This window comes from Paramormyrops kingsleyae, chromosome 9 (genome assembly GCF_048594095.1).
Source record: "Paramormyrops kingsleyae isolate MSU_618 chromosome 9, PKINGS_0.4, whole genome shotgun sequence".
Classification (NCBI taxonomy): domain Eukaryota; kingdom Metazoa; phylum Chordata; class Actinopteri; order Osteoglossiformes; family Mormyridae; genus Paramormyrops; species Paramormyrops kingsleyae.
The window spans coordinates 26,888,467-26,939,881 of NC_132805.1; the positions used below are offsets into that span (position 1 = coordinate 26,888,467).

At 47.0% G+C, this 51,415-nt stretch overlaps 3 protein-coding genes and 1 long non-coding RNA gene across 13 annotated transcripts; 2 read left to right on the forward strand and 2 right to left on the reverse strand.

Moving 5' to 3' along the window:
- Window positions 1–6,797: 6,797 nt before the first annotated feature.
- flad1 (flavin adenine dinucleotide synthetase 1) lies at window positions 6,798–17,541 on the reverse strand. Of its 3 annotated transcripts, none has more exons than XM_023806275.2 (8): window positions 17,520–17,541; window positions 16,202–16,406; window positions 13,548–14,307; window positions 11,133–11,280; window positions 10,356–10,454; window positions 8,825–9,014; window positions 8,242–8,315; window positions 6,798–8,114 (listed from the first exon to the last, which is right to left on the reverse strand). In XM_023806275.2, exons 2-8 carry the CDS (start codon window positions 16,367–16,369, stop codon window positions 7,979–7,981), a joined length of 1,575 nt encoding a protein of 524 aa, XP_023662043.1. In that variant the 5' UTR covers window positions 16,370–16,406; window positions 17,520–17,541; the 3' UTR covers window positions 6,798–7,978. The 3 variants fall into 3 exon arrangements, with proteins under 3 accessions (XP_023662043.1, XP_023662041.1, XP_023662042.1); XM_023806273.2 differs by lacking the exon at window positions 17,520–17,541 and adding an exon at window positions 16,984–17,084; XM_023806274.2 differs by lacking the exon at window positions 17,520–17,541 and adding an exon at window positions 16,657–16,977.
- Window positions 17,542–19,500: 1,959 nt separating this feature from the next.
- shc1 (SHC (Src homology 2 domain containing) transforming protein 1) lies at window positions 19,501–39,112 on the forward strand. Of its 5 annotated transcripts, XM_072716694.1 has the most exons (14): window positions 19,505–19,864; window positions 24,511–24,549; window positions 29,856–30,020; window positions 30,696–30,766; window positions 31,499–31,562; window positions 33,327–33,446; window positions 33,672–33,725; window positions 34,012–34,063; window positions 34,541–34,667; window positions 34,851–35,010; window positions 35,124–35,181; window positions 35,282–35,401; window positions 35,487–35,725; window positions 36,116–39,112. In XM_072716694.1, the coding sequence occupies exons 2-14, from the start codon at window positions 24,538–24,540 to the stop codon at window positions 36,242–36,244; spliced, it is 1,371 nt and encodes a 456-aa protein (XP_072572795.1). In that variant the 5' UTR covers window positions 19,505–19,864; window positions 24,511–24,537; the 3' UTR covers window positions 36,245–39,112. The 5 variants fall into 5 exon arrangements, with proteins under 5 accessions (XP_072572793.1, XP_072572795.1, XP_072572796.1 ...); XM_072716692.1 differs by lacking the exon at window positions 24,511–24,549 and having other exon boundaries at window positions 19,501–19,864; window positions 28,884–30,020; XM_072716695.1 differs by lacking the exon at window positions 24,511–24,549 and having other exon boundaries at window positions 19,506–19,864.
- Window positions 20,640–25,673, reverse strand: LOC140592687 (uncharacterized). Its single transcript, XR_011993090.1, has 3 exons — window positions 25,496–25,673; window positions 24,474–24,652; window positions 20,640–22,716 (listed from the first exon to the last, which is right to left on the reverse strand). It is a non-coding gene; the product is annotated as an uncharacterized lncRNA (long non-coding RNA).
- Window positions 36,602–50,612, forward strand: pbxip1b (pre-B-cell leukemia homeobox interacting protein 1b). 4 transcript variants are annotated; one of them, XM_072716690.1, is made up of 13 exons: window positions 36,602–36,738; window positions 39,490–39,589; window positions 41,788–41,883; window positions 41,982–42,066; window positions 43,172–43,230; window positions 43,712–44,039; window positions 44,470–44,544; window positions 45,403–45,630; window positions 46,103–46,126; window positions 46,745–46,797; window positions 46,878–46,988; window positions 47,721–47,904; window positions 48,456–50,612. In XM_072716690.1, the coding sequence occupies exons 3-13, from the start codon at window positions 41,809–41,811 to the stop codon at window positions 49,640–49,642; spliced, it is 2,409 nt and encodes an 802-aa protein (XP_072572791.1). In that variant the 5' UTR covers window positions 36,602–36,738; window positions 39,490–39,589; window positions 41,788–41,808; the 3' UTR covers window positions 49,643–50,612. The 4 variants fall into 4 exon arrangements, with proteins under 4 accessions (XP_072572791.1, XP_023662037.2, XP_023662039.2 ...); XM_023806269.2 differs by lacking the exons at window positions 36,602–36,738; window positions 39,490–39,589 and adding an exon at window positions 40,608–40,730; XM_023806271.2 differs by lacking the exons at window positions 36,602–36,738; window positions 39,490–39,589; window positions 46,103–46,126 and adding an exon at window positions 40,608–40,730.
- The last annotated feature ends 803 nt before the right edge of the window (window positions 50,613–51,415 follow it).

Genomic DNA, 51,415 nt, shown 5'->3' on the forward strand with positions numbered 1-51,415 from the left:
GATGCACCATCCTGGAGGAGTTGGACTACTTATGCAACCTCTGTAGGGTCCAGGTATCGCCTCATGCTACCAGTAGTGACACTGACTAGTGAAAAACCAGTCAGAAAAGATGAGGAGGGAAAAATGTCAGTGGCCTCCACCTGTTAAACCATTCCTGTTTTGGGGGTCGTCTCATTGTTGCCCCTCTAGTGCACCTGTTGTTAATTTCATTAACACAAAGCAGCTAAAACTGATTAACAACCCCCTCTGCTACTTAACTGACCAGATCAATATCCCAGAAGTTTGACTGACTTGATGCTATACTCTGATTAATAAGCGTTCCTTCAATTTTTTTGAGCAGTGTATATAATTCTAATCAGTTGGGAAGAAAGAATGTTTTTGTCCAGAAAAATCTAGTTAAGTAAAAATACTATTTCTATGACTTGCACAGAATTACTACTTTTATTTTTGCACAAAAATCATGCATAATCTATGCCAATTTAAAAAAAAAACTGGATTCGAATTATTCGGTTCTTAATTTTTAATGCAGATAATTTGTTGTGCAAAATACTGCGCGTAACTACAGTCCTAATAAAGGCGTTTCACAGGAATCACAGCATTTGTTCTCTTTAATACTCAAGCCTCAAACCGAACTGAAAAACAGCTTGCAGTCACTGATAATCCTGACAGCTATCTTTTCACAAAACAGAGTGTTTCTTCAAAAAAAATGTCTAGACCACTGAAGGCCTGCAGTATCTTGGTTGTTCTAATTCTCACTTAATCACACCTTTTTTTTGTTGAGGAACGGATTTATGATACAGATTAATGAAAAATAATGATAATTATCTATAATCAATATGATAAGTAGTTATAACCCAACGACTTCTAAGCTAATTCTATTATATATTCTGATGAAGACTGCAATTAAATTAGATTAGAACTTTTATTATGTTCTTTCATTTCACTCTGCCTACAGTACAAATGGTCTGCAGCCCATTTTATCTGTTAATGTACAAATGAAGCTGCTTCAAAGACAGAAAGCGACACGGAGATCACAGGCCCTCCACGATAAAGGGGCATTTCATGATTCGCATTAACATTCTTGATACGCTTTGTCAAATCCACTGTATACCGAACACGACGTACGCCATGCCGTGGGCGGGGGGAATACAGGGGTCAAAAGTCAGCGCATGACTGTGTAGCGTGGAAACTAGGGGTGCAACGGTACAGGAATCCCACGGTACGGTATGTACCTCGGTGTTTGGGCCACGGTTTCGGTTCGGTTTAAATACAACACTACAAATAACACAAGAAAAATAATAAACTGCCTCTTATTTATGTATAAAATATCTATACATGTATAAAATTCAAACTTACAAAATGTAAACAAAAACACCTTAAAAAATGTTAAAGTGCCTCTTAAAGTGCTCCAAACGCTCTATATTCCACTCGAGGCTCTGTGCTTGAGCCAAATCGTTTTCGATGGCTTTGCGCGCTTTGTCATAGAGGTCGGGAATTATAACGTCGCTGAAATGTGTACGACAGGGCACAACATAACGTGGGTCGAGCGTTTTAATTAAGTGGCAAAACCCCGCATCTTCGACAACAGAAAAGGGTTGCAAATCTTTAGCAATGAATGTTCCCACTGCACGGGTTATTTTCTTATGTTTATCGAATGTACAGTAGCAGGGTATGTCTGTTGAAAAGCTTTTTCGATAGACACTTGTTTACCTGCAGCTACCTTTTTGTCTGTCCTCCGTTCAGGAACCGTTATATCAGCATGACTACGCTTGAGATGCTTAGCCATATTGCTCGTATTTCCATTAGCGTATGGGACACGTGTTAGGCAATGTTTACAAACAGTGACATTTCTATTAACTGTTTTGACTCCCTGGTCGTTGTATTCTACAGCGAACCCGAAAAAAATCCATACTGGACATTTGTACGAAGCCGGTGCTTCTTCAAACTTCTGCCTCTCAACTGTTCCGCTAGTGCTGGCCATACTTGTTTGTTTTTCTTTTTTTCTGCGTCTGCGTACCGAGCTGCGAGCTCAGCTCCAGTTACGTCAGTGTGAGAGGGCGAGGGGGTGGAGCCACAACAGTGATTGGACATTAACTCACGGTGGAGGGCTTTCGCTCATTGGCGCTTACTGTTTAACTGGAGCCTGATAAGCATTAATCGCCATTTTCAAAAGGAAGTGCAAAAACGAAATACCACGGTACACAAGGGCGTACCGGACCGTGCATCGCGTACCGAACGGTCCGGTATTTTACCGAGTACCGTTGCATCCCTAGTGGAAACGGCATCCTGAGAGAGTGTCCCAAAAGCTGTCCTCCTGCAACTCTGTCCATCTCGCTGATGAAGGGTTTTCCTGTAAAAAGGGCCAAACTATTACTCAAAAATATTTTTTATATTAATGTCCCTCTTAAAAAGAAGACTTTAGGCAGATGTGGGCCGTTTGCAAACACTGTGATGAAGATGAGACACCTTATGTGCTTCTCTTGAACCACGTGAGGTTTCTGTCATTATTCTTCAACCACACAGTTCATTTTTTGAGCCTTCTTTAGAGGCGTTGTGCTTCTGAACCGTGCCCTTGTTAGAATTAGGTGATCAGTGGTCATTGTGAACACACCACAGCGCGCAACAATGAAATGTGTCCTCTGCATTTAACCCATATGTGACTTTCGTGACATAGCAGGGGGCAGCTAATTCAGAGCAGTGCTTGGGGGCGGTACCTTGCTCAAGGTACCTCAGTGGTGCCTTGCTGGTCGGGGATTCAAACCTGCAATCTTTCAATTACAAGTGCGCTTCCTTAACCATCAAGCCACCACTCACATCACAGTCAGAAAGTACTCAACTGGTTGGTTGAAACAAAATCTTGGTCTGGATTTGTACTCTCTGGACCTGAAATCTTCACCTCTGGTAAGCAGTTTTGATACTTCCCATTGACTGTGGTTTAGCTCAGCCTCATATAGTGTCCTTTAGCAGGAGAGACATGTCTGACCTGGACTTACCAGTTTCTCTGCTACACAGCAAGGTCCCGGTCAGAGCTGCAAAGATATGAGCCCATACATACAGGCCCACAGTCTCAAACGCTGTCTGCAACACTTTCAGTATTCGGTGGCCAAGTCTCTTATCGCCTGAATCATCATACACGTCCACAAGAGACATACAACATACACTGAATAAATACTAGCTGGCCTGAAAAAATGCTGAACACTGACCATTTTTGTGCATCGACATTTTTAACTTTAAAAAAATGCTTTGTATATATTCATTTTAAAATGTGCATGGAAATATTTAATGGCGAGACACAGAATCAACGGCCCAGCTATTACCAAACGGAAACAACAGAAAGGAACAAAAGCCATTAACCAGTAAAAAGTGTGGAGACCGACTTCGCTTGACAGTTACTCTAAGTGGCTGGCCAGTAGGGATGGCTGATTTATTAGCCAGTGTTGGAGTCTTAATGAGAGGTGAGACAAAACAGATGGCAAATAAATACAAAGCCGGGGCTGTATGCTAACGCAGAACGAGCAAAAATACAAAGAGCAGACATGATATTAGACCCTGAAGTATCATATGCTCATATGAAAGTTATGCAGCTACCCAGATATTGCACCTCACTGGCTCTCATTGTGTGCTTCTGTTCATATTTATTTAACAGATGCTTTCATCCAAAGTGGCATTCAGTCGCGAAAGTATGGTCACACAGTCCCTGGAGCAATTAGGATTAAGGACCTTGCTCAAAGGTCCAACAGTGAAATTATTCTGCTGATCACAGGATTTGAACCAGCAACCTTTACATCACAGGCACAGAATCCTAACCTGTTTTCTAGATATTTCCAAACAACCTACAAAGCCAAAAACAGTGTTCTTAAAACACCGTCACCAGAAGGTTTCATAATCCGTGTGTAATGTTTCCGGCATGTTCTCTGTCTTAATGCTGTTGTTTATCACCAGTCAATATTCAGGCTAGTTGTCAAACTCACAAGTGTGCCTTGGAAATATGGATAATTACAAAAGTGGACATTAAAAATTCATCTGAGGATACAGCCCATTTGGAAGTGTTAAAAGACAAATCCCAAATGTGCAAAGTCATCGTTCAGATTTCAAAAAACGCTAAAAGCCATTTAACCAACTGAACACAGACAAGACTCTCTATTACCACCACCACTCAATGTGGTCATGTTTGCTTTTTTTTGTCTGTTTTTGTTCGACACTTTGTGTTATGTACCACTCCACCTACTCTACACACAAAGAATGGACAACACCCAGGGGCTTGGAGACTTAAGAGACTTTTAAGGATCGTGATTCTTGTTACCACCCCGAGAGAAAAAAGATGACACCTGCAGTCACCTTACATAACAGCGAATACATTATTGCTTGGCACCTTCCTCACTAAAATTTGATCCCATTTGTGTGTGAGAGAGAATAGTGTTTCTTCTTCTATTTCTGGAAATTCACACCTGATTCCTTCCAGTGGGGGAACACTGTTTAGTCTGGATGTTTGAATCGCGAGTTGTGGCTGTCTGCTCTCATCAACATTTTGACCTTGTTGCCGTGGAAAGTCGACACTGGAACGCCAAAGAGCGCATGTAGCTACCCCAAGTGCTGTCAAAATGCGACTGTGTCTTTCATATAACATCGTCTAATCGATAGTCAATACATCAATGACTCAGGTAAGGCTATACCTTATTATCTAAGCTGTTTTTTAAGACATTTAACACTTGATATTTGTCCTTGTGTTCAGTATTCTCACTGTTTCACACTTGTCACCAACGTCAGAATCCTGTGTCTAGTTACACCTTGGCAACTGTTAGCAGACGCTAACACACCTCAATTCGTCCCCTGGGCCTACATCACAAGCTGCTTCACATAAAGAGCAGGATCACCAAGCAAACAAGACATCCGCTACACTATACTGCCTGTATACCTCAGCTCACCCACAATACCATTTCACTGCATACACCCATGCACTCCCACAGGCAGAGATTTAGTGGTAGATGGGGAGGGACACGCATAGCCCCTCATGCGCAGAGTAAATAAAAAAGAGGAATGTTTTAGAGGCAGTAAGTTACAGAAGCAAATTCTTACATTCGCACTGAAATTTTGTGCAGATAATAATGCATCAGAAAACCCCCAGCCCTTGCCAAGATCCACACGCACACCCCCACTTCTGTAACACATAAAACACACACACACACACACACACACACTCTAGGGGGCTGGTTTTATTTGATATGGACGAGCTCTGTTATTGCAAACCCATAAAAAGGTGGTTTGAAAATTTTGAGGGGGATAATAACAATGTCGAAACATTATCTTGGGGATGCCCCTAAATGCCACCCGCCGCGTCTCCGACGCCTACGCAAACACCCCCACAAGACGACGGCTCACTGCACGCGCATGCACGCGCTCTCCCAAAGCAAGCCCACCGCATTCACGTTTGTACAATATCGCTTAACACACGGAAACGCGCTGACCCCATTTCACGCATGTGCACACACGGTATCATAAAGTAAAGTAAGCACTTCTCTATGCACGTCTTCCGTATAAACCAGGGGGCTTCAAATCCATTTCCTGGAGGAATGAGTACTGCGTTTCTGGTCATCATTCCCCTTGTTAAAGTGGTCCCACTGGTGCTTAATTATCATGCACACACAGACACACATATATAAACAGAAATAGCCGTAATGTAAAATGAAACTATTTAAACCAGTGTTCCTGATAAAACTGTGCCATGCCTCCGTTTCCAGATGTCTTTAACAGCTGTCAAAATCAGTGCTGAAGGAGCAGGCTAAATTACCTCAGCTAGGGAACTAATTATTTCAATCAGGTGCTAAAGAGCTGGAACGTAAGCCCAGAAGGGCGGCGAGCCTCAAGGCCCTCGACTGCGAGACGATTTCAAACATCAAAACGATTGTACTAACAGAGAGATTAATAAAGGGACAAAACGCGCACAAAGCAATGCAAGGCGAAGCGCTCCTACTGTCCTGTAGGTATAAGAGCCGCAGCCGTCCGTCTGATAAACATACCGATTCTGTTTAAAATATTGCGTCTAATTCCTACTTGCTGAGAAAAATGTGTATGTTTAAGTCTGTTTACATTCACGCCACTAAAAAAGTAAGAAATAAGTTAAATTTTCACATTCAAATAGGTTTGTGTATATACGTCGCTTTATTGGATTTCATGTGGTTTGCCTAATTATTACCACTGTCGTTGTCATTGCTGTTGTTCTTGATGATATCGCCATTAACCTGACTTGGAGCCCCCGTGATGCAGGGGGCCTCAGGGTGATATATTGAGGGATGGGGTGTGTGCTGGTAATTGGAGGTGTAAGAGGCGGCGCATCCCGGGGCGTCGTCGTCAGCCGCCCGTTTTATTAGATTGCCCTGTATCGATCCTTGTTGCCAGAGCGTTGACTAATTTCCAAGCGTGGAGAAGCGATCGATTCAGCGGGATTCAATCTAGCCCGAAAACAGGCAAAGTAATTTATTGTAATGATGATGTTAAATATAAAACGGGGACGCACCGCCGCCCAGAGGTCAGGATGGGGACTGCAGCATGTCTCATTGGGGGGCTTATGCGACTGTTTGAGTGTTTCTGCTGTTAACGGCTCACACCCTCATCTGTAAAGCGAAAATTCTTTTAAATAACAATAAGTAAAATAAGAAGGAAGGGCTTACAAGAGCGCCATAATAGGTTTTTCCCCCGCAACCGAGATCATGACGGCTTTTCGAGACCAGAAGCAGAATCGTTACCTGCGCGCCTGAACAATGAAATGCAGTAAATCGATTTAACACATTTCGTTCATCTTGCATTTAATACAGTATGATTCTTTATTTCATTTTCTGTAAATAACAGGGGGAAAGTATTCTGCAGACACCGACACGCAGGCGGCCGGAACAGATGTGAATCAAACCGTTTAAAACATTTTAAAAACCACAAATCGCTTTCAGAAAAATCATAACATATTAAAGGTATATATAGAGATGAGTTTAGTGCATTGTTGTATAGAATCTGGTTTCACTCTTCAGGGATGACGTTTTTTAACAATAGGTGTGTAATTTAACCTAGTGTTCTTGTATTTAAATTTTTTTGCTTAGTAGTCCGGTATGATGCATTGTTCTTTCATATGCGTTCCTTCATTCTCCCAGAATCTAATTTCAGGTCGCAGGGGGCTGTATGTCATTTTTTCGGATGACATGGTTAAATTATTATTATAAAGACAAGTTATTTCTAATCACTATGTGAATCTTCTGTACTTCATTAATCAATTCCGGCTGCTGCAGGCTCTTACAGGAGAAATCTGAATCTGACCGCAAAGACAGGACACCGGATGAATCTCCTTAACAAGCGGCTGATTTTTTTTTTTTTTCTTTCTAGCGTTAACGTCAGAGGCCATGCTTTGGCTCGCCACACCGTGGTGGGGTGGCAGGCCGGATGCTCTTCGGGGAAGGCGCTTGATCCGCCCCCGCTGCCAGCATGGGCGGCTGACATGATCAGCCACGGGGGCACGCAGACACAGAGGGGGCGGGAGCTGGGCCACGCTGAGGACCCCGGCCGTGTCAGGAGCGTCATTAGGGACATCTGCCAGTGAGTCACGCCTGCCGCAGCGTGGGGCTGCTCCTGTCCTCAGCACACCCAAACCACACTCGCTCCCACCAGTGTACCAGGAATTAGTTGTATAATATTATTATTACCATTATAATTTTACAAATAATATAAACAACAAATGGGTCTGTCCTTCAGCTGTTGCTGATGCTAATCTTCACAACATATGATGCAGAAATGCATCTCTATATTTACACCAGTCCTGTTATAGTGAGCCATTCTGAGTCATCCGAGTGGGTTACTCTCTTACTCCGACATGGCATCTTCATATTTTACTCCAGCAAAAACAGCACCCCCTGCAGGGCCACACCTGCATTGCAACATTCATATGTATGTGGGTCCGTGGGGCCCCAAGGACGCGTGCTGGGCCCCGACCGAACCATCACTCCCTGGAGTTGCGTTCCTCTTCAGCGTTCTCCAGTTGGTAGGCAGGCCGGTAGCGTGTCACGCCCCTATCGTCGAGCACCTGCAGTGCTGGGTTCCTGGACGTGTTGCTCATGCTGCCCAGCGAGGTGTAGCTGGGGGAGGGATGAGGCGGTCAGTGCTTGGGCGACAGAGGGTGGGAGATGAGTGCCAAACGGGGGGGAGGGGGGGGGGTGGATGAATGACAGTATGGCAGGAGGCAGCGGGATGGTGGTGGCTCACCCTTTGTCGTACAGGATGCAGTAGGGCACATAAAGGGTCCTCAGAAACAGCCAGATGTCATGATATGTCCAGTCCTTGGAGAGACAGTGGGCAGAGTGCAACGCACCCGGTGCCGGATTATTAAAGAGCGTTCTAAACCAAAACTATTTACCACAAGAAAAATGTCAGGCGTCCCCGCATGCAGCCGCAAGGGTCCCGCTGCGAGCCACATTCTGAGTGACGGCCACGTGCAGCAATGAGAGGGACCACATGGCATTACTGCAGACGACCGGGCTAATTCGAATTTAAGGCTCAAAGGGGATTCTGTAATGAACTATATTTAATTTCCTATAATCTCACATCATTAGTCATATTAAATTGTAACTGACATAAGGCTAATGGCTAATTATGGGATTAAAAATAAAATTTTTTTTTGGTACGAAGGGTATTGCTGATGGAGGCGCTGAGTCCTCGTAAGGTTTCGTCCCCGGATGAAAAGGGGGGTAGAATTAGGATGCTTTGCTGATCTTGGGTGGGTTGTCTGTCCAACCATTTGGGGAGGGAGGGAGGGAGGGGGGGGGCACGGGAGGCTGTGCCTTCTCACCAGGAGGGGGTTGACCCGCATGTAGTCGGGCCAGCCTGGGTCGGTGGGAGACAGCGGAGTCAGTGTATGGGAATAGGGGTCGCTTCGCCGTGTGCCCATCAGAACCGCACGTAGCTCTGGTTTGCTCTCGCGGACCTCCCTCAGGGCCTCCCTGATGCTGCCCTCCGCCGATATCAGCTCCAGGTCGTATCTGAGATGGAGGGGCAAACAAAGCCATGTTTAAATAAGCATGGGTCCCCAAAGGGGTGGGGTCTGTCCTTCACAGCACAGCCTCACTGCAACTACAGACGCAGGCCAGGAGAGGGCACTGTGAAGCACAGTAAGCGGCAAACATCGACACATGGCAAATATTTATTAGAGCAGGGGTGTCAAACTGCAGTCCTGGGGGGCCGGAGCCCTGTGTAGCTTAGTTCTTTCCCTGTTCCACCACAAACGATTCAGCTCAACAGCTGTGTGGTAATTAGCGAAAGAAGTTGAATCAGGTGTGTTAAACGAGGGGAAACCCAAAAATGTGCAGGGCTCCGGCCCCCCAGGACTGGAGTCTGACACCTGTGTATTAGAGGGGAGGGGAGGGGAGGGGAGGGGAGGGGGGGGGGGGGCGAGGAGAGGCTGAGCAGCCATCCAGGGCTGGCAGGGGAACAGGGAGCATCTCTGTGCATCACCCACTTCCTTACATGACCTCGGGAGTGATGTTGCAGACCTGACTGCCAGAGTGTTCAAAATGGAGCGACAGTCTGTTAAACTGAAAAACAATCCCTACCCAAGCGTGACAGACAAGAATGTTAGTATATCTATGCAGGAATACATTTAATTAGTGACTGGAGAGATCAGGGTTCAACAAGCCAATGACTGACTGCTTTAAGTAGCCCCGCCCACCGTGGCTTAGGAACCCTTCTCCCTCCAATCGCATTGAACCAGAGCTGCTGTGTACTTCTGTACAGTTAAGAAACTATACAATCTGTTACTGTAATAGGGACTTGAGTTATAATTAATAAACTTGAAACTGCATCTGTTTAAATGTAAGGAAAAAGGAGAAACGTTGTAGGTTTGGTTTATATACTGTGTATAGTTTGCTGTACTGGCTCATTTAACATCACAGCATATATGTTGTTTAGTAAACAATGTGTTACAGTGCAATGTTTGGGCCGCAGATTTAAAAGGGAAAAACTGGATTCATTATTGAGTAAAGGGGTGAGCTTGAGGATGGGAATGAAGCCCTTTCACCGCACAGTCATGGCTGGTGATAGCCCATCATCCATTCTGCTCCGAAGTCTCACGCTGAACAGCCAGCGTCTCTGACCCTGGAGCCGTTTATCCTTGGTTTTCAATTCCCAGTTATTTAACATTTCTCAGCGACACTGCCGTCTCCGAGCGGAGTGATAGGACGGGGATTACCGCATTACGAAGCGGATCCGGAGAAATACTCTTCGGAACAGAATAACCTTGTGCCATACACGGGGAGATGGACAGCGGCGAGGAGGGAATTAGTGGGGAGTGGGGGGGGCAGGGGGGTGTGCGTGTGGCACGTCACCTCTTCGTGGTGTCCTGCAGGAACCTCTCCATCTCCGGGAATGGGAACACGATGCGGATGTATAGCGCCTTGACACGGTCCTTGCCCTCTGGGTGCTTCCTACGGCAGAGGGCGTCTTGTGAAAAGCCATTTGTGGCCCGTGCATTTGTATAAGCATCGAAACGGACTCGGCGACCAACCGCCATCTCGTCTACAACCGTGAATTTGGGCTATTCCCACTAACTCATTACCGCAACATTTTCTGTCAATTTTAAGTTTGATGACAGGCTGAAATTGTACAGTTTCATTGTCTAAAATGTTGATTTTTCTCTGGGATAGTTAAACAGTTTTATTATTTATTTCATCAAATCTAGATCAAGGGTTATGGGGGGGGGGGCAAAAAAAAAAATGCAAAAAACTACCCATTTGGGGAAGAAATATCAGGTCAACAAATGACAATTTGTATACAGCTTACCTAAAACGTTAGGATGACGTCAACCGCTGAACGCAAAAAACCACATTTTCCCCCCCCCCAGTGAGAGTGACCCATTTACATTTCAAAATTTGAAAAACTTTCCCCCTGCCCAGCAGACACACGTCCACCGGCATGCTGCCGCACATGAGAGCGAGTGATGAGTATGAGCATAAAAAGGGAGGGAGGCATGAATGGGGAGCGATTTCATATCCATTCCTTATCATGTGACTGCTAAAAAAACCCAATGAGTTTCCCCAGAGACTCTGATAAGGCCACCTGCCCAAACTGCTTATCACGCCCCCCCCCCCGCCCCCCCCCCTCACCTCCGCAGCACCGCATAGTACAGGTGCAGCAGCGCTGTGCAATCCTTCCCCCCATTGAAGCCCACGCAGATCTCCGACGGCGAATAGCGCTCCAGCGCCATCTCCACCACCTTCAAGGCTGAGGTCACCTTCTGGCCCAGCAGCGTCCCTGTGGAGCACAGTGCGGTGGTCGGCTCTCACTTCACACCGTCTCTGGCTTCCCGTTCGCTTTGCCGCCCTGCCCGCCTCTCCCATTGTTACTCCGTCACACACCTTTAGTCTAATGGCTGCCGTTATCTTCCTGCCTCTGCTGGATCTGATATAAACCTGCCTCTGATCTCCTCGACGTGAAGTTACACAAACCCGGCTATACCGGTGTCCGCTTTGGCTTCGTTTTCCACACTGATCCCCCCAGTCATCTCTCTATCTTCCACGCTGCGTCCGTTCCGCTCTTTTCGCCGTATTGGGTCCGATACCCAATTGGGTGCAAGTTTAAGAGCTAGGCTGGCAAAGCATTTGCTTTTTTCCTATGAATATTGCATCAGCCAGCAGTGTGGAGTCATTTAAACAGAATCTGTTTAAAGCTGTTTTTGTACAGACAGGCCTTTTATTAAGGTTTGAAAGGTGATGTATAAATTAACTACTTACTTATTTGTACAGTTGTGCCGCATAACGATGTTTCGGTCAATGATGGACCACGTGACTATGGTCCCTTAATTAAAATCGAAGTGAAAAATTCCTATAGTCTAGAGATGTAGCACTGTGCACTACTTATGTGTTTGTGGTGATGCTGGTGTAAACAAATGTACTGCACTGACAGTCGTGTACATAATTCTTGACGGTAACAGTTACCGATTTATGTATGTACTATACCTGTACTGTACTTATTTTAGTGTACTCTTGACATGTTTACTGTAAAACAGTATGTCATGTTACGCATAGTGTGTACGTTCACTCTGATGTTTGCTCAACAACAAAATGACCTGATGACACATTTCTAAGAACGAACCCCTGCTGTTTAGTGAGGCATCACTGCATGCTTATAAACCACCACCCCCCCCCGCCCCCCACTCCAGTGCTCTAAAACCTCAATCAGTGGCAACTGGTGGCTAAAAAAATTGGGACAGATAAGAGAGTATTTTTGAATTACACTGATCAACCATAACATCGAAACCACTGACAGGTGAAGTAAATAATATTGATTATCTCGTTACACTGGCACCTGTCAAGGGTGCCATTATATACATATTCAGCAAGTGAACAGTCAGTTCTTGAAGTTAACGTGTTGGAAGCAGGAAAAATTGGCAAGCGTAAGGATCTGAGTGACTCTGGCAAGGGCCAAATTGTGATGTTAGATGACTGAGTCAGAAGCATCTCCGATTCAGCAGATCTTGTGTGGTGTTCCTGGTATGCAGTGGCTAGTACCCACCAAAAGGTCCAAAGAAGGCCAACTGGTGAACCAGCGACGGGGTCATGGGCGCCCAAGACTTACTGATGCACATGGGGAACGAAGGCTAGCCTGTCTGGTCCGACCCCACAGGAGAGCTACTGTAGCAGGAATTACTGACAAAGTTAATGCTGGCTGTGATAGAAAGGTGTCAGAACACACAGCTTGCTGCATAGGGGGCTGCGTAGCTGCAGACCGGTCAGAGTGTCCATGCTGACCCCTGTCCACCTCCGAAAGCACCTACAATGGGCACATGAACATCAGAACTGGACCATTGAGCAATGGAAGAAGGCGGCCTGGTCTGATGAGTCACGTTTTCTGTTACATCGTGTGGACAGCCGGGTATGTGTGTGTCATTTACCTGGGGGAGAGATGGCACCAGGATGCACTGTGGGAAGAAGGCAAGTCGGCAAAGGCAGTGTGATGCTCTGGGCAATGTTCTACTGGGGAAACCTTGGGCACTGGCATTCATGTGGATGTTACTTTGACATGTACCACCTACCTAACATTGTCTGTATTCCCCGATGGCAGTGGCCTATTTCAGCAGGATAATGTACCCTGCCACACTGCAAAAATTGTTCAGGAATGGTTTGAGGAACATGAACACAAAGTGTTGACTTGGCCTCCGAATTCCCCAGATCTCAATCCAGTCAAGTATCTGTGGGATGTGCTGCACAAACAAGTCGGATCCATGGAGGCCTGTCTGTCACTCCTGCTGCTAATGTCTTGGTGCCAGATACCACAGGACACCTTCGGAGGTCTTGTGGGGTCCATGGCTCAACAGGTCAGAGCTGTTTTGGCAGTATGGGGGAGTTAAACATTACTAGCAGGTAGTTTTCATGTTATGGCTGATCAGTGTATTTCAAAGATACATGCTTCATAATTTCATCTCAGAAATACAGATGGTACTTCCTTCTTTACCCATATGGATCAGCCGCCTCTGACCCCAATGTGAGCCTTTAACATGCAGCCCCCCACCTCACTCTTACCACTGTTGGCTAGTGCGTACACCTCCTTGGTGGCCAGGGACACGGGGTCTGTCACCAGCGGCACCACACTCCCCTTGGGCAGGGCCTCCAGCAGCTCCTTTCTTGCTGCCTCCACTTTAGTTCCGCTGTCTGAGTCCAGAACCAGGCGCACGCAGTGGTAGTTACTCAGCCAATCCGGATAGGAGCCCAGGAAGACCTTTTTGCCCCAGGCCAATTGGAGTCGGGTCAAGACCGGTGCAATCTGGGCCTCGTCTGCGTCCACGAAGACCTCACGTGTGTGGAACGTGGTCTGCGAGCTGGCAAACAGGTGCCGGAGGCCATTGAAGGCACGCTCCAGGAGTGAGGGGATCCCCGGGAAGATATAGACGTTGCGCACGCTGACCAGTGGGTAGCGGAGTAGCTTCCCTGTCTGAGGGTCCTGAGGGTAGTTCAAATTGGAGCTCTCTGGCACCATGGCCAGCTTCATGGCGCCATTGTCTGGCCCAACCGTCCCGAAGAACTCCTCCACCAGCCGGCTCAGCTCCGGGTGGGGTCGGAGCCGCTCGCCGAAGGCCAGCGCCACCCCCTCGAAGGTGACATCATCGTGGGTGGGTCCGATGCCCCCCGAAGTGATCAGGTGGGTGAAGTGGGGGGACAGGGCGGCCACCTCCTTGGCGATAATCTCCTGTTGGTCCGGCACCACTATGATGCGCTGCACGCAAACGCCCAGCTGGCGCAGAGCCCGGCAAAGGAAGGCGCTGTTCGTGTCCTGGGTATGGCCCTAGCAGTAGAAAGAGGGGTGGGTTAATAAGGGGTCTTATGAGAGGGAAGTGGGGGGGGGGGGGGAGAAGCTGAGAGCAGAGTAGGAGCAGCTTTGAAGAGTCAAGGTCAGTCAGAGTTGCCAACCGTTTGTACATTTACAGACAGTCTACATTAAATTCACCCTGTCTGTAAATCCACAAATAAATTCGACAGTCCGTAAAACCTGAAAAAGGTAAAAAAAAATAAAAATAAATAGGGTGTCAGTTAAAAAAAATGACGTCGTTAAAAACAGTGTGTCTTGTCAGTAAAATCACAAATTTTAAATTGGCAAGCCTGAGGTCAGTACATCTCCCATCTGCTTAACCTGGACAAGGTGAAGGGGGCCTGTAGCCCATGTCAGGCAGCAGAAAGCGGGGGACACCCTGCACAGGATTCCTGTCCGTCACACGCTGACCGGAGGAAAGCCGCACAACACGGGGAGAAGATGCAAACTGGGAGGCAACAGCACCACCCAGAGACGACACGCTGCCCTAATTTGAGTATCTACTCTATACCTAAGAAGGAGATACTGTTCTTTAAAAAGAAAAATGGCCAATGTCCTAGCACAATGTCATCCTGACATTAGAGATGCGAGTGTTTCAATCCACACCACTCTGTGGCTGAGGGTGGTGAATGCGTTGCTGGGCAACACTGAGCAGCAACCCTATTCGAGGCTCTGGCAGCCAATGAGAGAGCTCAGCAGTGCAGCAAGCAAAGCAGCGTTGGACCTGCCCGGATTCAGGCCGAGCATGGAGCCCGAAGGAGTCTGGGGATGTTCAGGAAAGTTTCTGACTGGCAAAGAAAGATAGAGAGGGTCTAAAAGTTGGACCACGGTCAGGATTCCACAGCAAAGCTGGACTGAAGATGCAAAGCAGGTGCAAAGTGGTTAAAACATGGATTTATGGTAAGCTGATGGTTGCCAGGATAAGCTGTAATGAGTAAGACCTCGTCAGTTTCTCCAGTGCAAATATCTCAGTGTGTGAACAGATACATTTATTTGTGGAAAAAGTGCTAGTTAAGCAATGAAATAATCATCCTGGTTACACTGTCACTTTAAAAACACAAGTCGCTATCAGGTACCCATCTAACTTATTACAAACAATGCAATTTTATCAAAAGGCAATCATATGTGCTGATCGAATTTATTATGAAACTTATAAATATAATTTTCTTCCATTTCCGTATTTTCCACAGAAATCGTGTGGCATTGCTTTTGAAAATGCAATTTGAAGATCCATTAAACGGTGCGTTTAGCTCTGATAACATGCTACCTGTCTCTGTAGCACCTTAATTACTTGCTATCGAGAATAAATAGCAATTTTGTAAGTATTTTCAGTGTATGATATTGTAAGAGGCTTCTGTAAAATTGCATTTACGCTGAATGTAATGAGAAAAATCTAAGATTTTCAATATTTTAGGCAGACAGGGACTTTATACCTGTTTTGATCATTTATGAGCCGGTAAGGAACTCGTCATGCATCCCCATATATTAATAAAAATGTATGGTTAGAATATTTAACTTAAATATACTTAATTATTGCACAATTTTTACATAAACTTAAATTTCACTGAATTATATTATAACTAGCTATAAAATGCGCATGAAAGACGACTGATTTTGTCGATCAAAAAAGCAAAGTGGAAATAGTACAGAAGAGTGCAAAAAAGTTACTGCTGCACTAGAACAATAAAAAACAATGATGGTAAAAGTTGAAAGTAATAACAGAGAGGAAGGACAAGAAAAGGCACAGAAATAAATTCTAAATTAGTGTCAGTTCAGGGATGCAGGGCATCCACATGAAGAAATACCACTACAAAATAAGCTTTATGCTTCCCTGACAGCTGCAGAGAAATGGCAAGCTCTTTCAACTGACCTTCAGTATTTCATCCCCAATGATGATTATGGCAGCGGTGGCGGCGCCCCCTTCAGAGCAGGGGGAGTTATCACAACTCTCAATGCTTTGAGACATGGCAGTGACCTGGGCTCCTAGTCGCCTCACACGCTCAGCTGCTCTTAACAGTCTGGGCAGGGACTGCAACATCCAGCCAAGATGACGAAACGTAAGGGAAGGGGCAAAGCTAGGAAAAACAAAGGATAAGACAAAACAATGCCGATGACACCTGGTCCTGATGGCATATTCAGACTCACGAACATGTGACTGCTTCAGAATTAACACGGAAGCCATTGAGAAGCTTTTTGCACAGAAGGAAAAAAGGAAGTTAGAAAACTAAACAACTACTATAATGATTAAAACCTCGCTTTATTAGATAACGAGCTGCACTAAAAGTACCGGTTATCATTAGATCTTTCACAATTAATATTTCTCACCATGGACGAAAGTGACCCACAATGGGGTCAGCTTCAGGTTTACTCCTGGGTATCGATCAAGAAGTTATTGCATAAATGCTAAGTATAACACATGCGGGACTTTCCAGATGACGAGTATACTAAGCTGGGAGGTTAGCATAAGAATAGCTTTTGTGTAATTGTCATTGAACTAGGCAATCTAAGCTTGCTCGGAATACCGGATATAGTAGCAGTAGTCTCAAGTAGCGGTCGGCTATCTTTATATACCGAAGTGCAACCTAAAACTAACACACACTTCTCATACTGACACTGAACGTATAAGTGCGCACAATATGCAACTTATTTTACCTTCCAATTGCCTGCTCTTGTTCTATATTGACGATACAAAACTAGTCACTCAGAGAGCCGGTGACAGAATGTGACCAATCACAAATCAAGCAGCCCTGCCGTATCACAGAGCCAGCCAATAAACTCGCGAGTGGGAGGAGTAAAAGCTCTGAATCACCGGCATGGCGGAAGTTTGATAAACTAACCGCTGTGTCACACCGAAACGCAACCCCGCTTTTCTCTTCTAAGCGATGAGATCCGGGTTTGTGTAATGACATGTCACACCCCGAGTCTCACTATACACATCCCAGTCAACGTTTAAAATGATAACAACACAGGATCATCAACTTACATCTTAGCAAGCAACATAAATCAAAGTCACGTAATTTTACAAGTCGGAAAAATATTTATGCGAATGGTTTTCAACAATTTTCACCTAAAGCCGTATGTGCCCAATACGAATACAATCACACTGTAAATATTTACATTAATAGAATGCAAAAGTTTACACGGTTTAACTGACACCAATATTAACACTTATCTCGAATTTAACCTACCAGCTCAAAAGGTGAACATAGACTGAACAGCAGACCAAGTATAATACCAACAGGAGGCGCTAACATGCAAGAGCTCACGGGTGGGACCTATTAAGAATACACTTACACATGAATCAGAATCAGTGTATTTGATCCTAGTACACACAGAACTAAAAAAACTAAACCAAGCTAAATCAAGAACTAAGGCAGAGGGATGAGGAGAAATTATTAAGAATGAAAGTTATGTATTGTAACTAAATATAATACATATAAATTATATAGTAAAGTAAAAATGTTCAATAGTCCAGAGGTAGATTGCGGGTCAGGTGTTGATTAATGCAGGCGCTCGGGGGAAGAATCTGATCTTGATGTCATGGTCTGGTTGACTGGAACCGTATCCCTGAGGGAAGATCTTGGAGGGGAAGTAAGACTAACAGGGAAATGAGTCATTCAAATGTAGTTTATCATATGCAAGGTTTGGCGAACAAATGTTCAGTTTGTGACACTATTTGAGCTAAGGTATATCTGCATTTAAATGAAATATCAAGTAATTGACTCTGGATCTAAGCAGCTCTTGTTGTCACACCTAATAGACCGCTCACAGTACGTTGCACACTGGAGGTATAAAAGGCTGCAAATCAAACTGCAGTCAAAGTAGACAACTTATAAGTGTCAAAAACTTTTAAACGTATTTCCCTTTGCCATTTTTGTCAACTCTCTTCCTATTTTACCCGTATTATTATTTTTTTGTTTTTAAAGGTCATTACAAGGTGGTTGGGGGTCGATGGCGTCCATGAAAAACAGGATGTGGGACCCCACGAAAAAGGGGGGACGGAAAGAAGGCAACCTAAAAGCTGAAGCAGAAGATGGTTTAAGAATACTGGGCAAGCATCTGCAATAACTGCATGCACAGCTCACCTCCCTTCCTCTTATTTACAACATCTTCCCCCTCATATGCATCATATTTACGTATGAAGGAAAATCCGACGTCATGTGAATTTAATGTTATTCCCCCTATCTACCAGTTCACGGTTACCACTATACTGCTGCGTGAAACAGCTTACCCTAATGTCAAAATTACTGAGTCAAAACAATTACGTCTGAATAATAAGCAATGGGAAGAGAGGGACGTCTCTTCGTTTATACAGCTTATGTAAGCCTACCACATAGGTGTCAAAAACACGTCATTTACAGTAAATACAGTGTGAGTGTCCATTTTTGTTTAATCTTTAATTGAAGCATAACCAAGAAAAGTACCGATATCATAATTCAATGTCCGAGAGAGCACAGTAATCAAACATCGGCAGTTTTTTTCTATCCATGACTAGACTATATACATTTAGCATAAATAAAATGCAGCAGTACGGTATTTATAGCCGTCAGGACTGCTTTCCAAAGAGGGCAGGGAAACAAAGCTGTGATGTTTCAGCCATTAATGAATCAAAGTTGTTCTTTTCTCTCTTTATGAATACTTACACATAGCAGCAGCTGTCCTAGAAAATTAAATGAAGATGAAAGGCAACATAAACTGAACACAGTCGCAGTTTTAACAGTCGATCGGGCTATGGTGGAGCTGAAAACCCATCAGCTCAATTACATACTTTCATACTGAAACCTAATGGTTTTCCCCCATAGATTATACGCATACTAACGCACACGTCTATTAGTTTGTTAAAATGAATTTATGAAAGAATCACTTTGATCACATCACAATGTTAAATATTTAATTCCCAAAGTAACAGCGTTATAAGATGTGCAATCATCTTTGTCACTAGTTCTCTCTATACATAACATTTAGCCTTGACGTTTCTGTGCCATAGTTTTTTGTTTACTCCATACTATTTGCAGCATTAATAAATGCAAAGGCAAATCCACATTTATAACTAGTATCCCGACAATTACTGAAGGGCAACATGCTGATAACATATCCGTTATTGACAAAGGCCGACGTGTTCTCGGTGCTCGAAAATTGCCAGTTCCCCCCTGCCCCCCCCCTCATTGCGCAATAAGCAGAAACTCGCAGCCAAGGCGGCTCGCAAGCCGGCCAGGTGCGGACGCCGCGAGCTGTGACGTAGCGGCTGGCTCGCGGAAGTTGGCTTTTTGGCAGGGAGGGGGAGCGGAGAGGAAGAAAAGGAAGGGAAAGAAGAAGAAGAAAAAGAAGAAGAAAACTTCTAGACAGCGAACTCATAACTGCATAAAGAAGGGGCCTCAGCACGAAACTATTTCCAACTTCAGCTAACCATTTTTCTTGTTCTTCCCCTCTCTCCCCCCTCACGAAACTTTCATGGTTAAACCGTGGGAGCTGGGGATCTGAGAGCCCGGGCAGGCGGCGAATAGACGAAGACAGGGCGGACGCCAGAAAGCTGGTGAGTTAAGCACACATCCTCGCCTGAGCGTCGGGCTGGACGTGCACGTTCGTCCGGCCGCCCGCAACTGTAGGCTGGAACGGCGGACGGGCCGGCTCGGAGCCGCAGCCCGTCTGGAGTTCGACTCCAACGTTAGGGCTGCCTTCATGCTGGACTGGGGGTATTGCTAACGCTCCGTCCCGAGGGTACATTTCAGTAAGCCCGCACCGACGTTTCAGCGCTGGAAAGATCCCTAAATATGGAAGAATCGGTTTCATTTGCGTAGGGCAAAGGGTGTCCAACTGCGTTCCTGGACGGCCATGTGTGCGCAACTTTGCCACCTCCTGTTATCCAACTCGCAATCACTTTCTGTTTTTATATTTTAACGTACGAAATATCTGGGTGGCTGCTCAGTAATTTCGTGATCTTTTGGTATTCTGTGCCTCTACTTTGTTAGTATTGACCGATAAGGCGTACAGAATGCAGCTGGAGTTTAAAGCGCCTACAGATTATTAAGCCGCATCCCACAGACAGACCACAAAGTTTTATGTAAAAAATAATGACCCAAAACACTGAGAACAGGGTCTGTCTTTAAAGTGAACGTTACAGGACATATTCGATATGAATGGCGATTATTATTGTCATTTTGGAATTACATACAACAATCTCTGTATGATTATAGCTGATTAATGATTTCGATATTTAGGTCACGACACCTCCTTTCTTTACAGCTGGTTCTCACGCTTTTTTTTCTGAATACTTTCACCATTAATCTCTTCTGCCTTGCATCAACGTCTGTCCCTGTAATATTAAGATTTTTTTCTTTGGGTTGCAGTCTGAAAAATCCCTCCCAAAGTTAGTTGCCTACTACTGTTAAACTTATTGCTTCTGTCCATGCCCAAGGAGTAAGTTTCTTTTCTGTAATCTTTCAAAATGTATTTTTTGATGTCAATAGCACACCCCTATAATGCTAATATTTTAGATTTGCTCCATTTTTTTTGTTATGTGTAACTGCAGGGCACCCTTGTGGCTCAGCTGTACGAAATGCAATTTTTAACGGGAATGCAGTGGTTTGGATTCATTTTTATTTCGCTTCAAGACGGCAATCACATGCTGCCTCTTTTAGCAAGACTATACTCGTACTGCTCCATCTGCCAGAGAGTTTTTATCACACTTGGCTTAGTGGTATGTTGAATTTTATAATATCTTGCTCCATATCCTCTGATTTTTTTGCTTCTGTTTACTCAATTTGTGCAGTTTAATTTTTTACCTCAAGCCTGGTACCCTAAATAGGTAGATTTTTGCACAGTAGATGTCTGCCAGTTTAGCTTTGTTTGACAAAAATGGCTGCTGAAGCCTAATCTCAGGTTTGGTGTCAAGCAAAGTCACCCACAGCTGAAATCATTTTTGTTGAAGTCTGGTTTTCTTTGCTGATAAAGGGCTGTCTAGTCAGAATAAATCTGGGAACTTGTGGCCCAGTGTCCCTGTTGTCTTGCTGACAGCCGGTCCCATCTGGTCTCTGTTCGCAATCCACCCAGAGGCCTGAAATGTTCAGTCGTCGTGCCAGGCTTCCTGTAATGGAGACAGAGGTGCACACTGTCGGTGGCCTGTCAGTAGTAACTGGTGGATCAAATCCAAGAATGGTGGCGGCAAGTGGCAGAAGCTTTTCAGGGCAGCAGTGTTTGGTAAGGGTGGCTGTGTTTCGTTTAGATGAATATCTAGATTGTACTTTATACCCAGTCTCTTGGTTTGTCAGTGCTGCAGAAAAGGACTGTGTTCTGTTAGCCCTGCTGCTGTGCTTGCTGGAAATACTGTGGCAGCTTGCTTTTGTTAGTGTCTGGCGTGCGAGCAGCTTGCGCCCTGACGTTCTGACGTCTATCCTGATAGTGATCAGACGGAAGCATGGCGAAAGTGCCTTTCTGAAGGTGCTCAAGTGGCATTTTCCCAGCTGGTATAGCAGTGTCAGGTTTTTCCAAATGAAATAAAAGGACCTACCTTTATGGATTCACCAATGCAGTGAAGATGAGAAACGAATGGGATGAGAACAGGCCGAATTCCATCCCAGTCGGCAGCTGTGACTCTGCAGGGTCAGTGTGTTCCTTCTCGTCAGCACACAAGTGGGGGATGTGGTCTCATCTCAGGTTTGTCCCCCCCCCCCCATGATCGGTCTCTGCTTCTGTGTCAGCTCGTGTTAGAGACATTGCTTCAAATGAATCAGCCCATCCAAAAAACCCTCATCAAACATGGGGTTCTCTGTGGCTTCAGCTTCACCTCTGCTGTGTTAATTCCCTGGCCTGGCCCATAGGTCCACCTCTGTGCTCGTTATGAATGTCAGCCTGCTGTCCGCTGAGCCTGGCTGGTCATGCATGTCCACAAGTGTCACCAGGTAGTTGTCAGTAGTGCGACAGTGGTGCATGACTGCAGGCTGATGTCCAAGTGCTGAATATTTCAGTCTGTTCAGTTTCTTTAATATGGTGCATGATTTAAGCTTTGTCAGTATTCATTTTTAATGTCAGCAGTTAAGTGCAGCCCAGGTAGAGAGGTAGGAGTATATTGTGATATGAGTGCAAACAGTCTAGTAGCTAAAAGAAAAAAAAACCAGATGGTTGGAACACCTCCTGGTGCTAGCGCTGCGTTTCTTAAAGGCAGCTTTTTATTAGAATGTCAGGCTCGAATTTGTATAGATAACCTTGTAGAGGTTTGCATCATTTGACGTGTGAAACGTTCTGTTCCTTGGTTCAGTGGCAGGCCGACCGCCTTGCATGACTCGGCTACTTGGTGGGAGCTAAGAAGTCCTGGTTCGTGCTTCAGAGCGTGATGGAGAGTGCTAGACTGCGTATGACTGCGCCTGAAGTTCTGTGTGTGGGTGAGAGCTTGGAGACAGAACGGTGGAATGAATGTGGGAGGGAGAGGGAAAGAGAGAGAGAGAGAAACCCAAAATGGAACACTCACATGCTGGCTTCATAGCAGTTGGGCTTTAAGTTAAATTAGTTACAGAGGTCAGAGTGGCCAGATGAGATTGAACTCTCCACTCAAAAAGCAAGTGATGAATTTTGAGATTCCTGTTATCTCTATAAACTTGTTAAACAGCACATGTGCCCTCCCCCCCCACCCCCAACATGCTGTTTGCTGAATTGCATTTTTATATTAACAGTAGAGAGTCTGCAGGCAAGATCATACATGTATATTATGTTTTATGAAAGGGGCTCATTGTCCACATAGTTGGTCAATGTGGTTACACAGTGTGTGGAGATGGATCCCCAATCGTGTCTGAGCTTTAGGGCCAGATCTGCAGTGTTGCTTTTGCTGAAACTGAGTTACGGAGCAGTTTAAGCATGAGCATCAGTATATGTAGGATGATACCAGGCCTTCATCCTGTATCTGGTTTTCTATCTGTGACACATAGTAATTCGGTCTGGTTACTCCCTTTTTTAGCCATTGAGTTTCTTGGGTATGCCCAGGCAGTAAAGAGTGCTGTGTCCTGGGCCTGTTGTATTGATACCCATCAGCTTGGGTTACCTGCTATTCAGCCATTGTTACCATGCCACAAGGGCAAATGTGTTCAACTGTTGACTCCAATAAATCGTGTGAGTCAGTTTGGGTTGTGTGGTGAAACTCTCTCTTTCACATAGTGTTTAACTAGGCTTTGGGGCCTAGTTAAACAGGAGAGAGTGGGGAAGAAAGTTGTGCTATTCAGGTAGATCCTCAAAGCCTAGCGCAGATTTTTGTGCAGTAATCTGGAGTTAACGGTTAATCCTGGTTTTGCCACATTCCTACGTGTCAGTGCTCTGTATCAGGGTGAATGACACTTCTCTGTTTTGCTCGTTAACTTCTGTTTATTAATATTTTTTTAGTTCTACTCTTTTAAATAACTCTGATTAGATTCCAGAGAATAAAATGTACTCGAGTCAGTGTGTCTGGAACAAAATGTAGCCCAGTAACATGATGACTAATGCCAGAGTACACAGTTTCTGCACAACCGAACAGGTGGCTCGTCTGAATGGGGAATGAGACAAGATTGTAAAACCGCAAAAAGAGAACGCAAAGCAATCAAGTCACTTTTTAAATTCTTTGTCTAACATAGAGAGGAACACAGTATTTTTAACATACTGGTGATGCATCAGGAGTCATTCTTCAGGCGGAAAGAGCTTGACACTCCAGAAGCACTTTGGGAGTTCAGAGTGAAAGGGGCTGAATATTAATTTTTTAATCCCTCCGCAGCCCCCCCCCCCCCATCCCTCTGCTCCCTGTTTTCTGCTCTGTGTGTATTTGTCACTGCGTAACAGGCAGAAAAGCAAGGAAGCTTCCTTCAGTTCTGTTTCGGGTCTCGTGTGTTTAATTTGAGGCCCGGTGGGTGATTTTTTTTTGGGGGGGGGGGGGGGATGCGTGATGTCACTGTTCTCTGTGGATACCTGCCCCCATCCAATGAAGAGGAGGTTTTTGAAATCTGTGGCCACCCAGCGTCACCATGGGCCAAGCTGAGACACGTTCTCGCCCCCCCCCCCACTGTCATTCTTGTCATTCCCTGGTGTGTGTCTGAGCACGACCGCCTCGACGCCCTCGCTGCGAGCACATGGATGCCTGCCAGAGTGTGCATGCTGCTGTGCTCGGACCCTCCCCTGAACAGTACCTGCTGCTTGTGCTGATCCCTTTTGTGGTGTTCCTAGGGCTGCAGGCACGTGCGGGGCAGCCCCATGGAGTACGTGGTAAGCCCTGGAGATTTCTATGGCCACGCTGCGGGATAGAGGTTGCACGTCCCTCGAGTCGTTACCTCACACCTCACCTGCTAGATGTATTCTTAGTGTGAACCTGAGGTTAAACAGAGGATTGTTATTTGGTACTGGAGCTCACAACTCCTGAGGGAGTCAGGATTAGGAGAAATTTGCAGCTGGTCTGTAAACAGAATAATACCATTATTCGGTGCAGCATTAGTCAAACTTTGCATTTAGTGCATATAATTATAAAGATGTCAGTGAAATCAGTCATGGTCCCTTACAGTGTTTCCTCTTAGCTATGGTCATTAAAATGGCTCCCATTGACAGACCGAACTGTAATGACATGTTAGAGTAAGTCTCAGTAGGGACAGTAAGCCTTGTATTGATTCACTTAAATGTTAAGCTTAAAGGCTGAAATCTGTGGATCCTTGGTACAGGACCGCCCTTCTGTCTTTTGCCAGCAGTTGCACCACTGATCAGTGTGAGGTCTAATTTGCAACCCCTATGCCAAGGTGCTGGTGTCCCAATTCGGGACAGGCTTCCTGGTGTGGTCTTCTCGTTCTCCCTGTGCCTTGGGCTTCGTTTGGGACTGCGGGACCTAGGGATCGCATCCTGGTGCTTGCCTGTTCTGTTGAAGGGACCTCTCCTTTTTAGATCTGTAGGGAAGTGCTGAATCTTGCTTCATTTTTTTCCTTTTTAAAAATCTCCTTCGGACTCCGACTGTGCCCCAGCCTGACACCTATGAGATGCTGCTTTGATCGCAGGCTGGTACAGCAACGTAAACTAACACACTCGCCGTGGGTGTTTGTCCTCGTGGGACTGGTGTGACTCACTTTTTACATCCCGGGGCCGTCATTTCCGATTCGTTACTGCTTGTCTTGTCCCCCCACCCTCCCACCGGTAAGAGAGTCTGAGTCTGACACACCCCTGAGTTTACCTGGATGCACAACGGCAGCGAGGCGTTCTGTCCTCCTCCATGCCGAAGCTGTGAATGCAGAGAGGAGCCAGCTTTCCAGACTGCACGTCACACGGCGTCACCACACATCGCTGACGGAGAACTGGCTGCACATGCCTTCCCACGGATGCTCTGGCCAGAAGCACTGGAGTGAGGGAGAGACAGGAAGTGGAGCAGCTCCCCCCTCCCACTCCCCCCCGCCCCCCCCCCCCCATCCCGCCTCCCAGTCCCTCCCCCTCTCTCTCAGGTTACCAGGCAGTATTCAGAGAGGAGCTGCTCCTTCCTTTCCCACTTGCTGAGTGGGGGGTGGGTGTCACTGCACACGCGCACAGGCGCATGTGTCCTCATAAATGCCCAACGCCGAGTGGGGAGCGGCAGGGCGCAGGGAGCCGTAGCCGAGCGGCGCGAGAGCGCTGGACCGCGACGGGCACACGTGAGAGCGGCGGAGGATGGCAAAGGAGCAGCGGCGGAGAGAGAGCAAACAAAGGAGGGCTGTCGTCTTCTGAGCGTCTGTCCTTTTGTCTGGCTGACCGAGACAATGTGCTGGGGCAAATGAACTAATCAGCTCACTATGACTTTGTGATTTCCCTTTTTCTTTTTTTTTTCCTGCTCCCTTCCTGGAAACAAGGGGGCAGGCAAATAGCAGGAGGTGAGAGCGTTTTCGCAGGGAGGAGACCGGAGGGCTAGGCGATGGAAAGTCTGGTCCTGGCAGGGTAAAGATTTATTGGGTTATTTTTTTGAACTGGGCATAAGTAATCTCCCTCCCCCCAAAACAATCTACCATTTTTAATTTTTTAACGTCACACTAGGACGTCGCTCTTAAACCACATGAAAAGAGGATGTTAAGACTGTACAGCCACTTAATCTTTTTTATTCCGTCAGTTTCCTTAGTGACTGGAAGCGTATCCTTGTATTCTCATATTTAAAGGACTTGTGTGCTTGTCAGGTATTTGATCTCTGGGGTCTTACTTTTCATCTCTGTTTAGGTTGACAGAGTTAAACAGTCCTAACATGGACTCCTTTTTTAATATCATTTTGCTAGTAAATTTTGCTATGATGTATTATGCTTAAGTAGTCCTTTTTATGATAAAATTCATGTCCTGTCGGGCTTTCAGGTTTGCATTTGTGGAAATCTGAATGGATCATTTGTACTTGGTGAAAGTAATTTTAGTCATTTTTTTTATTGCTGTTCATCCTGGGGGAAATTGCCCCTGATGTGTGCTGATGGTGACTTTATTTGTGTAGTATGTGGTAGTGATCTCGTCCTTTGGAGTATGCACATCTCTGTTAGCGGTGCTCAGTGATGATGGTGACTTTATTAGTTTAGCATGTAGCCGTGATCTCGTCCTCCGTAGACCTCTTTTAGTGGTGCTCAGTGCTGATCACAGTGTTATTGTCATCTTTGTGTTTTTATATTTCCTGTCATGGCCTTTGTCTTGACACAAGTACTGGCCTGCATGTATGGTTTCATCTGGTGCTGACAGTGATTCGTGGTGGTGCTAGGTGCCGTCTGCTGGCTTATTTTGCAGGCTGTCCACGGTGCCGGTCTTTTCCAATTCTCCGGACCTGGTGACCTTCCTCCGGAGCGGTGCCTTTGGGTGCTCTGCCGCCTGCCTGCAGCTTTTGTAGGTCATGCTAACCTTCTCGTCTTAGTGTGCGCAGTGCTGCCGTTGGTCCCGTGGGCTGCAGCCGGCCAGGCGATGGCCTGGTGTAGCTGGAGAGCATCGGCACACTGTCTTTATTAGCCCCCCATCCCGGCCCCCTGTGCACTTCTCCGGGAGACCGGCGCCACCTGCTGGTGCTGCACCGTCACATGGCTGTAGGTTGAATGCCGTGGGATGTTTGCAGGTGAGCCCTATTGCACTGTTTCCTGTGCTGTGGCACAGAGCTCGGTCTGCTTGCTCTAACCATAATCAGGACCGGACTGTTAAGCCACTGTGCTGCGTTTCTTGACTATCGCTGTCCCGCCCTGCTCTTGGCAGGGTGCTGCGCCATACTGGGACCAGGGCTCGGCAGGTCGGTCTGCCGCATGGTGCTACACGTGGCCCTGGCTGGCGTTTGGTGCTTGCTGGACAGTCGCAGTTTCCCTCTTATGCCCTGAACTGTCTCAGTACTGTATGCTAAGGGGTATCCCGCACTACCCGCTAGCCACTGTGCAACAAGGTGCGAGATCCCAACTGTGTGGAGCCTCTCTCTGTGCGCTCCCTCTGCCCAATAGGGCATCCCCTCAGACTACAGCTCCTTTCAACCCGTCGCTGGTTAGTCCCTGCAGTCTGCACCGCCATCCCTTCCCATAACATGAGAGCGAGGAGCGTGTTGTCTTCCTGTCTCATTAGTCCGACCCCCCCCAGGTCACTCAGGAACTCGGTTTGATCACAAAGTTGGTGTTTTTGTGTAACTTTCTGCACTGTGGAAGCTTATAAAGCTACGGTAATGTTTTTTTCAGATGATGCAAAAGAGAGATGATGGAAGGGGAACTTTTTGAAGATCTCACCCTTTTGACACACTTGTGAATCAAGGTGAAGCGGTTGACTGGTTTAGATTATTAGTAATGTTTTCGGGCTGTTAAGTTACTGCTGTAACAGAGTCCAGGGCACTTTCTTACCTTCTCTTTTCTACCTTCTTTTCTACCTGTTGTTCAAGTCCTGTTCCTGTGACGCACTGACATGTAAGTGCTCGGGAGTTTGCTGGTCAATTTAGTAGTGGGGTTGGAGGGGAGGGGGAAGGTAAAGAGGGTAGGCTTAGAAAAGGAGAAAATCCTAAATAGTGACAGCCTGGAGAACGGGAAAGCTGACGAGGGAGGGGGAGAGGGGGAGCGTGAGATTATCTGGAAGAGGAGGGAAGGAGTGGTGGTGCAGGAGGAGGTGGTGGGGGAACCTGAGAGGGAGTACACCGTCTGGAAGAAGAGAGAGGGCTTCAAGGAGAAGAGGGCCAGGGAGGAGAGCCTGAGGTCACAGAGGAGCCTGGTGCATGTGGTAGGACCAGAGGTTGTATGGAGGAGGAGGGAAGGGCCTGCGGAGAGCGATAGGGAGAGGCCCCAGGCCAACCCGAAAGACCACGAGGCCATATGGAGGAAGCGAGAGAGGGATTAGAGTGAGGCCAAGGGGCAGGCAAGCAGGGAGGGGCAGGCCGGTCAGGTGCGTGGCTGTCTTTCAGGAGGCCTCCCGGCCACTGTGTGGCGCACTTCTCTCATAGGCTTGCTGTTCTACTCTCCACCAGACTTTCCTTCCTAATTGATCAGCCTGCTGTGTGTTGGAGAGGACCGGACGCCTTTGTAGCAGAACATACACGGTCTTACCTGCAGGACATCAGGTTTTTTTTAAACTTTATATTTATTTGTTTTTTGTCTCTCTTGCCATGGTGCTGTCAGATGACCGCTTGCCGGCCTGGTTCTCACCGTGCCCTGTGTTGTGATGGTGCCACCCGTCAATGGGACCGACGCAGCGCAGACGTGCCGCTAAGGAGACAGCCATAGCACTCGGGGTCAAACCTGTACAGATATAAATATATATGCACAGAGTGACAATGCAGACATGCAACGAGACACACTTATGATTTCACTGGTGCTTTTTTGAAGAAAAAAAAAAAAACTAAATCGCATTGGGACAGATGTACAAATCAGGCCTACAGACACTCAGGGGTCTCACTGCGGATCAACTGCAGTGCTGATGGTGTCAGAAGCTTCAGCCACGGGGCGCAGGATGGCCAGCACCTTCTCGGCGGATTTGCAGCAGACCACGCTTTTCCGCCGTGTCTGACGATGCGGGGAAGTCAAAGACCCAGGAAGTCTTGCCGGGAATGGATACGCAGCTCAGTGAAACAGCGAGCCCTTCTTCCGGAGAAACGGAGAGACTCTGAATTCAAAGAAAGCGCGTAACCAACAAAACCACAGGAAGTGTGGCTTGCTGATATAAAACATTTTATAAGAATATCATATTTAAAGATCAGAATGGAGCTGGTCCCCAAAACAAAATACACTCATTTCCGCAGTGAATCTCTCAGCTCTACAGACGATACGAACTCAAACTCCTCTTTTTCACCTCCAGCTCCCTTGACCCCTCTCACTCCTCCTGGTCTGCCCTCCTCTCTCTCTTCCACATCCCTTACCCCCATCCTTCCTCCTGCCTCACCCCGTCCGGCCGAGAACAGCCCCACGACGCTCTGCTCTTTCTTCCCCCGCATGGGTGCCCTACGCCTGGGCGTGTCCGCTACTCTGCTCCCCGGCCTTAAGGCAGCGAACAGGCCTCCTAACTCCCAAGCCCTTGGGCAGCGCCCGGGGGAGCCCATGGCTGAGTTAGCGCCCCCAGTGATGGCTCCCTCTCCCCCTCCCCGTCCCACGCAGGACATGAACCGGCTGGGCGGGGCCTCGCGACGGGCCCGGGTGGAGGGGGGACAGCTCGGCGGAGATGAGTGGACACGGCACGGGTCTTTCGTCAACAAGCCATCCCGAGGCTGGCTCCATTCGGACAGCGTGGTCAGCACCACGGGGGTCTCGTACACTGTCCGGGTATGTCCCTCGAGGCCCCCCGCGATACAGCTCTGCTACGGGGCTGTGCAAAAGTCTTAGGCAGTCAAAGGGAATGTCAAAAGCTTGCTTGGAAATGTATACGTGCTCAACAAAAAGACAGTTTAACATTCAAACATATGCATTTAAGACAATTAAAACTAACCAGAATTTTTTTCTCTTCTCCAAAATTTTACTGATATCTTACTGGATCACTAGATCAACACCACTTCAGTTCCCAAACCGCTCCTCACGGGCACCTCACTGGGGTGACTACAGGAGAGGCTTTGAAATGGTTGGCTGACATTGACGAGACATTGATGTTACACCAATACGAAGATGATTTAAACTTTTTTTTTTGTCTTTTTTTTACCGCCTAAGACTTTTGCACAGTACTGTATGCATGTTACCATGTTACCATGCTGTTTATGCTAAGGAAATATAAGGAGCAGTATCTTCTGGTGAGGTGTTTTCATTTTATGTTGGAGGGCGGGGAGTCACCCTCTTAAGTTGAATGATCTGAAGAGAGAGATTCAATCTGACAGATCCACCCCTCCCCCACCTTCTCTTCCAGCAGACATGGTTGCTACTCGTAAACTAATCTAATGCATTGCTGTTTGGCTAATAAGACAGCTTTGCTAATACATTTTTTATGTGCTGTTTCTTTGCCTCCTGTAGTATATGGGATGCGTGGAGGTCCTGCAGTCCATGAGAGCTTTGGACTTCAATACTAGAACTCAGGTCACAAGGTAAGAGTGTGTGTGTGTTTCTGTTTCTGTATAGTGCTTTGTCTGTCTGTGTAGGGAGCTTCCTAAACGTATAAATTTGGCAGCATTGCCGGATTTACCTGTACAGATTCAGAAGCATTCATCAAAACCCCCCCTCCTCCCTCCCTGTTTTCACATACTGAATAACCTCCATCTATCTAGAAATCGCTTTTTCGTTTGTGAAACTGCTGTCGGCTCTAACCCAAATCTCTTCTGCTCATTCTCTAATCATTTCTTTCCCTTTCCTCACATCTGTGGATAGGTGCCCCTCCCTGCATTAAATATTTATCTAGCGTGCTGGCTGGCTGGCGGGCGGGCGAGTGGGAGGGCAGGCAGGCGCAGGCGCAGGCACGCCTCACCGCCGCCACTGTGGTCAGAGTGGGTGGGGCTCGGTGGAGAGCAGCTGGCGTACTCTGCTGACCACATGCAGCTTCTGTTCGCTCGCTGCACACGTCCCAGCCCAGTTTCCTGTTCAGCCTTGTTTGCTTTAGCTGTTTGCATGTGATCCTTAGCTTCTTGCAGAGTGAGATGGTGTTTGCAAGAAATGTCACAAATGCGACCTGCTGCTTGGCTCCCCTCCCCTCCCATTCCTCAGTCAGGACAGCCAGTGTCCCCTTGCTTTCTGCATCACAGCCCATGTGTCTGCAGAGCAGTCAGGGGGACAGGTGTGCCCACGCTTCTCATGTGATGTGCTGTGTGTTTTGTTCTCTGTAGGGAGGCAGTCGCCGTGGTGTGCGAGGCAGTGCCCGGAGCCAAAGGGGCTCAACGGAGAAGGAAGGTACCTGCCTTGCCCGCTACGCCCCCCCCCCCCAACCACCTGTTCCTGTTCCCCTGGCCCTCAGCCTGCTTTTTAATTCAGGGAGTTTTAAATCAGCAGTTAAGTACACACTCTGAGCACGACCTGACAAACTCCACCCCTACCTCTGGTGCGGGTGCGAGTCTGGTGTGAGCCATTTCTCAACACCACCGTCGGCACCAATCAACCCACATGCATCCGCCTGGTGCGGCATGGCCCGTCCCGCTGCGCCACTCTCTGTCAGAGTAGAAAGTCGGCAACATACCCGCAAATGCATCCGCCCAGCCTGTTGTGGCTTCTGTCAAGCTGCATCCACACGGCAAGCGGAGAACCGCTTGGCACAGGCAAACAATCCGGTTTACCTGTTCACACTTCATGACAGAGCATTTGCCATAAAAATGTGCAATTGTAAGTGTTTTTCTATATTTGTCTCTCAAAATGTTCCTCCTCTGAAAGACCACATGCGCATATTTTATATATACATTTTAAAGTTAATTTGCGTTTACTTTAGTTTCATTAGCAAAATATGCTTACTAAAACTACCCTAGTATCACTGTCTCTGAAGTGACACACCTCCAAGTAGAATTTTTCTAAAGTCTCGATAAGACTTAAGCTTATGTTAAATAATTTGGGGTACTGGGACACTGCAATTAATTGTTTCTCCTCCATGTTGCTAAATGGTTTGGTTTCCAAGTCGCTGAACCTAAAACCAAAGATTGTCACAAACCAAAGATTGTATTATGTTGGATGCTGGTTCACTAGAGGTCGGTGAACTTGGTGAAAGTTCAATCAATTTGAACTTTGAGCAGTCAAGCAAAAAACCAGGCGGTGCTGGGCGCTTGAGGTGGTGTTGGCGCTTATCTGAACGTGGGTGTTAAACATGGCCGCCCACTTCAGAAGGGTTAACGCAGTGCCTCCGTAACACGTATGTTAATCTCTGACACTGCCGTTCTGAAGAATGGAGGAGTTTTTGTCCTGCTGGAAGCTGGAATTTGTCACAGTTTCATTTCTTCAGGGTATTTATGTATATGAATCACTTTTGACTGTCTCACTGGGGCTTGCCGGTACTTCGAGTCCTGCTCCATGTGTCTGTGGTGTTTTCATATCCTTTCCTTATTGACATGGGATTATTTAGTTACCTCTCAGTCCTTAGATATACTGCTAGGTTAATCATCTCTAAATTTGCTATATTGTGTGATTGTCAGTGTTCTCTTTAATGGGAGTGCGCACGAGAGTGTGCTCTTTAATGGGAGTGCGCACGAGAGTGTGCTCTTTAATGGGAGTGCGCACGAGAGTGTGCTCTTCAATGGGAGTGCGCACGAGAGTGTGCTCTTCAATGGGAGTGCGCACGAGAGTGTGCTCTTCAATGGGAGTGCGCACGAGAGTGTGCTCTTCAATGGGAGTGTGCCTGTGAATGAATGGGAGTGTAATTGCATGTGAGTGAGTGCATGCGCATGACAGTGTGAGTTAGTGCTCAGTGATGGACTGGCTTCCTGTCCTGGGTCTTTCACCCTGTGGGCTCTCTGCTGCCTCCATGCTCGTCACAGTACTGCACTGTATTAGCTGTTGGAGCTGGATGGATGATGTAAGATGATCCTGAACAGGAGTCTATGCGTGTCATCATAGAAGCTTCATGTCTAGCATCCTTGCATCTGTACTGCTCTTGGTTCCCCCAGCTCACGCTTCCTGGGTGAGCTTGTGCCTGTGTGTGTCTGATCCGGTGGATTTTTGGCCCCTTGCCCCCAGCCCGCGGCGAGGTGCCTGTCCTCCATCCTGGGGAAGAGCAACCTGCAGTTTGCCGGCATGACAATCAGCCTCACCGTTTCCACCAGCAGCCTCAACCTGATGGCCATGGACTGCAAGCAGGTCAGGCCCCGCGGCACATCCGCTGTCAGCTAATTAGCCAGTGACACTGATTATCTACCTTATGGTGTTCTTAAAGGCATGTCTTAAAGGGATATCTCTCTCAATTTTCTCACCCTGCCCCCCCCAGTTTATACCCTCTCATTCGATTCCCCATCCCACCATTTGTCTTGTCCGCAAAACTGTTCATCACATTTGTATCTGTCCGCCCCCCCTCTCTCCCTACAGATTATCGCCAACCATCACATGCAGTCCATCTCTTTCGCTTCTGGAGGAGACCCAGTGAGTCGCTCACCCCTCTCCCGGTTCTCTCCGTTTTCCCCTCTCAGGCGTGCCAGTGTCACTTGCCATTTGCTTCCGGCCTTTGTCTGCGATGCTACGCCTCACTTCCTGTCTGTCCATGAACGTTTGCCTTCTGTTTCCTGCTGATCCGTCTCCTCTTCCTGCAGCTTGATTCTCTTTTCTCCCCTTTCTGTCAGAGATGTGCAGTTTGCCCCTCTAACTGCGGTTGTTCTCTACCCCGTCCCACACCGCTACCCTTCCCCCACCTATCTGCCCATCTCCCCAGGACACAGCAGAGTATGTAGCTTATGTAGCCAAAGACCCCGTCAACCAGAGAGGTGAGATGCACGTTTTGATGTAAATATTATGTGTTACACATATGCTGTGTGTGTGTGTGTGTGTGTGTGTGTGTGTGTGAGAGGTACTTATTACATTGTGGGGACCAGATGTCCCTGCAGTGTGATAAAAGCCTGTTGTTTTGAGGCCGTGGGGACCATTTTGGCAAGTCTTGTATTTTGTTTGGTTTCTTATGGTTAAGGTTAGGGCTGCGTAGGGGTTAAGGGTTTTCATTGTTGGGATTATGGTTTTCCCCACAGAAATGAATGGACGGTCCCCATAAATAATATATATAAATATATAATATGCGCGCGCCAATCAGGGTTCAGTTCTTTCACCTCCTCTAGCATCGACAGTTTATCCAAGCGGGCTGGTACAGTGCTCTGCCCTTGTAGCATGCTCTGCTCTCACAGTCATGGTGTCCAGCTGTTGCTGTGTGGTTGGTGCTCCTTTCTTCAGCCTCTCCCCCCCCCTTACAGCCTGTCACATCCTGGAGTGCTCCGAGGGCTTAGCTCAGGAAGTCATCAGCACTATTGGTCAAGCCTTTGAGCTGCGCTTCAAGCAGTACCTGAAGAACCCCCCGAAGCTTGTGACGCCCCACGACAGGTGAGCAGCATGTATGTGCGTGTGAGTGCATGTGTGCGGGAGTGCGTGCTCCAGTTGATAGAGCTCTGAGCTGGCCTGCCTCTTCCCCCGTGGTATAGGATGGCTGCATATTGCACGTGTCAGTGCGCGCATGCCGCAGTTGGTAGAGCTCTGAGCAGGCCTGCCTTTTCCCCTGTGGTGTAGGATGGCTCCGTTCGATGGGTCGGCGTGGGAGGAGGAGGATGACGAGTGCCAGCCTCCCCCAGAGGTTCCCTATTACAACAACTTCCCTGGCAAACAGCCCCCTCCGGGCGGCCTGGTGGACATGCGGAGCCGGGCAGGCCACACTCCGGGGGCTACACTGGTGAGACTGGCAGGGGGGTGGCTGGGCCCTGCTTCCCGCCACACGCTGCCTCACTCTTATGTATGCTCAGTGTATCTGTATGTGCTTCAGTGATCGTTTGCTTATGTCTGCAGCCATACGGTCAAGCAGGACAGAATGACGTGCACAAGCAGCCCCTGCCACCTCTCCCAGGTTCGTCTTCTGTTGCTCCTGGCTGTCCCCGAAATCGAAGGCCTGCACAAGCATTTAATTGACGGAGCCCTTTTGCTCTCTCTCTCTCCCTAACATTAAGCGGGGGTAAAGGAGGGCGGCCGTGACCTGTTCGACGACCCGTCTTACGTTAATGTGGACAAGCCCCGCCCACCCACCTCTGCCGCTAACGGCAACGCCCACCGAGATGCGTTTGATATGAGTGGGTGTCCCTTCGCCACCGCCGCCGCGCTTCCTGATGGTGCCGGGCCCCAGGCGTCAGTGACGCTCCTCCCTGCACTTTGCAGAGCCGTTTGACGACGCGCTGGGCGTCTCCGTGGGGGGGGCGGCGCTCCCCATGGCCGAGCAGCTGCAGGCCGAGCCCTGGTTCCATGGCAGCCTGAGCCGAAGGCAGGCTGAGCGGCTGCTGACGAAGGACGGCGACTTTCTGGTGCGGGAATCGGGAACCACGCCGGGACAGTACGTGCTGACAGGCCAGCAGGGCGGGCAGCCCAAGCACCTGCTGCTGGTGGACCCCGAGGGAGTGGTAAGGGCCCGTTCCGGCGGGGCGGGCGCCATGTGGCACATTGCTGCCCACTAGCAACAGGAGGGTATGTTTATAAGATCGCTTCCAGCTGCCCATTTTCGACCCACTAGCTGGAAGCCTGATTAGATAATGTAGGTTAATGCTGGGCTCAATCCCTCTTGCTGTCTGATTTATGGTTCCCTTCCACGGGCATTGCTTTTATTTTTCTCTCCTCTCTCTGTCCTCATGTTCTCCCTCTCTCCCCCATCCTCACTTTCTCTCTCCCTCTCTCTCCGTGTACTCCCTCTCTCCCTCAACCTCACGGTATCTCTCCTCATGTTCTCTCTCTCAATCTCTCTCTCTCTCTGTCCTCATGTTCTCCCTCTCTCTCCTCTGCCTGTTTTCTCCCAGGTTCGCACCAAAGACCACCGTTTTGAGAGTGTAAGTCACCTAATCAGCTACCACATGGACAACCGCCTACCCATCCTGTCTGCAGGGAGCGAGGTCTGTCTGCTGCAGCCGGTGGAACGCAGGTCCTGACCTGCCAGGGTGTTGCCATGGATCCCAAAGTATCCCTCCCTGTCCCCACCCCTCACCTAGCATCACTTGAGTGTCCAGATCACTATTTGTAATTAAATTGTGACTTTCCCACCTTATTGTACCGTTGCCGCTGGGAAAGAGGAATGCCCTCGATGTCATCAGAACGGATTGCAGCAGAATATGGGCAAAGAATATGGGCAAGTGCTCCACCATCCCAGCGGTATAGTCTGCAAGAATTTCATCATCAAGGAACTTCAACACAGCCGAAAAGACGTGCAGGGCGTTGCTTCCTTGGATGCCTCTGTCTGCCATGTACTCTTGAGCTCCGTAGCAGTTAGGCTCAGGGCCGTTCAATCGCCGCATCCCTGGAATGACTCTAAAGACTAGCGCAAAAAAAAATAAAAAATAACCGGCAGCATTAGTGTGATGGGAGTGTCAGCGTTATATCCTCCCTGAGCGAAACGGAATCACTCCAAAGACTAAACTTGTGACAGGTTAGTGTTGAAATGGGGATTGTAAGGGTGCTTCGTGTTCACTGTGTTGAGCTGAGATTCAGGTAAAGACACGCCCACATTTAGCAGCACTTTCGGGAGCGCAGTGCTGCACGGCTTCCCTTCAAGGCCCCGGAGACGCGCCTCTGAATGAACACAGCCCTGGGGGACACCCAGGCCCCCCCCCACCTCTGATGTAATGGGGAGGTGACCGCCAGCCGGTCGGCCCGGTGTGGATTGATGCCATAAAGGAGCCATGATAGCCATGCTGATGAGGATGGGTTCAGTACAGCAGGACATTCTCTCTCTCTACACGGGGACTTTATTGGCTCCTTTATGAAAACTGAGTATTGTTGGATTTAAACAGGAACACTAAATTTGGATGTGATCTCAGGTTTGCCACAAGGGGTGGTACATGTGTGAGATGGCATGAGCAGTCGATTATCCAGCCTTCGTCTGCTTTTGGAGTAGCCTAGAGGTATAGCCAAGATGGAGTCTCAGGCTCCACGACACAGGGACTCCTGAGTGAGGTGGTGCTCTCTACTGGTGGTTCTGAGCATGGCTGCAGTTGAGTGTCTGCCAGCTGCCGTTTTGGCAGACTCGCCATAACCCAGTCTGACAACTGAAAATGAGAGAGGCAGCAGTGAGTCCTGTAGGTTTGCAGAGGTATGGGGGCACGGCGAGGCCCAGCCACGCGTTAGCGCTGCGGATTTGATGCTTGCCTCTGGTACAGTGCCAGACTGCTGCCCAATGCTGGCAGCTGGAGGCTTTGTCTGCCTGACATGGAGCCTGTTTTCTTACAGTTGCTCCCAAAGACAGCTGGGTTTTTAACTGGGTAGATTTGGCTTGGCTGGTAATGCCCTTTTACTGGCAGACGTGTGTGTGTGTGTGTTTGTTTGTGTGTGTGTGTGTGTTTGTGTGTGTGTGTGTGTGTGATTGCCTGGAACCTGGAATATTAGAGATCCTGCCGGCGTTCTATGAGAGCACAGCATGAGCGCTGGGATCGACGTATGCAACGACAATCTCTTGAGTTTTGGCTTTAGGACAGGACGCTGGGCACTGCGTGTACGTGGTGTACAGGTGAACAGAGTGGTGAGTCCCAGGCTGTATAGCCCATAGTGATTACCCATCACGCTCTCACTCCCTATAAGGTCACACCTGCAGGTGATGTTGTTTGGAGCAGTGATCAGCTTTTATATACATATATTTTATATTACATGATATGAAAATGGGACAAACTGATATGCGTTGATCACCCTGGAGAAACTGACATTTAGAAGCTTTTGTTTTCAGCTTAGAAGTTTCAGAAGATGACTGTTGGAAGGCTGAGCTTTTGGCCTGTGCTGAATATGCAGTTTGTGAAGCAGGAGGCAGGGGCAGGGGTGGGGGGGGTCCCAAAGCCTGCTATCTCCTCCTGCTCTTCATTCACATCTTTTTCTGTGCCTTGTCTTGTCAGTAAAGCCACATCAAAAGCAATTATTTAGCCAGTTTGTGTTGTGAGCTGCACCCACATGCATCACTAATGTTCATGTTTTGTTAAACCCGTTAAGACAAATGCTGTCATTGATGTAAATTTCTTTGAAATGTTATGCAGTGTCTCATTGGTCTTTTCTGTACTTTTGTTTCTCAATACTGATGAGAAAACTACCATGAACATATAATTGTACTTAACCTCTATTACGTTTGTCACTTTTTCAGAAGCCCTCTGTACCCTTTTTGCTTTGCAGGGATGGTAAAGAACCAGAGAGGACTGAGACAGCTATTATGTATGAGTTTGTAAGGTTGCAAGAGGACTGTTTGTAGCGGCAGTTATTACACTCACTCGATTGAATGATTCAGTCCAAGATTGAACCCCAAAGGGTAGTTTTTCAGTTTGGCTGATTGTCCTGTTTGCTCTTTACCAGCATATATACGTGTGCTTTTTTAATGTGTGCCTATTTGTAAACATTGGTCATTTTCTCATCAGTTCTATTGCAGTAATATGTCCATTTTGTGTGCTTATGTGTGTGTTATTTTTGATATTGCACAAGGGAGGGTTCCGTTTGTAATTTTGCAAGGCACCTTATGGTTATACCTTGAACTGGCTGTGTTGTGGGTAGCCACCTTTTAAAAGGCCACTGGTCTCCCTTCAAGTCAGTGCTTGGGACAGAGGCAAGTCTTTTTAAGACTAAGACTTTTTAATGTCCATTTCCTCTCCATATTATCAGCTCTTTCTTTCTCCATTATAGCTGCCTTCATTGCATGTAAATCCTTCATAAATTCTATACTGTGTTTGTGTGCTTTTGAAAGCCAAAGTGTTTTTTTTTTTTTAATCTTTGGGAAAATACATGTTTACACCTATCTAGATTGCATAAATATAAATATCTATCAACCTTTCTGTGGGGGATTCAGTCATTTCGGTGCATTTTAGTGTGACTGGATATCTCTGCTCCGCAAGTGTGGATGCATTAAGAAAAAGTCAATTTTTTTTTTTCCATCTTGGTCTATACTCAGACTTGATTTAAACCTTTCATAGTTTCACTGACGTCTCGGTTACAAGTAAGATGAGGTAATATCCAAGCGCATTGATAATATGCATAGCATTGTACTGTAAAACAAGACTGCTATTCTCAATATTATTTCCTAAATAATGGTGTTTGCTGGGAAAGGGGATCCTGTTTTTGGTAATTAGGCAATGAAATGTGGAGGGGGATTGTGTTTAAATACTAAGCACAGATCCAATGAATATTTTAACGGCAACCTTTGTTCTTGTAGGACACATGGAGCATAAATCCCGTGGGGCTGGGTTACCTGGAGCACAAACTGATTAAACATCATCAGTAGATGGTCAGCTAATCTCAGCCAGTTGGCGAAGGTATAGTGTGATGCTATATTACAGCACAGCTTGTTGCAGAGCTATGAACTGATATGTAATGATTATAGATTATAATAACAGTTCATATGGACTTTACCATTAGTATTGAATATGAATGGGCGCCTGTCTGGATTCTTGACACGATTTGGTGGTGAGCGGCCGTTTTATGTTTGCTTTCAGCCAATCTGTGGGAATTAAAAAAAATTACCACAAACCGGCTTTTTAGCTCAGCTGGTTGATTTATGGGAACCAGTCTGTTAATGAAACGCAAAGAAACGAGAAAATTGCTTTAAACTCCCCGTTTATGACGCTGCTCCCCACAAGGTAATAAACTCCATAGTCTCTAAGGACCGTGCGTCCCACCCAGCTGTCAGTGCATGAATAAAATGATATAAGTAGAAAATAACAGGCGTTGTACCGTTTTGTCCCCTGCACCTAAAGTAATTAAGGTATCTATTAAAATCTTAATTTTTTCCAATACCGTTGAAAATTAAACATTTTTCTGGTTCCTATATCATCTGCACATTATATATTGATAGGTTTTAAATGAATGTCATATATCGTGAATTCAGGAAAATATAGATTTCCCTATGAAAATGGCATTCAGTATAAATATTAAAGGAATAAACAAATGAAAGTTAGCGACCATAGTATAAGGCAAAAATTAGATGCCCGCGTTGCGGAAATCTCTAAAGTTAAGGTGTCATTTTAACTGAATTCAGTTGAGGCAACGCCGTGCCAGTCCGAGTGAATGGTGCCATTAGAATAGCACTGGTAAGTCCCGACAATTATAGCAGCACAAACGTGTCACAAAACGTCTGGCCGCTCAGCTGTGTGTATGTGTAATGCAAGTATACATTTGCTTTAGCTCTATGTGAAAGCGTTGCCTATCAATTGCCTGTCACTTACACCTGCGTTTGTCGATCACTAGCAAAATGTGCTTAGTGAGTGACACGACACTCAAACGTGGTTGGCTGCTGCTACCGAAAGGAGGTGGGACGTTTCTGAATTCAGCCACCCTATTGGACAAAGGATGCGTCGATTAGACCGACGTGAGCTGTACCTCTAAATATCCGAAGTTGGAGAAAAGAAAACGTAGATACTAACGTGGAGTCCAGAAGAGCGCAGTGTGTGATCGATGGTAAGCGCGACATAGATAAGCGGTTATGCACAGCGATCAGGCTCTATTAAAACCAAAATTAAAGTATTAGCCGGCAACGACCTAGGCAAACTCTTCGTGTTTCCGGTTAAGGGCGCTTTTCGTTTCATAGGTCAAAATAAACAAAGCGCTTAACGTGAGCTTCGTTGTCGTCATCCAGATAGATAGATAAGCGGATTTTAATTTAAGATGTGAAGTTACCCTTGGGAAAACATTTTAGTCCTTAATCATACAATATCTGTTGGAATAGTTTAGTCAGGTTGAAATGTTCTCGACTGTGATTTGAAGAAAGTAAAACATACAGGGATGCAAACTGTGATACACATGGTCCTGGTCGCTGTCGCGGTCAGCGTCGGGATCCCAGTCCGGGTTTGGGAGCCGGGTGGTGGGAGGGGAGAAACCATTGGGAGTGCTCTTGTGTGTGATGGCCATTTTTGGCCTTTCTTGGACTGAAAGAGAATGACTTTCAGCGGCGTATGCATGGATAGAAAGCTCACGTAACTGCAGAAGGATGGGAGTGATTTAATAAAACAGCCTAGGGTTTCCGGACGATTCTAATACTTGTGTGACGACCTCTTTTTCTCAAAGTTAGTGTGCTACTATTGAAGTGGGTCCTAAACTTCTGGATTTAACAAGTGGCGCACAGTATTAGCTCCACTTTTCACGGTAGCTGATAGCAACTGACTAAATGTTTTGGCAGTCTACAATACTGTCATTCACTACACTGATGTAACCAGTATCCTTCGGTGACATCTACATCCTTGGTAACATCATTCTTTGCCAAAGTATTCAGAGAGCCTCAAAAAGCCGGAGCGGGCAGTAGTACGACTACTAAATGCTAATGAACTAAGGAATAAGTTTAGCAAAACAACTCAAGCTCTATGTTTTCCAAGTTGGATTTTTTTTTTTTCCATTTCATTGCATAATTTGATTTGTTGGCTATAGTTATTTCTTTAAACATTGAACGAAATGAATACTTAACAAATGACATGTAAATAATGTGTGTGATGCTTTGTTTTCATTTTCCTATGTTATACAGGTGCGAGACCGCTAGAGGGCGATGTCGGACCACAGCATTAGTACAAATAGCACCGGGTCTAACAACAGCTGGACCGTGCTCACTCCAGATGCAAATGTAACTTTCTGCGTCTTTCTCTTTTTTGGCGGTGATGTACTACAATGTAGTGACTGATGAATATGGAAGAACACTTGGATTTTTTTTCTGCACTCCAGGGGGCTGCAGTTGAGAATGTAGGCCCTCAGGAGGATAGGAGGGGGAGTCTCACTGATGTGTCCAGCCTTTCGGAGGAAGCGTCCGGTAAGTCTGGGTGTGTGTCCTGTTACACTCACTGCCATGTTGCATTTAAGGCACACTTCAAGTTTTTTTATTTTTTAGCAGAGTTGCACAGTGTCCTATTCTTATCTGGCATTTAATTTAAATTCTGTTTGGGTTCTGATTGGCTCAGATGTCAGCGATGCTGTTTGAGCACTGAGTATCGCTTCTGGGGAAATCGGGCCCCCTTTGTTAAAGTAAGCAGGTTCTTGATGAGATTATCAAAGTCTGGGTCTGTTGTGTAGATCAGTTGCATAAGTAGGACACCTGAAACAATTGAATGAAACTGTTGTATGAGGATATTAACCAAATATGCATCTTTCTCCTAGTCAGTTGATCAAATAATTTTTGAGTTTAAAAAAAAAAAAAAAAAAAAAAAAAAACTGACTGCATCTAGGTCATGTGAGGACTGTGTGGGCTGCTTATCGTAACATATACGAGCTGAACTGATCAGTGGGCTCACCTCCTAAATGCCCTTACATGCCCTCCTCACTTGTAGGGCTAAATGTCTTTAGCAGGCCCCTGTATACGGAGTGAGGTTACTCACAGCAGTGTGGGGCAGGATTCTTAAGAAACTGGATTTAACTGCTGCTGTGCATCCTTCCCAGATAAAGATGTGATATGTTTTTCCTATTTAAATAACACATAATAGTGAATAGTGGAAAGTGGCCCTGTCTTCAGTTATCCCACCTTAAAGTAGTTTTGCAAGCCACAGAGCCATTAGCATGTGAGGTTCTGGTCTGCTCCAGCGCTTCCCGAGCCTGTGAGGTTGCTGTGGTTTGACCTCAGGCTGCTGTGGGTTGGAGGCAGACTTTCACACCAGGGCTTTGGTGAGGAGCTCAGCAGTGATGGCAAAATAAACCTTCATGAACCAGTTTCTGTATTTTCTGACCCCACTGGATGGTGCTCGTGGCTTACTTCTTACTTTGAGAACACGCTTCGAGCTCTTTTTTTTAACAGAGAGCACCATCTAGTGGTGTCAAAAAATACAGCAAATGGTTCATGAAGCTTCATTTGGCCATCTTCCAGCAGGAGGAAGGCTGTTGGTCCTGAGGGTTGGGCTGCCAGTAACTGTATGCTGCTGTGACAGGGGCTGTGGCAGGAGGCGAGGCGCCGGGGGAAGGCGGCCGTTCTGAAGAGGGTCTTCAGGTCAGCTTACTCAGCCATCTCTCTTCTTTCCTCCCTGGCTTGGGCTTTGTGTCCTCATACAGGGGTGCCCTACATTTGCCTGCCTGTCTGTCTGCTCATGGTCCACAGAACACTTCTGACCATGGGACGGGGGACTTGCATGTTTGCTTTTGAAAAACTCGGATATAATCTTTTGCCTTAAATTACTTGCTATTTTTAGGGTATTTTTATGATTGTTCATTACCTCATTCTTCATGATACTCCAAGAGTTGCACAGGCCCAAGTGACCCCCTCCCCCCCATGTTCCACAGTCCCTGTGTGTCTTTCTCTATCTCTCTATTTTTGGGCAGTGTACAAGTTATTACAGCAGCATCTGCTTATTCGGGAAGCCTGTTCTTTGAATCTGTAGCTTTCGTTTCTTCAGGTCATGATCCCCTGAGAAGGGCTTTCTGGTGAGAGTGCTATGGAAGCCCTCATGTTGCCCTCTGCCTCTACTCCTTAGGTGTGTCAGGAATCCACCCCCGAGAGTGGCCAGGGCTCTGCCCCCCCCAGCCCCACCTGCTTAACCCCGTCCTCATCCAGCCACATTCCGTTACTCTCAGATGTCAGCAGCTATGGGCCCACAGCCCTGGAACAGGAAACCCACGCAGTCTCCGATCTCACTCCCCCCAGCCGCTGTTCAGATACTTATGCCGATGCCTACGCCCATGTTCCCGTGGGCTCTTTCCCGGAATCCAGTGTCCTGGTCACTGGGGAGGGGGTTGAGCAGCTGCAGGAAAACGAGCAGTCAGAGCTGGCTAAGAAGGTCTCAGAAGTCGGAAAGCAAGCAGGTAAACAGGGGGCCCCATCTGTGCTTTATTATTTAAGATTCATAATTCTAACCAATGAGAGCCTTCATTTCTTTCCTTGGTTAATGGGTGGCAGATAGGATATTAGTGCAGTATGTAGTGATGGACGAAATGACACCTCATGAACTATTTGCTGGATTTTTTTGACCCTACTAGGTGGTGCTCTTCTGGTGGTGCCTACCATCTCGTAGTCAGAGAATACAGCGTCATTTTCTCCATCACTAACAGGGTTTAATTTCGCCGCAGTTAAATACATGACTCTGTAACTGTCCCGAGATGATTCACAGAAGTGTTGCTTAAACACTCAGACTGCAGTGTTAGGAAAGTTCAACTTCTGGTGAAGTATGGCATCCTGGTCTCTTCCACTTTGTCACTGGCCAGTTGGGTAAAGTTCAGTATGTTTATGTTTAAGTGCGGTTGGTGGATCAGCTGGTCGAGGACATGTTCCTCATCTGGGGAAGGAGGCTGACTGGACTGAGAGTCTCTGGTATGGAAATCCTCTAGGGGGCAGCAGCATGCAGATTGGAGGAAGAACATGGCATGAATTGGGCTTTTTTGGTTTTGTCTTTCATGCGTTTGAGAAATGAATTGCTTATTTTGTGTAAATTATAATATTTTTTACAGCTTATTTTGTCATCTGAATGTGTAATTGGATTGCAGTTGGTCACTGGCAGCGAGGGCCATATGAAGGTTCATGAACCATTTGCTGTATTTTCGGACCCTGCTCGATGGTGCTCTCTGTTCTGTGTCAAAGCAAACCAAGGGCACCATCTAGTGAGGTCAGAAATGCAGAAAATCGTTCATGAAGCTTCATTTGGCCATGAATAGTCACTGGATTTTTTACATTTATTTTTTAATCTGGCGGCGAATACTTGGCTGGGCTTTTTGGGGGCCTGTGAGCCCCTCTCCCCAAACTGTTCTGCACCTCTCATAAGTGGCGAGTTTGATGTCCTGAGGTGGCCCCTGACAGTTCAGTGTCTGCCGGCATGCTGATCTGCACGCTAGAAGCGTGCCCCTGTCAGTTACAGCCTGCCTCTCTGTTAATCTGCACCAATCACATGGGTCCACCAGTTCTTAGTGATGGCATTTCACTCCCCAGCATCCCAGTTACATCCTATGGCCAGTGCTGTCGCACATGGACATAATCATGTGTGCAAGCATACACGGACACGCTCTCTGAGACACACACACACACACACACACACACACACACACACACACACACACTGCCTGTCATCAGCTCTAAATGATCTTTAAACAAAGCAAATCCCCTCTGGAATGTGAGCTGCCCGTGTCACTTTCTGTTCTTCCGAACAAACATAAAATCCATTTTCTGCATGACCAGATACGCATTATGACTCTGAGCTGGGGGAGTCTGCGCAGACTCAGGGGGACCAGCTGAGGCGGAGGAAAGTACACCCCCTTGGTCCCTTGGACAAAGCGGATGAGGAGGAAGAGGAGGAAGAAGAGTTCAGGCCCATCCAGAGAGACCAGGAAGGTGGTGCGCTGTCTCTGAACAAGTGCATTGTGGGTGCCCTCTTGCTGCTTGGTGTGGGCACCCTGCTGTTCTCAGGTCAGTTTGAGTATCTTCAGTAATTAATTCCCAGATGCTTTTGGAAAAGCTATTTTGTTCTTTCTGTGGCTGTGAACTAGTGTGTTTTACTGTTAGTGATAGTCCTAAATCGATGGATTTTTCCATGGGGAAATAGATGACCAAGGACCGTAATCTTGTAAAACAACGTGACTTTGTGGTGGGGGGTGGGGGGAGTCTGGGTAGTGATGGCCAGATGAAGCTTCGTGAACCATTTGCGGTATTTTTCTCTCCACTAGATGGCACTCTTGGTTTGCTTTCGGACATGCTTTGAGCCTTTTATTAACCACATAGCACCATATAGTGGGGTCAGAAAATACAAAGAATGGTTCGTGACGTTTCATTTGGCCATCATTTGGTCTGGGGCCTGCTGTACCCCCTGGGGCACATGTAGAAGGTGCTTTGTCTTAACCTGTGCTGGGGTGTCAGGGTCTAAGGTGTGCTGTACCTGCAGGTGTGGTCGTGGACCTGGAGGACGGTATGTGAAGGGGGTGGGCAGTAGAACACCCCCCATTACGCAGATCGCAATCACTGCATCTGCCCATGCTGCATCATGAGCTGCGTAGTGCTTCATTCAGGCTTTGGCCTACATGTCGTCATGTCATGTCATGTGGCTTTGTCCACAGAGGGCACGCCCACTCTTCATTTCTCCGTGTCTGTGCTCTGAGAAGCTTGGGAACTGTGTCAAAAAAAGAGCCCCCATGAAAAGCTTCTAAAAGTGAGCTCCTTTTGTCGGTCGTCCTCAAATGGAGCTCGATTACTCATTGGATCTCATGGCTCATGTGCCATACTGTTATTAGCAGTTTAATTTAGCTTTTCCCGATCCAACACATCAGACCTTGAAAAGAAGAGTGATTTTTTTTTTCCCCCTTGTGCTGAGGGAATAATCTCATTAGCAGTATTGTGTGTGTGTGTGTGTGTGTGTGTGTGTGTGTGTGAGAGAGAGAGAGAGAGAGAGAGATGTAGTGTTTCCAAGCATGTCCCTGCTTTGGCCTGATTCATGGACAGCGTGATATCACTGCGATCCATTTTATTAACTGCATGATCGGCATGTCACCTTATGCCTCTCGTCACGTTTCCCCCTCTCCCTCCTCAGAGGAGAATGTCGAACGCAGGGAGCTGACGGACTCGGAGGTGCCTTCGCTCCAGGTCAGCTGACACACATATTGCTGGGAACTGTCGCTTAGTGCTGACGCACTGAATCCCACCGTCGCTCTCTCTGCCCGCAGGAGTGGCTGAGTTCAGAGGCGGAGACCTTGAGGAGTCAGGAGATGGCACAGCTTGTAGATAAGCTGGCCCATGAGAACCAGGAGATCACAGCCCTTCAGGCCCAGCTCCAGGTCTGGCTGGCTCTCGCGGAGCCTTCCCTGCTTTCTCTCCCTGTGTCGGTTTGTTATAGCCGTGTCTGCGAGGATTTCAGGGGGTGTAGTACCCAGTCTTGTTCTGTGTTCCAGTAAAATGCACAGCTTTCTAAACAGGTAATAATTAGTGACGGCCAAATGAAACTGCATGAACCATCGCAGTATATTTTGACCCCACTAGATGGAGCTTTTGGTTTTCTTTGGGGCATGCTTTGAGTCCCTTTTTTTTGAACAGAGAGCACCATCTAGTGAGATCAGAAAATATAGCAGATGGTTCATGAAGTTTCATTTGAATAACAACCTAAGTTTCTTTTGAAGAATTGTGGGGGACAGAAAATGCAATTATGACCCTGTGGTGCTGCACAGACATTAAACTCTCCACATATTATAATTTTCTAGTATTCAGTTACTGCCATCTAACATGGTGGACTGCTTTGTCTGTCCCATGTGAACTACTTCCTGCTTGGTGGTAGGAGTAGCTAATTTGGGCTTTTATATCCTACAGTGGGACACAGCCTTTACTATGGTTGTTGCAATAGGGATTATATTAATACAGAGCTAGAAGCCAAGTTTAGCAGGCGTGTGTGTCTGTTTCAGTTGCAATGCTGGGAGAGATTTGACCCCAGCCTGGTTTCACTCCACATCCTGGCACCTTCATGAAGGTTTGATCGCTCTTTTTCAGCATTCACTGTTCTGCTATCCCTTTCTTAGGTTCAGACAGAGGACCTTAACCTGGCACTGCGGCGAGCAGAAGAGGGAGGTAAGGAGCTGGCGAGGAAGGAGGAGCTGGAGAAGGAGAACGAGAGGATGAGAACGGAGCTGTCCAACCTGCCCGACCTGCAGATGGAGCTGGAGACCCTGAGAGCCAGAGTGAGCGAGCTGGTGCAGATCACAGGTGTGACAGCGACGCCACCCTGCACGCCCACCTCCTCTTTCCTCATGATTTTCTGCAGACTTTTAAGCACATTTTTTGTGTATGTTCACAAGTGTTTGAAAGCATCAACTCCACCTTACATTTCTGAACTCTTACGTCCTAGTTGGGTCTCTCAGCTCCACTGACCAGGTGCTGCTCAAACTCCCAAAATCTAGATTTGAGAATAGAGGTGATAGTGGTTTTTCTGTGTCGGCCCTAAATCTGGATTTCTCTGCCCCTTCCTCATAGGACTGCACCATCACTGGCTACTTTTAAATCATTACTCAACGCCCATTTTTACTCCTTGGCTTTTAATTAGACTTCAGAACTGTTTTATTGCTTGGATTGTTATTCTCACCATTATTCGTATTTATATTCCTTGCTTTGTATTTTTCGATTATGAATCATTAACCTTTTATACCAATTTTCTACAAATGTGCTTATGTGTTTGAATGCTGTACAGCAGTTTGGTCAACATGTGTTGCTTTATAAATAAAGCTGATATTAACATTTCTTTGTCGTTGTTTCACCAGCCCACAAAGATTCCACCCCGGCCCCAGTCTCAGTACAGCCCCCTACTGGTCAGACTGATAACATCTCAGCGGTGGGTGACACAGCTGAAGCGATGGAGGAAATGGCTCCGAATGACAGACTGACAGAGGAGCTGGAACGACAGAGGGTTTTGTTAGAGGAGAGCAGAAAGAGGCTAGAAGGAATGAAAGCAGAGGGGCGAGGGGAGCAGGTTGTGAGAGAAGGCCTGGCGCAGATGGAACGGAGACTGACGGAGCAGGTGGAGAAGCTAGGGCGGCGCCGTAGAGCAGCAAAAAAGGATGGAAGGCCACAAGGGGAGGGAGAGATGGGGAGGAGAGGGGAGAAAGAGCGATGGGGTCCTGATGCCAAAGAATGGCAGAAGGAGGGAAAACAGGAATGGAGAGGAGAAAAGGAGTGGAGGAAAGGTAGAAATGGTGAGAAACATAATCGGAATTCGTGGAAGAAGGAGGAGAGCAAGGAATGGGGGGAGAGGAAAGATTGGAAAGCAGGGAATGAAGGAGAAAATGGGAAGCCATTGAAGCCAAGAGAGGAGAAAAGGAAGGACTGGCCCAAAGATGGAGAACGAAAAAGGGACGGGTGGAAAGGAGAGCTAAAGAATGGAGAGTGGAAGCCCTATAAAGAACATCGTGGAGAGGGCGAGCAGGCAAGCCGCCACGGGGACGTCGGAGGCAGGAAGAATCGGCACTGGCAGGGAGCAGCAGACAAGACCCCCCTCGAGCCGTCTCACCGCCACCATGAGCACAACGACTACTGGAAACAGAAGAAGCAGAAGCTGAGGCACTACTACCGCCCCCTAGAGGGCTGTGATGACGTGGCCTCGTGTGCCAAGGCTGAGGGGCTGGACCCGGTGCAGTGGGCTGACTTCCAAGGTCTGCTGGATGGCTATTTGGAAAAGCTGGGAGAGGGCGAGTCCGCAGGGAAGGAGGAGATCAGCACACTGGCCAGGGACTTCTTCCCGGACGGGGTCTTCAGCCACGACAGGATGTCATTCCGAGACTTTGTGGAAGACGTGGCTGAGATCCTGGAGGACATGGCGGAGGGGCAGGGAAGTGATGAGATGGAGGAGGAGATGGAGAAGTTCGAGAAGGAAGCGTTGGGGAAATTCACGTCAGGTGACATAGAGGATGGAGGCGAGCTAAAGAGAGTAAATGTTAGAGTGCGGGGCTGAGTGAGGGAGGGGGCGAGGGTGGAGCCTGAGTATGGTGGGGCAGCGTGAGGTTCCACAACAGGCACTGTTGTAGTACTGCTCTGGGTAGCTGCTGTTTATATCTGAAGACCCTTCTGCATGAGTTTTGAACATCCCCACCAGCCTAATGCAATGTGTGCCCACTGCAGTAAAAGGATCTATCCAGGCATCTTCTCCCCAAACTGCAACATTACCTTGGTGTGTCTCTTCAGGAGCGACTCTTGGCGTCATGGGAAAGTTCGAGGGATGCATGTCCCATAGACCCAGCCTGAGCTTGGTGGGGGGGGGGGCGTTCGAGCGACAGGTTACGTACAGGCTGGTACACGTCAACGACACCAAGAAATGATGTGCATTTGAGTAATGCACGATGGGGGGCCCTCGCTTTGTGTCCCGTGTCAAATTTCGCTTAGTGCCAATGTAACACTGATCTTAGCTGTCTGCAGCTGTAATATGGAGGCTGTATCCTGAACATAGTCAGCACTGTAGAGTTTTGCTGTTCAGTTAAGCCAGTGGGCTGTTCTACTGAGATATCTGCCTACGCACTTGCTATTGTGTTTGGTGACAGTTTTTATGTTTTATGATGCTGTAATGGTGTTCAGATTTGACTTTTTAGCACTTTTGTCACTTGCCATAAGTAACACATCCCTATACAGTGATCTGCTGTCTAGTCTGACTGTACACTTAAAACTTAGCTCTTAGTCTCTCCTTGCAGTGTTGGGTGTGTGTGGTTGAGTTTTTCCACATCATTGTAAGCTATAATGTATTTAATAAGACTTACCTTTCAGAGGAATGTGTTGTGCTGAAGTAATGAATGTTATTACACTTTGCAAATATGTGGTATGATTAAAGGAAAATATAAGATGTGGAAGATATTTTAAGCACTGTTTGTATAGTGACTTAGTTTATTTAGGTTTGTAAAAATCCGAATTAAAGTTTTAATTTGTAAAAACTACAGTGGTTTCAGTTGCTTGTATGTAATACAAATCAAATCCTTCATAATTTATTGAAGACACTGAAAATTTGCTCTAGGGAAAACAGGGATTTTTTAAAAACACTTTTTGTTTGATTAGCTTCCTGTTACATTCACTAATCTAGTGAACTTTGAATCCCCCCTTATGAACCTTTTCCCCAGGGAAAAGAGCTTCTTCGATACCCCTGTTTTATGGCATCAGTTCACAGACCTCATTATCGCCGCTTACGTTCCTCAGGCTGAATGCGGCGCACAGTAACATTCTTCTCTATACAGTCCTGTTCTGCACTATCCGTGTGGCCTGTCTCCATATGTTGCTGGTCTGGGTGATGACTGGGACCTTCGCCATAGGCAGCAGCTTCAGCAGGGAGTTCTGAGATCTCTTCTTTAGCCTCCTTTAGCCTAAAACGGGACCCCGCACCCCGGACGCCTGTGGCTTTTGTTAGTTGCAGTTCCATTCACCTCCTTCACCTTGTTTCTCCACCATGGAAGTGATAATCATAATTGGTGTGTGTGTGGCTCAGTGGGTTGCGATCACTGTGTAGAATCTGAAGGTTGCAGGTTCAAATCCTATAGTTGGCAGATTGATGCTGCCCTTGAGTAAGGCCTTTAACCCAAGCGGCTCCCAGGGCAGCAGATACTGGCTCTCCCCCCAAGCTTGCTCTCACCTTTATATGTGTCTGTCTATCTTATGGAGAGCCTGATAGAATAGGCATTCGGACCGTTTTGCCACAGGGATGAATAAAGTATCAGTGTAGCCATAATAATTGTGCCACATTGAATTG

Excerpts from the sequence above, each read along its gene's own strand:
- flad1 (XM_023806275.2), bottom strand. The coding sequence starts at position 16,369 with ATGTTGCAGTCCCTGCCCAGACTGTTAAGAGCAGCTGAGCGTGTGAGG. Across the intron at positions 14,308-16,201 it reads TTGGGGATGAAATACTGAAG|GGCCATACCCAGGACACGAA; the intron begins GTCAGTTGAAAG and ends TTCTACTGCTAG. Across the intron at positions 11,281-13,547 it reads GTACGCACTAGCCAACAGTG|GGACGCTGCTGGGCCAGAAG; the intron begins GTAAGAGTGAGG and ends TGTGCTCCACAG.
- shc1 (XM_072716692.1), top strand. The coding sequence starts at position 29,463 with ATGGAGCTGGTCCCCAAAACAAAATACACTCATTTCCGCAGTGAATCT. Across the intron at positions 30,021-30,695 it reads GGGTCTCGTACACTGTCCGG|TATATGGGATGCGTGGAGGT; the intron begins GTATGTCCCTCG and ends TGCCTCCTGTAG. Across the intron at positions 34,668-34,850 it reads CTTGTGACGCCCCACGACAG|GATGGCTCCGTTCGATGGGT; the intron begins GTGAGCAGCATG and ends CCTGTGGTGTAG.
- pbxip1b (XM_072716690.1), top strand. The coding sequence starts at position 41,809 with ATGTCGGACCACAGCATTAGTACAAATAGCACCGGGTCTAACAACAGC. Across the intron at positions 43,231-43,711 it reads GTTCTGAAGAGGGTCTTCAG|GTGTGTCAGGAATCCACCCC; the intron begins GTCAGCTTACTC and ends TCTACTCCTTAG. Across the intron at positions 44,040-44,469 it reads AGAAGTCGGAAAGCAAGCAG|TGCGGTTGGTGGATCAGCTG; the intron begins GTAAACAGGGGG and ends TTTATGTTTAAG.